Source organism: Argentina silus (assembly GCF_951799395.1).
Source record: "Argentina silus genome assembly, chromosome: Y".
Taxonomy (NCBI): Eukaryota; Metazoa; Chordata; class Actinopteri; order Argentiniformes; family Argentinidae; genus Argentina; species Argentina silus.
In genome coordinates, this window is record NC_139654.1 from 7447498 (window position 1) to 7519586 (window position 72089).

The 72089-nt window shown below is 46.5% G+C and overlaps 2 protein-coding genes across 2 annotated transcripts; both read left to right on the plus strand.

Annotated features, from left to right (window-relative positions):
* Positions 1-28969: 28969 nt before the first annotated feature.
* On the plus strand, positions 28970-50522 carry LOC310823757 (ubiquitin carboxyl-terminal hydrolase 2-like; the record flags this gene model as incomplete). The annotated part of the gene is made up of 8 exons (XM_083696602.1): positions 28970-29647; positions 48515-48565; positions 48867-48990; positions 49464-49575; positions 49617-49639; positions 49815-49918; positions 50003-50083; positions 50511-50522. 8 exons carry the CDS (start codon positions 28970-28972, stop codon positions 50520-50522), a joined length of 1185 nt encoding a protein of 394 aa, XP_083552728.1.
* A 15394-nt stretch (positions 50523-65916) lies between these two features.
* LOC310823813 (adapter molecule crk-like) lies at positions 65917-70037 on the plus strand. The gene is made up of 3 exons (XM_083696682.1): positions 65917-66245; positions 68130-68707; positions 69203-70037. Exons 1-3 carry the CDS (start codon positions 66026-66028, stop codon positions 69338-69340), a joined length of 936 nt encoding a protein of 311 aa, XP_083552808.1. The 5' UTR covers positions 65917-66025; the 3' UTR covers positions 69341-70037.
* The last annotated feature ends 2052 nt before the right edge of the window (positions 70038-72089 follow it).

The window sequence follows — 72089 nt, forward strand, 5'->3', positions numbered from 1 at the left end:
CATGAAAAAACTAAAGGAAAAACAAAAGAGATACTTTGATCGCACAGCAAAAGCGATGCAACCTCTGCAGGCGGGCGACAGAGTCAGAGTTTTCAACACAGAAAGACAGGACTGGCAGCGCGCTGGAACAGTACTGGATGAAGTGGCTCCGAGGTCCTACGCAGTCCAGACGGACACCGGGGCTGTGGTCAGGCGAAACAGGTTGCAGCTACTTAAAACACAGGTCGGCAATGCAGTTCCTTCAATAGAGGAACACAGGGACAAATGTGCACAGCATGGGACAGAAACAGACGATCAGCCAGGGGTTTTAGAGGAGAATGCATCTGTCATGACGGAGCCGGAGGCAGCTCCAGAGAGACGGTCAGAACGCATTAGAAAAGCCCCTGACAGACTTGATTTATAGCAGACGCTCATTTTTACACAGTTGAACTATAATAAGTTTATTTGAAAAAGAAAAAGGAAATGATCAGTTAAAAGTGATAACATCAGGTAATGTGTAGCCTCATTGTTGAGTTAAAAGTGTTAACATCAGGTAATGTGTTGAGCCTTAGTATCTGGTCATGAGTTCTGTTTAATACCAGGTAATGTGTTTCTTTATTGTTGAGTCATATTCTAATGCTCAGGTTAGGCTAAAGTAATCGTGACACAGTCTGTCTTTTATGAGGCGGTGGTAAAGACCGTCCTCCTACGGTGTGCTAAGTGCTGGAAACCTCTGGCACCAAATTATCATTTATTTATTTTTATGTTAAAGAGTGCACAGTGAATCTGTTTTTGTTTACTGAAGAAGGGAGATGTAAGGATATCCTGTGAGACACTATTATGGTCCTAAGAGGCCACCGTAGCTAGGTACTGTAAAGTCACGAAATGTTTAATAAAGTTAGTTGAATACTTACCAGCTAATGTGTCAGTCGCATAACATAACAGGGGGGGTGGCCCAACTGCAATGAACCAGCTTTAGGGGGGCCCAGCTTGCAAAAGGTTGAGAACCCCTACGTTAGAGAACAGGAATAAACCAATCCGCGACAGCTATTTGCTGGACTGACGTCACATTTAAAGAGAAAGGTCCATTACTTGGTGGTTCGCTAAATGCTCTTGACGGGCGGTGATTGCAAAAAAAAAAAAAAAAAGGAGCTAGCTGTTTCTATAACATTGTTTTTTCTATCAAATGTTTTAAACTCACAATACCGATATTCGAAACAGTGGTCTAACGAGGCGGATAGATCAGTCACTTTGAGAGAGACACTTTGGTACGCTTTGCTGCAGACTGAGTATCCTGGATGAGCTCGGACTGTTCGGGTGAGTGAATGCAGTGGCTACCAGGGAATCTTGTTCTCTCTCTCACTCAACGACAGTTATTTCCCCAGACCCTTCGCTACTTTATCTAGTTTAACTTGTATGATTGAACCTCCTACTAGTTAGCTAGCGTTACATTGATATTATATTGATTATCTTTGGGGTAGCTATTTATATTATGGTCACCGTTCAGTCCCTCTCGGTCCGTGGAATTATGACGCACACAAGTCAGTCAGTGACATGACAAGTTCGCACGTAGTACGGTAGAAGTATCAGATATTTTCTATATTGAAAGGGGATTTGGTAGTACCCTGTCAGCGCTAACCAACCCTATTTGGCTTGCCTGGGACGTTATGTAATCACAAGTCGAGTACGCTACGTGTATTCATCTGTTCTCTTAGCTCGAATAAGCTCCATCTAGCTCCATTAAGACTTCCGGTTTTGCTTATCGTCGTTTTCGCGACTTCAAAATAAAAGCGCGAGTTAAAACATGAATGGAAAATATAGTGTAACGACCCGGTGTAAGGCCCGTTAGCAGCTCCGCCAAGGGAGTTAACTCTCTTGGTATTGTGGCTAGCGCGGCCGGTTTGTAAGCGAGAGGTTGCGAGTTCGATACCCGCTTAAGGCAAGCTACTCTACCCCGCCGTTCGCTACAATAGTATTTTCTATGATATTTGCTGAAATAAACACAAATTACGCAACAAGAAGTATATACAATTTTGAAAAAGTCATTTTGAGTTTTAAATGTTATATGTTGGTGGAATTACATGTAATTTTACACATGCCTATTCTATTTGTAGAGCTATTTTTCAAAGATTTCAATACATCTCTGGTACCACTCTACTCTGGAACACTTCTAGAATGCATATCAGTTGAGTTTGAATCTAGAGGAGCGATGTCATTGCAAATGTTGCTGGCTATTTACCTCAGCCATACAGCTCAAATTACCCAATCTGAACTGTGTAGGACACATAATGGACTGTACAAAATTATTTTTCTAAGATTTCAATGCATCTCTGGTACTACTCTACTCCTCAACATCTCCTGTCAGAAGGAAACATATTTAATTAATATAATTTAAAGTCAAAGCCATCATGAATTTAAGGCTTATGGTTTCAAATGAAATGAAGCACAGATTCCTTTTGTATAGTGTACTGTAAGGCCTGTGATACCCTAAACTTCGTTCAATGAATGTCATAAACACATGTATGCAGTGGATCTCAGATTATTTTGTCTTTCCAGGGGCTGTGGTGGTTGATGATCCTCACCAATGGACTGCTGGAAATGAGTGAACCAAGTTGTTGCTGGAGGAGACCCTACAATTCTATGTGAATTTCTATTCTCAGCAAAACCTTATGAGCTATAGAGTGATTTTGAGCTTGCATTTTTTAAAATACTTTTAAGTTTCAAATGGATGAGCATGTTATGCTCACCGGACTCTGCTGTACATGTGCCTGGCTTTCAGCTGTTACGGCAGATCGCGACCCGATTTCTACTCGCAAGGCGAAAGGAGGTGGGATCTGTTTCTATATAAATCAACGCTGGTGCAACGACATGAAAGTGATTTTGCAAACTTGTTCTCCTGACCTGGAATCATTTTTCATCACCTGCAGACCGTTTTACTCTCCACGTGAATTCATTTCTTTTAAATTAGCTGGACTTTACATCCCCCCGCAAGCTGACATGAAAGTGGCTCAACGTCAACTCGCCGACCAAATATTAGGAGTGGAGAGAAGGAGAGTGAACATGTATTCCCCAGTTATTGTCCTTGGGGACTTTAACAAGGGCAACTTAACTCACGAACTCCCTAAATATAAACAATTAATCAAATGCCCGACCAGGGAGGAGAAGATTTTGGATCACTGTTACAGCACCATCAGCAGAGCTTATGACGCAGTTCCCCGCGCAGCTCTGGGACTATCTGACCACGCTCTTATTCATCTGATCCCGGCATACAGGCAGAAACTAAAACTTTCTATACCTGCTGTGCGGACATCAAAGAATTGGAGCAGCAGAGAAGCAGTGGAGCAGCTGCGTGACTGCCTTGACACCACAGACTGGGACATTTTTAGGACTGCTTCTAACAGCCTGGACAAATACACAGAGTCGTCATACATCAGCTTCTGTGAGGACAGATGTATTCCAACACGCACCAGGGTGAGTTACAACAATGACAAGCCCTGGTTCACAGCAAGACTCAAACAGCTTCGTTTGGAGAAGGAGAGGGCTTTCAGGAGTGGAGACAAGGAAAGGTTTAGACTGGCTAAGTACACGTTTGGCAAGGAGATTAAGGAGGCCAGACGACAGTACTCAAAGAAGCTAGAACAACAGTTTGCAGCCAACGACTCCTCGTCAGTCTGGAAAGGCCTTCGAGTGATCACAGACTGCAAAACCAAATCCCCCCACTCTATGGAAGACCTTAGACTTGACTTGCAAATGACCTGAACGACTTCTACTGCAGATTCGACAGACAATGGAGCAGCCCTGACTCTGACCCACAAAACCAACCCTCCCCCACAGCTATCACACCTCTCCTTCCCAGCCTGGACAGAGACACTAACCTCTACAGCCCCCCCCCCCCCGCGCCCCCCGTCGCACCTGTCTCCATCCAGGAGAGAGACGTCAACAAACTGCTAAAGAAACAGAACCCCCGCAAGGCAGCTGGACCAGACGCTGTCTTCCCCCTCCACACTGAAGCACTGTGCAGACCAGCTGTCTCCAGTGTTTACGGACATCTTTAACACCTCACTGGCTGAATGCATGGTACCTGCCTGCTTCAAAACATCCACCATGATCCCAGTTCCCAAAAAGCAGAGGATCACTTTAATGACAACAGACCAGTCGCTCTGACCTCTGTGGTAATGAAGACCTTTGAGCGCCTTGTGCTCACCCACCTCAAGGCCATCACCAACCCCTCCTTGACCCACTGCAGTTTGCCTATAGAGCCAACAGGTCTGTAGACGACACAGTCAACATGGGACTTCACTTCATCCTACAGCACCTAGACTCCCCTGGCACCTACGCCAGGATCCTGTTTGTGGACTTCAGCTCTGCATTTAACACTATCGCCCCAGCTCTCCTCCAGGACAAGCTATCCCAGCTGAGCGTGCCTAAGCCCACCTGCAGGTGGATCACTGACTTTCTGACAGACAGGAAGCAGCAGGTACGGCTGGGCAAGCTTGTCTCGGAGCCCCGGACCATCAGCACCGGAGCCCCACAAGGCTGTGTGCTCTCTCCTCTACTCTTCTCCCTCAACACCAACAGCTGCACCTCTAGCCACCCTTCTGTCAAACTCGCGGAAGTTCGCGGATGACACAACCCTCATTGGATTAATCTCCAATGGTCACGAGGCCGCCTACAGAGAGGAAGTTGACAGCCTGGCTTCCTGGTGCAGCCAGAACTACTTGGAGCTGGACGCCCTAAAAACTGTAGAGATGGTAGTAGACTTCAGGAGAAGCCCAGCCCCAACCGCCCCCCTCATCATGTGTGACTCCCCAGTTAACATTGAGGAGTCATTCAGATTCCTGGGGACAATAATTTCAAAGGACCTCAGATGGGTGGAGAACATCACCTCCACCATCAAGAAGGCCCAGCAGAGGATGTTCTTCCTGCGGCAGCTGAAGAAATTCAACATGCCGCAGAAAGTGATGGTCGAGTTCTACACGGCCATCATTGAGTCCATCCTCAGCTCATCAATCACCGTCTGGTTCGCTGCCTCTACTGACAAGGACAAGGGCAGATTGCAGCGGATCATTCGGACAGCCATGAAGGTCATCGGCTGCAACCTGCCATCTCTCCTGGACCTGTTCCACTCCAGGACCAGTAAGAGAGCAGGAAAGATCATCGCTGATCCTTCCCATCCTGGTCACAACCTCTTCCAGAGACTTCCATCCGGCAAAAGGTTCCAGTCAATCAAAACTAAAACCTTGCGCCACCTGAACAGTTTCTTCCCCACAGCAGTGGGGCTCACAATCAAGCCCCCTGCCTCTCTCTGACCCCCCCACCCCCACCCTGTCACACAAACAATGCACTGACAGTGTAATTTATAATTATTTAACATTATTCTAATTTATAATGTACATGCCCCACAACCATTTCACAGCCTCTAGCCGCATTGCCATTTAGTCTCACACAGCCTACAAGATGTATTGTTCTGCTGCTCTTTTTTGTAAATTTGTTATTGTTATTTTGTTAATACTTTCCTATTTTGTAAATTACTTGTCAATATTTGCTATTTGTTTTTTATGTCCATGCACCAACCTCACCAAGTCAATTTCCTGTATGTGCAAATATACTTGGCCAAATAAAAGAATTCAGATTCTGATTTGATCTGCATGTTTGCTTTTGTTTTGGAATATTTTTTTGATATAGAATGTTTTTAACATTATTTTTTTGATTTCTATTAGGATGTATAATATGTTTTTTATTCTAAATAAAATCAATTCCCTATAAGTCATTTGTTTTGTCATCTCTTATCTGGACTAGCTAGAACAGTACCTATTGATTATATAAGGGAAATTATTCAGGACATTGGATAGCACTTCACAAAGAAATAGATGCTGTATGGCTGGAGTAAATAGCCAGCAACATTTGCAATGACATCGCTCTAGATTCAAACTCACCTGATATTCATTCTAGAAGTGTTCCAGAGTAGAGTGGTACCAGAGATGTATTTAAATCTTTGAGGTGTGGTAGTTAGTTGGACCCAAAATGCAGAACACGGACAAGGATCGGCAATGTTAAAGGATGATTTATTGTGGGTAACCAGGGGGAGCGGGGCTTGGTGAATGGAGCCGTCGGCGGGGAGGCAGACGGGCGAGGAGTCGGGCGAGGCAGACCAGGATTCCCGGGAGGTGTTGTTCCTGAGGCACAGGGAACATATAGTTAGCAATGAGCATAAACACTTGGATATCATAGGTATCGTACTACGTTGCAAGGCGATAGTATTAGTACCACATAGGTGACTGAATAATCCGGCGAAGACTGGAATGAAGAGCCGGGGTATAAAAGCTGTTGGAGCTTGATGAGTGGATGGAACACAGCTGTGCAGGTGGATATGCAGCAGGTGTGCCCGGAGGTGCCACGCCCAGACCCACGTCCTCACAGCCAGGAAAACAAACAAGGGACAAACGAGAGACACAGGGAAGGGATAACAGAGGAAACACTGGGAATGGGGGAGGTACAACCAAGTTACAGTTATATAATGAATATGGGCTTGAAGGGCAAACTCTCAGCTTTAATTTGAGGGTATTCACATCCAAATAAAGGGTTTAGGAATTACAGCTCTTTAATATGTAGCCCCCTCTTTTTCAAGGGACCAAAAGTAATTGGACAATTGACTCAAAAGCAGTTTCGTGGACAGGTGTGGGCTATTCCTTTGTTATTTCTTTATCAATTAAGCAGGTAAAAGGTCTGAGTTGATTCCAAGTGTGGCATTTGCATTTGGAAGCTGTTGCTGTGAACGCACAACGTGGTCAAAGGAGCTCTCAATGCAAGTGAAACAGGCCATCCTTAGGCTGCAAAAACAAAAAAATCCATCGGAGAGATAGCAGCAACATTAGGAGTGGCCAAATCAATAGTTTGATACATTCTGAGAGAAAAAGAACGCACTGGTGAGCTTGGCAACACAAAAAGGCCTGAATGTCCACGGAAGACAACAGTGGTGGATGATCGCAGGATCCTTCACATAGTAAAGAAAAACCCCTTCACAACATCTAGCCAAGTGACACTCTCCAGGAGGTAGGCATATCATTATCCAAATCTACCATAAAGAGAAGACTTCACAAGAGCAAATACAGAGGGTTCACCACAAGGTGCAAACCATTCATAAGCTTCAAGAATAGAAAGGCCAGAGTAGACTTTGCCAAAAAACATCTAAAAAAGCCAGCCCAGTTCTGGAACAGCATTCTTTGGACAGATGAAACTAAGATCAACATCAGCATGATGGGAAGAAACAAGTATGGAGAAGGCTTGGAACTGCTCATACCACATCATCTATAAAACATGGTGGAGGCAGTGTGATGGCACTGGGTCACTAGTGTTTATTGATGATGTGACAGAAGATAGAAGCAGCCGGATTGGTTGATTGGACGGTGCTTCACAGTACAGATGACCCAAAACATACTGCGAAAGCAACCCAGGAGTTTTTTAAGGCAAAGAAGTGGAATATTCTGCAATGGCTGAGTCAATCACTTGATCTCAACCTGATTGAGCATGCATTTCACTTGCTGAAGACAAAACTAAAGGCAGAAAGACCCACGAACAAACAACAACTGAAGACAGCTGCAGTAAAGGCCTGGCAAAGCATCACAAAGGAGGAAACCCAGCATTTGGTGATGTCCATGGGTTCCAGACTTCAGGCAGTCATTGCCTGCAAAGTATTAAAAATGAACATTTTATTTATTATGTTAATTTGTCCAATTACATTTGAGCCCCTGAAAATGGAGGACTGTGTATAAATGGTTGCAATTCCTAAACGTTTCATACAATATTTGTGTTCAACCCCTTGAATTAAAGCTGAAAGTCTGCACTTCAATTGCATCTCAATTGTTTAATTTCAAATCCATTGTGGTGGCGTACAGAGCCAAAATTATGAAAATTGTGTCACTGTCCAAATATTTCCGGACCTAACTGTATGTGTCCTACACAGTGCAGATTGGGTAATTTGAGGTTTATCGCTGCAGTAAATAGCCAGCCATCGCTTTAGATTCAAACTCACCTGATATGCATTCTAGAAGTGTTCCAGAGTAGAGTGGCAAAAGATGAATTGAAATCTTTGAAAAATAGTTCTGTACAGCCCATTATTATGGGCTAATACCGTTTCATAATAATAATCAGGATATAAGAACAATTACAAACCCTTCTGGGGCAATACTATATCAAATATTATATGGTTATGATTGATATATATTTGTTAAGATGATTAGCATATTTTTTTGTGGTTCCTTGACCCCTATTTACCATGTTTAAATGCAAAATAAAGTTTTACTTGGGTGCTCTTATTTTGAAGAAATCATAATTTATATAAATTTACATTGACCGGAAGTAGATTTTTTTTTTTTTAGATTACATTCAAGTTTATTGTCATTGTGCAGAGTACAAGTACAGAGACAACGAAATGCAGTTAGCGTCTAACCAGAAGTGCAAAAAAGCAGAAAAGTGCAGTGTGAACAGTATATACAGGTAGTGCAGTATATGAGCAGTATAGTAGTGCAGTATAGTATAAGTAGTGCAGGGTAAGCAGTATATGAATTAGCAGTAGCATTATAAGCAGAATAAATAGGATGCAGTATGAACAGTGTAAGCAGCATATGAGCTGTATAGGCAATGCAGTCTAGCAGTATATATGTATTAACAGTAACATTAGAGTAAATAGCAGAATAAATATGGTATGCCGTATGAACAGTATAAACAGGTATGTACAGTATGTACAGATATGTGCAGTGTATTAACGAAAAATATAAGGATATGTGCATTATGAACAGTATAGACAGATTATGAACAGTATAGACAGATATGTACAGAAGAGCAGTGGTATGGAGTAAGAGCAGTTTGTACAAGTGTGGATACAGTATGTACAGTTTATAGGAATACTGTAAGAGTAGTGCAATTGTCCGGGGGGGTGCAGGGGTTGGTAGGTTGTCACCTAGGTGCAGAGTTCGAGTTCAGTAGGGTGACAGCCACAGGGAAGAAGCTACCTCTGAACCTGCTGGTTCGGGTGCGGAGAGACCTGTAGCGCCTCCCGGAGGGGAGTGGGGTGAACAGTCTATGATTGGGGTGAGAAATGTCCTTGACGATGCTGCGTGCCTTACGCAAGCATCGTTTGCCCTGGACAGCCTCAATGGAGGGGAGTGAGGAACCGGTGATGCGTTGGGCAGTTTTCACCACCCTCTGCAGTGCTTGCAGAGCAGTTGCCATACCATACTGTGACACAGTTGGTGAGGATGCTCTCGATGGTGCAGCGGTAGAAGTTCACCAGGATCTGAGGCGACAGATGGACCTTCTTTAGTCTCCTCAGGAAGAAGAGACGCTGGTGAGCCTTCTTGATCAGGGTAGAGGTGTTGAGGGTCCAGGAGAGATCCTCAGAGATGTGGACACCCAGAAACTTGAAGCTGGTGACTCACTCCACCTCAGTCCCGTTGATGAGGATGGGGGTGTGTGTGCCAGCTTTTGACTTCCTGAAGCTCTTTGGTCTTCCTGGTGTTGAGAGCCAGGTTGTTGTCGTTGCACCACACTGTTAGGTGCTGGACCTCCTCCCTGTAGGCCGACTCATCGTTGTTACTGATGAGACCAATCACCGTTGTGTCGTCTGCAAACTTAACAATGGTGTTTGAGCCATGTACAGGTGTGCAGTCGTAGGTGAAGAAGGAGTAAAGGAGGGGGCTCAGCACACAGCCTTGTGGAACGCCGGTGTTCAGGGTGAGGGTTGAGGAGGTGTGGTTGTGTAGCCTAACAGACTGCGGCCTGTTGGTTAGGAAGTCCAGAATCCAGTTGCAGAGGGAGGAGTTGATGCCCAGTTGACTGAGTTTGGAGATCAGTTTGGAGGGGATGATGGTGTTGAATGCTGAACTGAAGTCAATGAACAGCATTCTCACATAAGTGTTGCTATTGTCGAGGTGGGACAGGGCGGAGTGAAGTGCCGTTGAGATGGCATCCTCTGTACTCCTGTTCTGCCGGTAGGCGAATTGGAAGGGGTCCAGTGTGGGTGGTAGACAGGTCTTGAGTTGAGCTAAGACCAGCCTCTCGAAGCACTTCATGATGATGGGCGTGAGTGCAACTGGGCGGAAGTCATTTAAGCTCGTTGCAGTGGAGTGTTTTGGCACCGGCACGATGGAGGTGGTTTTGAAGCATGCAGGGACAGCTGCTTGGGCTAGGGACAGGTTGAATATGTCAGTCCAAACCTCAGTCAACTGCACAGCACAGACCCTGAGGACGCGTCCGGGGATGCCATCAGGACCAGCAGCCTTGCGTGCATTAGTCCTGCTCAGTGCCGCACACACGTCGGTGGGAGAGAGTGTGAGGGGCTGGTGATCTGCAGGGAGCACAGCCTTGATGGCCACCTCCTTGTTGTCCCTGTCAAAGCGGCCATAGAAGTGGTTCAGCTCATCAGGCAGGGAGGCGTCGATGGAGAGGGGTGAGGTGTTAGTGGGTTTGTAGTCAGTGATGGCCTGGATGCCTTGCCACATGCGTTGGGGGTCAGAGTTGTTCTTGAAGTGATCCTCGATCCTCAGCTTGTGGTTGTGCTTGACCTTTTTGATGCCCCTCTGCAGGTTAGCCCTGGATGAGCTATAGGCCCGAGCATCCCCTGATCTGAAGGCATGTCGCGTGCCTTCCACTATTGGAGCTCAGAGAGCACAGATCCGTTAATTCCCCATTGAAAGTGCAGCAGTTCATGGACAGAATCAATTTGAATCTGATAAACTGTGCTTCTGCCTTTTTGGTGAATTACAAGATGGCCAGTGTTGTCGAGGATCATCCAAAATTTAAAGCCGTTATCAAAACATGAAGCTAACATAGTCTATAGATGAATGTGTGAATGACTGTAATAATAAACCAGACACAGTATTACTCAATGTTATTATGGGGGTATGCATTTAAATTAATTAACTGTAGCTGCATTTAGCCTACATTTACACCCACACTAAAGCTATTGCATTTGCTTGCTTAGGTTTACATTTCTTAACCACATGTTATAGCTTGAAGCATTTGCTCAAAATTGGAATACACCACAGCAGTACTCAGTCATTCACACAATTCCTTAATGTTTTGAATATGTCCTTTCCTTTTTTGGATGATCCTTAGGCCTACATAACTGGTCATCCATTATCCATTCCTCCTTGTAGCTTTTCAATGAAAACATCTTTATAAGTGAACTCAACCTGAACCTAGTGGTTGCTGCTTACACAGTGTGGCCTATAAAAAGCCTTAATGCTAGTCCTTTAAGAGCAAATTGGAATGCCACTGAGTGTTATGTGACCTGTGGAGGTCATAGGCAACTGCTATATTTACCGGCTCTGTAACTTGATCTCTGGCATTCTGGACCGCTGTGCTCACACAAACCCTCTCTGGCTCCTCTCTCATTCTGGGGCCACAGCTTCCCAAGCAAGAACCCTTTCCATTAAAGAATACACCACCGGTGAGACTCCATACCTTTTATAGCCTACACTTTGTTTCACTTTTCCTAAGGGTGCCTCTCTTTTACGTTCTTGTCAATCGCTGTGTATTGTCTGTTAAGCACTGTGTAATGTTGTCTGTTGTTTGCTCATCCCTCATAGGCTAGGTCTAACTCTTTTTGTTGGAGGGATGAGAGATGGATGACGTTTCCTGTCATTTCTAGAAATCATTCTGAAATCTGTTATCCACTGGACTGTCTGTCTGTTGGTGGTCTTATCAGTTGAGGCTGATGGGATTTGGAATGTGCGTTTGGGTTTTGGAGGTATATGCCGGTCTTCTGGTACTGTATGTCATATTTAGGCACAAGTGCTGGTCTGGACTATCGTCTAGCCTTGGATTTGAAACTAAACATTTTTGTATGAATCAGAGGTTGTTGTTGTTGTTGTTGTCTTTTTTAGATAACTTAACTTATTCTGAGATTTCAAGATCATGTTGTTAGTTTTTTCGGATTTCATAATACAGGCTGAGAGAGTGTCATTAACGTTGCATAACTGGATACAGAATACAGGGAACTTGTTGACCAGAGGCCTGTTGAGGTCGCCCTTGTTTGCTTGTTGTGAAGTGATGGATTGTGTTGGTCTGCCTCAAGGATTTATAGTCCATCGTCATTCAGAAAAACACATAGCCTGGTGTGATTCTGTGATGCATTTTCACACAGTTAACTTACTTCATGTAAATGTAGAATGATTAGGCTACTGGACTTCAGATCAGATTGAGAACCATGCAGGCTAGGCTACATGTATGACCCTCAGTGGATCTGCATCATTGCAGCATTCTCAAACAAACTTCACACATGCTATGCTAAGCCATTAGCTTTGTGATATGGGATGGTTCTGTCCTGTTCTAGCCTCTCTCTATGGTTGTGTAATGTTATGTGTCTCTGTTTCCTCAGGTGTGATCAGTGAGTTTCAGTGACTGGGGGGTACAGTAAGATGGCCCCACTGTCTTGCTGTCTGCAGGGACTGAGAGACACAGCTCCATAAACAGCAGGTAATCAGAACTGAACACACACACATACACACACACACACACACACACACACACACACACACTTTGTCACCATGCAACTCAACAACTTAGATCCAATACTTTTCTAAAGAGCTGATGATGGTACTAAACACATGCTCAAAGAATGTAGCAGCTCTGACACTCACACAGGCATAACGCTTAAAGGAGACATAATAATACTTTTCAGTTACCCCCTTCTCGAACTAGCCTATCCTGCAATGGCCACAACACAGCTTGATGAGTGTCTGTCTAATTGAGGAAATGATTGGGCCAAAAAGGGAATAAGGGATTAGGGTCACTTACAACCAGGGTCAAAGCATCAATCAATGCAACATACCCCCCTTTTGGAGGTCAATTTACCCTGTGGTGTTTCTGATTTGAATCACTAGGCTACAGTAAGTCATTATTAATTACGCTCTACTACTGTACTGTTGGTCTATCAACGGATGTCAGATGAGAATCTTTGCAAGCATTGTGGTAACATTGTGATGTTAAAGGGAGGGATGGACAGTGCCAACGTTGAGCAGAGGTTCAGCCAAAGATCACATGGAACACAGGAAAAGGGAGGGGTGATGAATCTAAACCCCCTTGCGAGAGTCATGCCTCATGCTGCAACCTCCAGTGTTGTGTGTGTTGTCGGCCTGGCCAGCTAGGAGGACAGTTAGGGTCCTAGCGAGGATAGTTTGATGTGGTTGCCATTGGATGGCAAGGCACAGGCGTCAGTGAGGCCCTCACAGACACGAGTCTGGTTATCTGCTGCTCACATTTCAGCGTAAATATAGCTGCTCCTAAGACCCAGCCAAACAAGCTCACTGCAGGGCAGGCTGATTTTTAACATTATACCTATGGGCGGTAGCCCACAGGCTTGTCGTTTTGTTATTAGTGACAGAAGGAGGTTCTCTGTAGTGTGTGGGCTTGCTAGATATTGTACAGCAGTGGAGGTTGGTGGAGGCGTTGTGTTTGATACTCATTCCGTTCCATGCATTGGAATGAGCCCGTCCTCCGATTTCAACCTCCACCAGCCTCCCCTGGTGTACAGTAAGATTGTATCTCAGGTCTGTCAGAAAGAATATGTAACGTCTCGTCCGGTTTCTTAGTTTATGTTTGTCTTTGTTTCATGTGATTCATTTTTTGTTTCCTGTTTGTTTTGTGTTCCTCACCTTGTCTCTCGTTTCAGACACTTCACCACCTGCCCTTGTGTGTTTCCCGCCTGTGTGATTGTCGACCTCGCCCTGATTGGCTTCACCTGTTCCTCATCATCCTTCCCTGTGTATTTAGTCTGTGTGTTCCCCTGTCTCTGTGCCAGTTCGTCTTTGTACCTTGTGTCAAGCGTTCCAGTGATTTTTCCTAGTGATAAGTAGTGATGGGCAAATGAAGCTTTTGTGAAGCACTGAACCACTTGTGCCAATTGTTTCGAAAATGGGTTCATTACTCGAAGCTTCAGTTACAGTGACCTCTCCTGGCGAAGTGCAAGGCTGCAGTCAAATTAGGCAGGCTAGTTGGTGGACAGGAGGCTTTTAATTACACGCACGCACGCACGCACGAACACACACACCTCAATGAGCAGTGTTGGAGAAACTACTTTACTTTTGTAGAAAAGATCTTTTGTTCTGAAGCATCTTTGCTTTGATCAACCTTGGATTTAAAGTATTGTAACGACCCTGTGAAAGGCCCGTTAGCAATTCCGCCAAGGGAGTTACCGCTCTTGGTGTTGTGGCTAGCGCGGCCGGTTTGTAAGCGAAAGATTGCGAGTTCGATACCCGCTTAAGGCAACCACGCCGTTCGCTACAGCATCTTTGCTTTGATGAAATTCTTTGATGCACACACACACTAAGACTGAATATCATGTTCTATTTACAAATAAAGATTGATGAATGTGTGTATTGTGTTATTGAGGAGAGAGTGCTGGGGAAAATATGGCATAGGTTGGGTGTGTTTGTGTAACTATGGCAGGGGGTGATTATGTGGGATGGGGAACACTCAAAGATTACAAGAAGAACACTCAGAGAATACAAACGCAATACCAACAACTCAACAGCAACAACGCACCTACTACGACAATCCACAAATTGTGCATTGTTTAGAGCGGTTATAAAGTGTTGAGGCACTCAAATTCAAAACTGTCGCAACCTGTCACCTGTCAGAATCGAGACGAGGCAGTGCCAGTGAATCACCTGATTGGACCGCGAACCAGTCAGGTGATTCATTCAGGCAACGAAGCAGTTGCTGCTTCGGACGTCATATGTCACGTGATTTTTTTCGCACCAAAGCAAGCTTCGAAGCAGTGCTTCGATAAAATTGTTGGTCAGTGTTTGAAGCACGTATCGAAGCTTCAGTGTCAAACTGCCATCACTAGTGATAAGCATTCCTGTTTTTTTTGTTTTTTTTGTTTTTTTCCTCTCTCTCTCCCTCTTTCATCTCTGAGTGTGTTTTTGACTTTGCCTTTTTGCCTACACCTTTTCAGATTATCTGCCTGCCTTTCTGAACTGCCTGCCTGTGTACCAAACCCTGCTTTGCCTACCCCCTTCCTGGATTATTTTGCCTACCCATGGACTGCCTACCTGTGTACCGAACCTTTCTGAAAGTAAAGACTTTTCTATTGGATTTAAGTTTGTCTCTGAGTCGTGCATTTGAGTCCTTTGCCTGAATACTTCAGTCAATACAGAATAGCTACATCGCAGCTTTATCCCCTCAATGTGCCTCGCTATACACAGTATTACAAGTGATATTACAACAACACCATATTTATTGGGTGTCCAAGGTAGTTGTCCTGTTTATCTGTTCACTTACTGTGCCACACACTTTCTTCTTATGGTGGCCACAACCATAGAAGTAGAACGCAAGTACTAGCCAAATTTCCATGGTCAGAGGTACCGTGTCCGTTCCAGTCATTCTATTTCTATGGCACCAATCAGCTACACTATCAGACTGGATACATTTGGGGTTGGGTTTCAGTTGAGATTCAGCCGTGTCTGTGTTTGTTAAATGTGAGACATCTACTTAGCCATAAGAGTGTGACCATTTAGAAAGCCACTGCTCAGAACCAGGCGGCCTAGACACACACCACCCTGACTCAGCCACAGTGCCCATTGCACAGTTTAATGTTAGCGCACACACACACAGCACTTTTCACCTCCCCACTCCCCATATAGATTGTCGCTGAGCCAAGGAAGACTTCTACAGTGGATGACGAAGAATGCTCACCAAAATTAAGAAAACCCCCAAAACAACTGTCCCACAGATCAGGAATACTCTCCAGGAGGTAGGTGTGAATGTGTCAGAGACTACCATCCACAGAAGACTTCACCAGCAGAACTACAGAGGCTACACTGCAAGGTGCAAACCACTAGTTATCCTCCAAAAGGATGGTCAGGTTACAGTTTGTTAAAAAGTACCTAGAAGAGCCTGCAGAGTTCTGGAAAAAGGTCTTGTGGACAGATGAGCCAAATATTAACATGTACCAGAGTGATGGCAAGAGTAAAGTGTGGAGAAAAAAAGGAACCGCCCAATATCAACAGCATACCACCTCATCAGTGAAATATGGAGGAGGAGGTGGCTCAGTTAGTGGTCCTCTGTGGCTCAGTTGGTAGAGCATGGCGCTAACAACACTTAGGTTGTGGGTTTGATTCCTGCTGGGACCATATATACTGAAATGTATGTACTCACTGCAATGTAAGTCGCTTTGAATAAAAGCGTCAGCTAAATGGCAAATGTTATGATTTGGGCATGTATGGCTTCCACTGGAACTGCAAAAATGTCTTCAACAAGTTGAATTGAGTCCATCTGAGTGCAAGGATTATAGTTCATGTGATTTCGTAATGAATAGCATTTGTTTTTATAGTCTCTGGTTTGCATAGGTTACTTGTGGGAAACATGCAATAAGAGGTCTGAACTCACTTTTTGGGATAGACCAACACAGGCAGAGACACAAAGTCAGGTGGATAGATTATATGTTGATACAGTAAGGTTCCCTGTAGCCCCAGTGTATCAAACAACTACCATTACACCTGCGCAGGGTGACACACCACGGCACTCAGTCGTCACCACAACAGTGAAACCAATGTCTCCCGGAGACATAGATTCACTAGTTAGGAATATTGGGAAGTTTGAAGCTGCTCAGCGGGACCCTGTGGAATTTTTAGCTACTCTAGAACGCCATGCTGATTTACATAACTTAACTGATTGTGACACGTGTGTTGTGTTTGTCTGCCTCATTCTTTGGCCAGCACTCTTCCTCAGAATATACAAACTAAGAATGCAGATGCGGAAGCTAGGAAAAAGGCTGTGCTTGCTGTATTGGGCACTTGAGAGAAAGATAAAGGAGGTAGAAATGGCATCAAAGGAACATCCAGCAGGATATGCATCCAGGTTATAGGAAGCTTTAAATACAGTGGCATTGCTGGGCTAACTCAGCAGGACCCCCTTTTCAAGTCAGCACTGATTGCACAGAGTGAAGCTAAATCCAAAGCCAAATTTGTCAGGATCAAGAGAAAGTTATGACATTTGCTGAGTTGGTAGTGACATCCTAATCTACACAGTGTGTAATTGATTCCATAAGCTGTTTGCACTTTCGCAAAAGCTGCAGATGTGTCCTCTAAGGCTGTTTGTGTGGCAGAAACTTCCTTCATTAGCTGTAACTGAACTTCTGCACTAAGGTTAGTCTGAGATCTAATGTTTTGATTGCAGAAGCTTGCTGTTCATCCCGATCCTGTAGTACAATATTATCCTTTTCTAGTGTCGATATTCTTGTCTCAACTTTTTGTGAGAAACAAGGAGTGCTTATATTGCTGTGGCCAGCGGGTTACTGTTGAGCTCAGACATAGGCCATTCATAGGGCTCACCATGGCTGTCTAACCGCTGTAGTTAATTGAGGACCTCCTTGGTGAAAGATGTGATTGTTTCTTCTAATATTGTGGTTTTATACGTATGATGTATTAATTTCTGTATTGAACTGTGTTGTATTTTCTATGTGTTGTTTTGTTATTGTGAAAATATTGAGGACAGGGTGCACCTGCCTTGGTCTCAGTGTGTTTCCCCTGTATAAATAAAGGTCAAATAAAATAAAATAGTATATCATTGTGGGGGGACATGCAGCGTTCGGCCTGTAGAGGGAGCTACAGGACCGTGGCCGGGGTTGTGTCGGCGAGACTTTTGTTGCACACCTGCTGCGAATTAAGTCTCGCCGGCGAATGTTTAAGATGTGTGTGCTTCTGCCATTTCAGAAGGCGAGGTGGGCTGGGAACGACAGGAGTGGCTTCCGAGACAGACGACTGAAAAGTCGCAGGAACTTTGAGACGGGCTGAAAAGCCGCTAGAACTTTGAGACGGGCTGGAAAGCCGATAAAGTGAATGTTTGTGATAATAAACGGGACAAAATCCCTCACTACGATACTGCGTCTGCCTCTGTGTACAACGGACTTCGTTACATTGGCGCCCAACCTGGGACACAGAGGGAAGGCAGAATGGAGGCGTTAGCAGCGGCAATGTCGAGGATAGCGCTTGTCCTCGAGCAGCAGACGGCCCTGCAGCAGACCCAGCAGACGACGCTGGAGGAACTAACGGCGGCGAGGATCACCGACAGTGCCCTCCTTCAGGACTTCACCAGGGTCGGCGGGCCGGCGCCGGGGACCGGAGCGGCACCAGGTCCCCCCAAGGTCCAGTACCACCGCCCCCAGGACCTCCAGACCGCCGTCGGACAGGCCGAGGACCATCTCTCCCTCCCACCGCGGGGGCCACAACGACCAACCCCGGCCCCGCGGCAAGGGGGGGGGGGGCAACGCCCAGGAGGAGCCGGGGGAGCAGAAGGAGAGAGGCCGGCGCCCGCCCCGAGGACGAGATGGCAGGGGCGCACCCATCCGGAACCGACCCCGGCCCCACAGGGAGCACCTCGAGCGACAGGGGGGGTGTGTTGGCGGTGCGGACGGCCGGGCCACGTGCAGGCCGAGTGTCGGGCGATGGACGTGGGACGGGTCGTCCGCATCGGCGACATACCGGGCCCTCCCCCCGGACCAGGAGCGGCGTATCGTATTCCGGTAAGGATACAACATGATACGCACCAGGCATTCCTGGATTCGGGCTGCATGCAGTCCATGATCCAGGAGCGCCTGGTTCGGCCGGGGGCATTGTTGAAGGCATCGAGGGTGCGGGTGAGGTGTGTGCATGGGGACATTCACGAATATCCGGTGGTCGCTATCGAAATTCATTTTGAGGGGAAAAACCATAGAGTACAGGCGGCGGTTAGCCCACGCCTCACGCATCCCCTGATTCTAGGTGTGGATTGGGAGGGGTTTCCTCAAGCGGTAAAGAGGGCTACCGGGATGCGTGCACGACAGCTAGGGAGGTGTGTGGCGTGTAATGTGCTCTGTGCCGAGGCGGCGCCTCGCGACACTGCCGGGGAGCCGGAGCCGGCGGGGGCGCCTCACCCCGAGACTTCCTCGCCGAACTATCCGCTGCTAGGCGACTTCCCCCTCGAGCAGTCTCGTGACGAGACCCTCAGATCAGCCTTTGACCAAGTGATAGCAATTGATGGTACTTTGATACGGCCAGACACAGTGCGCGCCCACCCCTATTTTGCGATTATCAGCGACAGGTTATATCGAGTAAGTCGTGACTCACATAGTCAGGAGGAAGTAACCCAGTTGCTGGTTCCCCGCAGCCGCCGCGAAATGGTCTTCCAGGCGGCTCATTTCAACCCCATGGCGGGCCATCTAGAGTATGACAAAACACTGCACCGTATAATGGCTCGATTTTATTGGCCGGGGATTCGGGCAGAGGTGCGTAGGTGGTGCGCTTCCTGTCGGGAATGTCAGTTAGTAAATCCCCCGGCCATTCCCCGGGCCCCCTTGCGGCCCTTACCATTGGTCGAGAACCCGTTCGACCGCATTGCGATGGATATTATCGGGCCATTTGAACGGAGCACACAGGGTTATCGATTTGTGTTGGTCTTGATAGATTACGCCACCCGATACCCCGAGGCAATACCTCTGCGCAATATCTCTGCCAAGAGTGTAGCGCAAGCATTGTTTCAAGTCATCTCCCGCGTGGGAATCCCGAAAGAGATTCTCACCGATCAGGGCACTAATTTTATGTCACGCACCCTCAAGGAACTGTATGGCTTGTTGAACATCAAGGCGATTCGAACCAGTGTTTACCACCCGGCCACTGACGGCCTTTGTGAGCGGTTCAATCGGACCTTGAAGTCAATGATCCGGAAGTTTGTCCACGAGGATAGTCGGAATTGGCATAAATGGCTAGATCCCCTGTTGTTTGCGGTGCGGGAAGTTCCCCAAGCTTCCACCGGGTTTTCCCCGTTTGAATTACTCTACGGGCGTAAGCCCCGGGGTGTCCTAGACCTGTTTAAAGAAAATTGGGAGGAAGGGTCTAGCGACAGTAAAAGTGAGATCCAGTACGTCCTCGACTTGCGCACAAAGCTCCACGCCCTAGGGGCTATCTCACGTGAGCATTTGCTGCAAGCCCAGGAGCGTCAGAAACGCCTGTATGACAGGGGGTCTACCCTACGAGAGTTTACACCAGGAGACAAGGTGCTCGTACTGTTACCCACCTCCAGCACGAAATTACTCGCGAAGTGGCAAGGACCGTTTGTGGTCACACGTCGCATGGGGGACGTGGATTATGAGGTTGGACGCTCGGACCGGGGGGATAGCTTGCAGGTGTATCACGTCAATCTCCTAAAAAAATGGAACGACGTGGTCACGGTTGCTCTGGCTACGGTAATTCCGGAGAGAGAGGAGTTCGGTCCGGAAGTCCCAAAATCGAAAGTTAGCACTCCGGTCGATATTGATAACCATCTCTCTGCTAGCCAGGCCGCGGACGTTGCAGATTTGCAGCTTAAGTTCGCTGACGTGTTCTCTCCCCTGCCCGGTCGGACTACGCTCATCGACCACCATATAGAAACGCAGCCGGGTTTAACGGTGCGCACGCGTCCCTATAGGTTGCCGGTGCACAAACGAAACGTTGTGTGCACGGAGTTGGAAGCCATGCTGGAGCTGGGTGTGGTCGAGGAGTCCCGCAGTGATTGGTGTAGCCCCATCGTGCTTGTCAACAAGCCAGATGGGACTATACGGTTCTGTGTGGATTATAGACGGGTTAATGCGGTCTCCAAGTTCGATGCCTATCCGACGCCCCGGGTCGACGAGCTCTTGGACCGGCTTGGTACGGCCAGGTACTTCACGACATTGGATTGCACGAAGGGATACTGGCAGATTCCACTCTCGCCGGTGTCCCGGGAGAAAACGGCATTCTCCACTCCGCTCGGGTTATTCCAGTTCACCGTGCTCCCTTTCGGGTTGTTCGGAGCCCCAGCCACTTTTCAGCGCCTCATGGACCGTATTCTGCGGCCGCACGCCGCCTATGCTGCGGCCTACCTAGATGACATTGTCATTCACAGTGACACCTGGCCGCAGCATGTGCGGAGTGTGGCTGCTGTTCTGCGGTCCCTGAGGCAGGCGGGGCTGACGGCCAACCCGAAAAAGTGCGTGATCGGGCGGAGGGAGATCCGGTATCTGGGGTACCACTTGGGACGGGGGGAGGTGCGGCCGCAGATTGAAAAGACTGCGGCCATCGCCGCCTCTCCCCGGCCCAAGACAAAGAAGGAGGTGAGGGCCTTCCTGGGGCTGGCGGGATATTACCGCCAGTTCGTACCAGGGTTTTCGGAGCTGGCCAGTCCCTTGACGGACCTCACCCGGAAGGGTGCCCCGGATCCGGTCCAATGGTCGGGCCAGTGCCAGGGGTCGTTCGAGGCCCTTAAGGGGGCTCTTTGTGGAGAAACGGTCCTGTATGCGCCTGATTTTAACCTCCCTTTCTCCCTACAGACGGACGCGTCGGATAGAGGGCTGGGAGCAGTACTGACCCAGCGCGTGGAGGGGGCCGACCGGCCGGTGCTGTACCTGAGCCGCAAGCTGTCGGAGAGGGAGGGCCGGTACAGCACCGTGGAGAAGGAGTGCCTGGCCATCAAGTGGGCGGTCGGCACCCTCCGCTACTACCTGCTGGGTCGCGCCTTCACCCTCTACTCCGACCATGTCCCCCTCCAGTGGCTCCACCGCATGAAGGATGTGAACGCGAGGATCACCCGGTGGTACCTCGCGTTGCAGCCCTTCAACTTTTCCGTCGTGCACAGACCGGGTGCACAGATGGTCGTGGCAGACTTCCTCTCCCGGGCAGGGGGGGGGGAGTAGGTCGTCGGCCGTCGGTTCCCCGGCCTGTGTCGGGCGGTGGGGGTATGTGGGGGGACATGCAGCGTTCGGCCTGTAGAGGGAGCTACAGGACCGTGGCCGGGGTTGTGTCGGCGAGACTTTTGTTGCACACCTGCTGCGAATTAAGTCTCGCCGGCGAATGTTTAAGATGTGTGTGCTTCTGCCATTTCAGAAGGCGAGGTGGGCTGGGAACGACAGGAGTGGCTTCCGAGACAGACGACTGAAAAGTCGCAGGAACTTTGAGACGGGCTGAAATGCCGCTAGAACTTTGAGACGGGCTGAAAAGCCGCTAGAACTTTGAGACGGGCTGGAAAGCCGATAAAGTGAATGTTTGTGATAATAAACGGGACAAAATCCCTCACTACGATACTGCGTCTGCCTCTGTGTACAACGGACTTCGTTACAATCATGTACCCCATGCTTATCAATATACTGCCCCAATAACATTGTGAAACCAATGGCACACTCAAATCTAATGAAAACCAATATGAAATACTAAAACTGTCTCCCTTTTTCAAAAACAAAACAGTGTTCCCAAAGTGAACCAAACCAGCAACGTTAGCAACCCCTTGTAACCATATTCCAATTATTTTAGAAACAATACACACATCTACTGCCCCTAACCTTGGGCTCAAAAGTCATGAACCAAATACTTTAGGTCTGTTGCCTTCCATTTACTTTAGGATTGGAAACTAGTTGACATAAGAGCCAAAATATCAAAATATCATGTACTATTAAGGCTGCTGCTTTAAACCTCCTTGTGTTCCTGTTGCTTTAGAAATAGACAACAACCAAATGTGTCTACTATTGTGGGCCTAGCTGGTCAGTTACTTTAGGCTGCTATGACACTGCCTTTGCAGAACAAGAAACCTCCTCCTCAGTTTGTTAGGCACAGTAGACCAATACCTTGTTGCTTTTGAATCTTCTCTTCCGATTCCAGTACTTTAGAATCCCAATTCCATCTGCCAGTTAGTCCTTTAATTCCTAGGTTGTTTGGGAATATCCATATGACTTATGTGTTCGATAACAATGTCCAGAATCCAGTTGATTCAGTTACTCTTCTTCTTCAATTCCAGTGCTTCGGAATCAAATCCTCTGTCTTCCGGCAATTCCTTCACTGGGTGGCTCGCCAAATGGTTTTCCAACCGTCTAAATTTTACATGCTGTCCCATCGACTGTGCTTTTTCCTCTCTGCCATTCAACTTCGTAGATTTTTTTAGCAGTTTTGTTCCTCTCCATTTGCTCAGTTTGTAATGACAATCTGAGCCACACAGTGTTTAATTGATTCCTGTGCAAATCAGATACACTATAAAAACAAATATATGAATTCCAAAATCACATAAACTATTATCCTTGCATTAAGATGGACTCAATTCAAATTATTGAGTGATTTGTTGATGACATTTTTGCATTTGAGCAAATTAAGACACTAATTAAGAGTGTCAGAGCAAAGGGTCTTATGTACATGAGGTATTTCTGTATTTCAATTTTAATAAATTTGCAGACTAAAACGTGTTTTCGCTTTGTCATAATGGGGTATTGTGTGTGGATTGATGGCAAAAAAATCAATTTTAAATTGAGTCTATAACACAACAAAATGTGGAAAAAGTGAAGCTGTTACGGTTACCCCTCTTAACCAACCCTCTGGCACCACCTTGAGGCCCCGGCGATCATCGCTGGAGCGTCCAGCTCCCAGTCGGCAATGCACCTGCACCCTATCGCCAATCAGCACACCTGCGACCCATCCCCAATCAGCACCCGAAAAGAACCCTGCCCGGTCATCACTCCAGTGCCAGAACGTACTGTGACTAATGGTAACTTTACTCGTGACCTGCAGACGCTTCAGCCCTCCAGAGAACTCTTGTGAATTCCTTGTGTCTTGTTTTCCTGTTTGTGACCTACCCTGTTCTCCTGTGCCCCTCCAGAACCCTCGTCTTCCTCAGACCCTCTGATCAACCCATTCCAGGGACCCAGCCCCTACCTGAACTTTGACCCCCTACCCCTCTCAGCTACTGGACCTCCCGCTAACGACCCCTGGACCGAACCCCGACTACCCCTTCGGATTATCCCACGGCTCTTTCCCCCTCCCCCGAACACTGGACCTCCTGCTATCGACCCCAGACCGGACCCCGATTACCCTACTCTTCCCCTTCCCTTATCCCTATAATTATTATTATTATTATTAAATACGCCTTCGGGCTAAATACTACTACCCTCTCAGTGTGCCGTCATTTGGTTCCTCAGACGTTCCTGTGTAACAGAAGTGGTCTGAATATTTTCCGAAGACATTGTATATTGGAACATCTCTACAACTCTTATTTTTCTGTGATGGATTGATTGGAGCACATACTTCTTTGTCACAAAAAAAAATTCATGTGAAGTTTGGTTCTTTTATGAATTTATTATGGGTCTTCTGAAAATGTGACAAAATCTGCTGGGTCAAAAATATACATACAGCAATGCTAATATTTGGTTAAATGTCCCTTGGCCATTTTCACCTCAATTAGACGCTTTTGGTAGCCATCCACAAGCTTCTGGCAAGCTTCTGGTTGAATCTTTGACCACATTCCTCTTGACAGAATCGGTGCAGTTCAACTAAATTCGTTGGCTTTCTGACATGGACTTGTTTTTTCAGCACACTCCACATGTTCTTGATGGGGTTTAAGTCAGACTTTGTGAAGGCCATTCTAAGACCTTAATTCTAGCCTGATTTAGCCATTCCTTTACCACGTTTGATGTGTGTTTGGGGTCATTGTCCTGTTGGAACACCCAACTACGTCCAAGACCCAACCTTCTGGCTGATAATTTTCGGTTTTCCTGAAGAATTTGGAGGTAATCCTCCTTCTTCATTATTCCATTTACTTTCTGTAAAGCACCAGTTCCACTGGCAGCAAAACATCCTGAATGTCTCCAAGGCAAAAGAGCTGATTGTGGACTTCGGGAGAGCACAAAAACTAAGGGCCTACACACCGCTGGACATCGGAGGGACTGCTGTGGACAGGGTGAGCAGTTTTAAATACCTGGGAGTCCACATCTCAGAAGACCTGACCTGGATTACCCACATCAGCACACTGGTGGGAAAGGCAAGGCAGCGCCTGTTCCATCTCAGGCAACTGAGGAATCAGAGTCTCCCGGAGGATCCTTCAGTCCTTCTACTCTGGAGCTGTGGAGAGCATCCTGGCTGGCAACATCACCGTCTGGTACGGTAACAGCACGGCCCAGGACAGGCGAGCTCTGCAAAGGGTGGTTCGCCTGGCAGAAAAAACCATGGGAGCTCCAACCCCCCCTCTCCATGTCCTGTACACCAGGAGGTGTAGGACCAGAGCCTACAGGATTATGAAGGACCCTCACCACCCGAAACATGGACTGTTCCAGCCGCTGCGGTCAGGAAAACGCCTCCGCTGTCATGCAGCAAGAACAGAGAGGCTAAGGCTGAGTTTCTTCCCCCACGCCATCAGAATCGTCAACGATGACCCCACCAGTGCCCCCCTCAAGTCACTCACACATGCACTGTCATCTTAACACATATGCACACACATAATCATCCATCTGCTATTTATATTGCTTACTTATATGCTTACTGGTTATACTGTTCATATTGTTTATACTGTCCATACTGTATTTTTTAGTACTTCTATTTTTATTTTATTGTATTTTAAAACTTATTGTATTGTGCACTACTCTGTGGCACTGTCACTTTTGCATTTGACTGTATACTTGTATGCACGTGACAAATAAAGAATCTTGAATCTTGAACAGGCCCAGAGCATAATACTACCACCACCATGCTTGACGGTAGGTATGGTGTTCTTGGGGTGAAAGGCCTCACCTTCTCTCCTCCAAACATATTTCTGGTCATTGTGGCCAAATAGCTAAATTTCTGTTTCATCTGACCACAGAACTTCCCTCCAGAAGGCCTTTTCTTTGTCCTGTGTGATCAGCAGCAAACTTCAGTCGAGCCTTAAGGTGCCGCTTCTGGAGCAACGGCTTCCTTCTTGCACGGCAGCCTCTCAGCCCATGGCAATGTAAAACACGCTTGACTGTGGACACTGACACCTGTGTTCCAGCAGCTTCTAATTCATGGCAGACCTGCTTTTTGGTGGTTCTTGGTTGACTCTTGACCATCCTGACCAATTTTCTCTCAGCAGCAGGTGATAGCTTGCGTTTTCTTCCTGATCGTGGCAGTGACACAACTGTTCCATGCATTTTATACTTACAAACAATTGTTTGCACAGTTGATCTTGGGACCTGTAGCTGCTTTGAAATGGCTCCAAGTGACTTTCCTGACTTGTTCAAGTCAATGATGCGCTTTTTCAGATCCGTGCTGAGCTCCTTAGACTTCCCCATTGTAGCGTTTTTGGCTGAGTGTAATGAGTGTATCAAACAAGCCTTATTTAAATGGGCTGAAATAAGTCACCAGCTGTAGTCAATCATAATCACTCATAAGAAGTTAAGAGGCCATGCCACAAAGCAAATTTGATTGACACAACTTTCTACATCACCAAAATTGATAATTTAAGGTGCTGTATGTATATTTTTGACCCAGCAGATTTTGTCACATTTTCAGAAGACCCATAATAAATTCATAAAAGAACCAAACTTCACATGAATTTTTTTTTGTGACAAAGAAGTATGTGCTCCAATCAATCCATCACAGAAAAATAAGAGTTGTAGAAATGATTGGAAACTCAAGACTGCCATGACATACATGTTCTTTACAAGTGTATGTAAACTTCTGTATATATCTTCAATATGCAGGTTTAGATGATAGTAGTCTTGTCTCTTCCTCCCAATTATGGTTTTCTGTAGGGGATAAGGCAATTAGCAAGTCCATGGACCCAGTGCTACTCCTCTTCTAAATGTGAATTTTGAATATGTGTCTAAACCCTTTATGTGTTCGTAGCAAGCAAACAAATGCTGCTTGTCATGGAAACCACCAGTTAGTGGAACCTTAGGGGAGGCTAAAATGCAGAGTAGCCAGAAGGTGCTCTGTGCATGTTGACAGACAGATTGTGTGTGTGTGTGTAAAAAACATTTAATTCAATGTTTCCTTTTTCAGATTGGTTTCGCCATTTAGAAATTACAACCATTTATACATAGTCCCCCTATTTCAGGGCACCAAAAGTATTGGAAAATTGGCTTGACAGGTGTTCCTGGTTCATCAGGTGTGTTCTGTCACATTATTTGTGCAGGCATAAGAGAGCTGTCAATGTCTAGTATTGATTCTGCATTTGCCTTTGGAGTCTGCTATTGGTGTCTGTGAACATGAGGACCAAAGAGACATCAGTGAAAGTCAAGGAAGCCATTATGATGCAGAAATATCAGAAAAATCTATCAGAGACATAGCCAGAACACCAGGAGGTAGGCATGAATCCTGTTTAGTTATCCTCAAAAAGGATGGTCAGGTTATAGTTGCTAAAAAGTACCTAAAAAGCCTGCAGAGGTCTGGAAAACGGTCTTGTGGAGAGATAAGATGAATATTATCATGTACCTGGTCTGTGAATATAGCTTTTTAAGCCTAGTGGCAGGGCCTGGGTGTATGGGCAGTAGTAGTACAGTCGCTAGTCTCATTGCTGTCACGCCCTCCACTTCCATCTAGCCTGTATCAGTCCCTCTCCCTCTCCCCAGTCTGTGTGTTCCATATGTGGGCGTGGCTCCAGGCTCGGCCCATTCACGTCATCATCTCCACCTGCCGATCTACACACCTGTGGCTCGTCTACTCATCACCCATCTGTGTTTTATATCCTGGTTTTCTGTCCACTCTTTGCCAATTCGTCATAGTTTTACTTCCTACCTATACGTCCCAGCATTTCTAGTCTGTTGATTCCAGTTTTCGGATCTACAAGTGTTTTCTGGACTGTGCTTCTGCCTAACCCCTGTCGGTTATCTGCCTTCCCGAGCTGCCTGCCCTTGACTCGACCCCTGCCTGGAATTCCCTGTTGGATTATCTGCCTTTCTTAGAACTGCCTACCCGTGTATCGACCCCTGCCTGGACTACCCACTATCTTGCCCTGCCTGCCTGCCCTGCCTACCTGTGTGCCCAGTCTACCCTGCCTTCCCGTTTTCCCCAATTCCTTCATTAAATACTCTATTATTTTATACCTGTGTCCAGACTCTGTGTTCTGCAGTTGGGTTCACTAGCTCTGATTCGTAACAGTTGCAGAGTCAGGTGTATGGATGTAGCCTAGCTAGTGGCCCAGTGCCTCAGCAGTCTGGCTCGACACAGAGCTGTGTGCCTTGGCCTGTCTCCAGCGCGCTGCCTACTCCAGATCCATATGTTGAATTATTGATACCCCTGTGGCCTGTAATGAGTAACAAAGTAAGAGAGAGAGATAGGGGGAAGATCCTCTGGTCCTCTGTGGCTCAGTTGGTAGAGCATGGCGCTAACAACGCTTAGGTTGTGGGTTTGATTCCTGCTGGGACCATATATACTGAAAAATGTATGTACTCACTGCAATGTAAGTCGCTTTGGATAAAAGCGTCAACTAAATGGCATCTATAAGATGGAGAGAGACACACACACACACACAGAGAGAGAGAGATTAAAGAAATAGGAGCCTCCTCCACTGAACTCAACAACACCAGATCCTTTTATTTATTCAGACGCGGCACTGCCTTGTGAAAAAGAGCCTGTCTCTCTGCAGCCTGACAGACTGTGCTACCTAAACATCCAGCTACTCTGGGAGAGGTCTCTCCTGTTACAGCCCTGGGACAGGGCACGTGTGTTTGATACCATTCCTAATTCCGTTCCATCAATGAGCCCATCCTCCGATTTCTACCTCCACCAGCCTTCCTCCACTGATTTATACAATTGTATTCTAAACGAGATGGGAGAGGGATGCTGTGCATGCAATACATCTCTGACTGATCTAGGCTACATCATCAGGCACGCTGTTCCAGTCGGTTGCATCGTGCGTGAGCAGCGCTCCAGTGTTGCTTCTTGTTACTTCAGGTTGAATCGTGTTGACACAGCCGATATTGTGTAATCTACTCCTCAGAGAGTCACATGAATTCGCTGGTTCGGGTAGGCTTGCTGTAGGCCTATCATCTGGAAAGCAGAATACAAGTGAGTTTATGTGGTCTGTCAATGTTTTCAAAATAAGCAAGGGTGACTATTTTATTTATTTTTTAACCCTGTTGGCCCCAATCACTGTCCAGTCTTCTAATGGTCAACTAACTATAATACGAACGGACTGCTCTGATACACACTAAGTTCTCTCTCTCTCTCTCTCTCTCTCTCTTGCAGTCGATGCGGTCACTGGCGGTGGCTGAGACCCCAGCAGCATGTCTCGTGTGTCCTCCACGGGCAAACGCTACACGGATGGCTCCTCATACACCAGCCACTACAGCTCCTATGGCACGTCCATGAGCCCGGCCCTCAGCTCGTACCACGACAGGGACAAGCTGCCCTATAAGTCCTCAGGCTACACCTCCTCCTCCTCCTACCTGAGCAGCGCCACCTACGGCACCTCCTACGACCCAGACTGTGATCGCGACCTGAGACTGCCCATCCCCCGCACTAACATCCTGGGGAGCAGCCGACGCAGCGAGAGCCTCAGCTGCACCCCGGTGAAGGGCTATGGGTCTGGGCTGAGTGGGGGCACTTGTGCCACTTCCGGCTACTCCAGCTACAGCTACTCGTCCTCATCCTCCTCAGGCCAGCCCACCTACCTCTCCTCCTCCTCCATCTCCCTCAGCCGGAGGAGGTCTGCCAGCCAGAGCAACTTGACCCGAGACCTCTCATCCCTGGGCCTGACCGACGTCTCGTCCCCCTCCTCCTCCTCCTACAGCACCTTGAAGCAGAGCAGCTATCGGAGCAGGGCCAGTGAGTTGGCCGACTCCTACACTTGTAGCAGCTCCAGATCCAGCTACACAGGCCTCTTGCACAGCTCCACGCAGGAGGCCCTCTCACGCAGTTCCGCCCAGGAGGTCCTCTCACGCAGCTCCGCCCAGGAGGCCCTCTGCAAAGTAGCAGCAGTGGTTGCTTCACTTTTGCATTTAGGAGAGTGCAACATGACAGAACATTCAGATAGGAATGTATTCTGCAGAATAGGTGTGAGTTCTTGAGAAGTGCTGTAGAATAGGGAATCATGTCAGTTTTTACACATTGCATTTATGTCTGCAGCGATGTGATTGTGAATGTCTCTCACCTCACGGAATACAGCTCAGATTTATATCTGGCAACTGACAATGCAGCGTATGGCCATGTAGGGGCACTCTTGTTCAGCATAGTTGGTGGTCACTGCACTGTTATTAGCACACTCACACGCTCACTCGCTTGCCCGCCCGCCCTCAGGTCAGATGTCCCAGAAGTGAAGTGACTGGACTGCTAGCCTAGTATTGTGGTGCCATGATTGGTAAGATTTAAAACAATGCTTACTGGTCCAAGAAGATTGTGGACTCGTCCAGGTTGTTGGCCTAGCAGCACACGAACCAACACAGTACATACCTTCCCTTTTTCCAAACGAATGTTTTGCGTTGAAGTACACGTTATGTGTTGTTTAGTTACATAAACATATACATTTGCTAAATTGATTTGCCATTTTCACTGCAGATAGGGGGAGGTTAACTACAAATGGTGTTGCAGAAATGTTGTCCTGGCTTCACTCCAGACAGGCCATGCAAATGCTATGTGAAGTTTAACATGACAACCCATGCTGACAAGTCGTGCATATCAACTTTAAACATATAACCCTCTCACATACCATATTTAAGAGTCTCATCGACTTATAACACAGCTCTTTCCTTGAGCTAGTCTCAAAGGTAGGCTATTTATAGATACGGAACCACTGGAACATAGATGTAACAAATAAAACTGAAAATCAGTCCAAAATAGGCTATTAAGCATGTATCACTTAGAGAAACTCAACTATAAAATCAATTGCTGTATTAACACATCACTGGCACAGTGACTCGCTACCATGAGAGGCATGAATGGAGTGTGAGAGTCATGACACGTTTTCTCGCTATCCTCGTGGCGCACACACAGGATAGTGTGAAACCTGCGCAAGAAGCCCACTACTTAAGTTCATCTCCCATAATCGACTACCTGTTGAATGGCCGATAGAAGACTCTGTTCTCTTATCTGTGCAATTTGCCAATGTCAAGACAGCAGAGACATGCGCAATCGTATTTTGACAAACAGTGTCATGCGCAGTATTGTTTGAGGTTTCAGAATCGCTTTGGGAAACAGAACTAATTCCATTGTCATTATCGAATGCATCACTCTTCAGTGACTTAATGCACTGTTGTAAACGCTTAACATCACTGTTTAATGAAGCAATCATCTCTGCATCTTTCTCCTGCTGTTTTGTCGTGGCCAAAGTTATCGAGTTTCAATTCCTGAATAGTCTCCTTATAGGATTTTTGGCTTAGCAGTAATGCATTTAGCGCATCAAGAGTATTATTTTCGAGGCCTTCTCAGTGATCAATACCCTTATTGTTTTAAGATCCTCTCAATTAATTCATGCACGTCTCTTTATCTCTAGCCATTGTATTTGTTACATGTGGTCAGTGATTACTTTAAACTATCAAAGCACGGTTTATATCGGTCCTGAAAATAGGTCTAGTTTATAACGCTATTCAAATGCAGAGTTTTCCTTACAAACAATGCGTTTATAAAACCTTTGCCAAGAACCAATACCACAAAATGAATGAATCGATTCAAAGTCATTTTCAACCAGTGTCAGGTCGCGGGTCACCACAAACTGTAGATAGATTTATAATAAGGTCAGTTTCCACACAAAGGTTTGGCTGAGACTTTTGGCTATATTTTATTAGCAAAACATAGTCAAATAGAATGAATCAAATTAGGCTTGGGGTGGTGGTGGGCGATCGTTCACAACCCACATGTACAGCAATTCTCCCAAAACAGATCCCTCAGATCCCTCCCTTGCTTCGGGATGAAAAAAATAAAAATAAAAAATTGCTTTGGGCTTGTGAAGTGCTTGTCAAGTAATTAGCCAGTTGTGTTATTGCACCGAATCCATCATGCTCTGGTTCCGTGTTAACTCGCTGTTGTTGTGGTAAATAGAACAAGCCAGAGGCTTCTCTGTTTTCTTCCTCGCTGGCGCAGTTCTCAACAACACATACACACACACACAATACTGAGAACAGCAGCTGCAGCCAGTCACTCACTCACTCACACCACCTCCCAAAGGTTTTGGATGAAGTAGCCACAGTTATTCCAGGCTATTCTAGCAAAATAAAGTGCTTAGTTTTATAACTCAAAGTCTCATAAAGTCTCAGTGTAGGCTAATCCGAACAAAAACCATGCCTCGTTGTTAATTTTACCTCAGAGGGTGAGAGTCTCTGGTGGCTAAGTTTAGAGCCAGGTCTTCCTCGTAACCACAGCATTAACATACTTTCAGAGTCCATTGTTAAACCTCTGTCTGACGGATGCCTGATGCCCATTGTGCCCACACAGCCACACTAGTTCTTTACATGTGGTTGAAGTGTGTCTCGTTGTTGCTGTACTGTATGTCTAGACTTGTTGTTGAACCCACAATATTTTTTACCAAGTCTAGTCTGACTTCTCCCATGTTCGGTCAACGAATGTTTTTTTGTTTTTTTTTGTGAAAACTTATAAGCGTCATCATCAGACCTGTGGAATGACCAATAGCTCAGCATTGTGTTGTGCGCGATGTTCAGGCCCATCTGGGTCATGTAAAATAGGTCTGCCTTTGTGCAGGTTTTTATGTTAGTTGTTTTATGTAATTTTTCCGCTTACTTGGAGTGTTGTAGACACATCCAGACACTTTTGTGGGTCATGTTTCCATTTTTTAGCTTTCTTTGGCTGGCTCCTGTTACGGTTCCCCCTCCTAACCAACCCTCTGGCACCACCTCGAGGCCGCGGCGGTCATCACTGGAGCGTCTTCCTCCCAGTCGACAGCACACCTGGACCCGATCCCCAATCAGCACACCTGCGACCCATCCCCAATCAGCACCCTACATAGACCCAGCCTGAACTCCACTCCAGTGCCAGAACGTACTGTGACCATACGGTAACCCTAGAGTATTCTCATCGCTACGCTTCAGCGTTTTTGTCTCCTCGTCGTTGCCTTACCCTGTGTCTCCTCCTGCAGTCCCGACCCCCTTGGATTCCGCCTCGACCCTTCCACGGACCTAGCCCTTTCCTGTTACTGGACCTCCCCGCCTGCCCGACCCCTGCCTGTCTGACTACCTGTCTGCCTGCTCGACCCCTGCCTGTCTGACTACCCGTCTGCCTGCCCGACCCCTGCCTGTCTGACTACTCGCCCGCCTGCCGAACCCTGGACAGACCCTTAGCTATTCTCTCTGGATTATCCACTTTTCCCCCTTCCCTTTTCCCTATTATTATTATTAAAGACGCCTTAACCGGCATAACCGTATGTGCCGTCATTGGTTCCACCCGAACGTCTCTGCGTAATAGCTCCGGGGCTAACATTTAGCCATACCAGTGTACCTCGATAACTAAATCATGTTTTACATTTAAATGGAGACATTTTGAAAGCCGTTTTCTTTTGTGTACAGGTGACCCCATGAATGTACACTGGTATGGCTAAATGTGTTACGGTCCCTCCCCCTAACCAACCCTCTGGCAACACCTCGAGGCCACGGCGATCATCGCTGGAGCGCCCAGCCCCCAGTCGACAGCGCACCTGTTCCCTATCTCCTATCACCACACCTGCGACCCATTCCCAATCACCCACCTATAAGAACCCTGCCCGGTCATCACTCCAGTGCCAGAACGTACTGTAACCTCACGGTAATCTTTATGTATCTCCGCTACGACATTTCTAGCCCTCCCGAGTTCCTAGCTGTCCCTTGTGTTTTGTCTTTTCCCTTGTGACTCATCTCGTTCTCCTGTGCGCCTCCAGAACCCTTGTCTTCCTCGGATTCCCCTCCTCTACCGATCCACAGACCTAGCCCCTACCCCCTCTTCGCTACTGGAACTCCCTGCTACCGACCCCTGGACCGAACCCCGACTACTCCCCACGGATTACCCCACGGCGCCTTTCCCCTCTCCCGAACACTGGACCTCCCGCTATCGACCCCGGACCGGACCCTGACAACCCCCTTGGATTATCCTCTCCACCACCCCTCTCCCTATATTATTATTATTATTATTATTAATAATAAATACGCCTTCGGGCTAAACCCTATCCTCTCTGTGTGCCGTCATTTGGTTTCGCAGACGTTCCTGTGTAACAAAATGCTAGCCAAAGAAAGCTCAAGAATGGAAATATGACCGAAAACAATTGTCTGGATAAGACTACAACACTCCAAGTAAGTGGAAAATGAGGTCTAACATTAATTGAAAAACATGTCCCTTTAAACACTAGACATTCACACAGACCAAAGCCAGTGTTGCAATTGGGTAATTCAAACTAGCACTGAGAACTACAGGCCTACTGATGTTGGTATTGAACAGGGGAGGCTGGTGGAGGTAGAAATTGGAGGACGGGTTCATTGTAATGCATGGAATGGTATAAGGAATGGTGTCAAACGTACAGTTTTTTTGTTAATTTCATTTTCATTACACACTCTCGTCTACATAATGTTGTCCTGTTCAACAATCCCCTATCTTGGGCAGATAGCTGCTATGTTAGTGCCTTGGTCACTTGAGTGTGGAAAATGTAATCCTCAGATCCTCAAATTAAACAGGCAACATGATTGCAAGTACTTGCCGTGTGAGAGATTGTCATACTGGGTACTTTAAAATAATGTAGCTCAGTAGGAGGACGACCGGTGATTTGCTTGCAATACCAGGGTACCGGCATATCTGAGCATTGGAATACACATGCGACAGTCCTACACGGTGACCGTACCAGAGGATCCCTTCTTGAAGCAATACTGTAGATGCGGCGCAAAAGCTCCGGAATGTCGGGGTCGGTCCTGGTGTCAACCTTTGTCGGGCTTCTCATCAATCAGGCCAAGGTAAGAGAGAGAAGAGAACAACCATGCGTGCCGTAGTGTTCTTTGGAACGCGTATCTGTATCAGTGATTTTACAGGTAGGACGTGTGTTGCTATCTGATCATGGTGCAGTCGAGGTTGATGTTGCGTTTCCTTGGTGAATCTTGATGGTGATGTAACATAGCAAGTCACTCCAGCGGTAAGTCTCAGCTAAGCCGCTGGGAGGGATCAGGTCTCTGGCAGATGAACCATGTGAACCCCTTGTGCAATTATAGATTTTTTTAGTTTTTACCATGAAATCTGTAGTTAATCAGAACCAGTCTTTTTTATCTGACATAACAGGTTTATATTTACCAATTCCATATGTTGGTTTACAGGAAATCATGCGTGTAGTAGAAAAATGAAATTATAAAGAAATTAATGCAGGTGCAAAAATAACTGAACCCCAAGTTGCATTGGTGAAATCAAGTAGGTAAGTAAAATCAGGTGGGTAAATAATTGGGTACCAAATGAACCAGCCAAAGGAGAGATCTTTAGGAAAGAGTTTGGGCGGGACTCTGATAAATAGAGATAAGAAACCTGGTCAGTTTTGTGTTACCCATACAAGTGAATGCAAAATGCAGGAGGAACACCATGCAGGAGGAAAGGAGATCTCAGAGGACATCAGGAAAAGGGTAGTGAGAGCACATCTGGGGAAGGCTATAAAATCATCTCAACAAGATTTGAGCTCCATCAGTCCACTGTGAGGCAAATAATTTACAAATGGAGAGCATTTAACATGACAGCAACTCGGCCTAGAAGTGGAAAACCACTATGTTTGGCGAAAACCCAACACTGCCGACCACCAAAAGAACCTTATCCCAACAGTCAACCATGGTGGTGGGAAGGTCAAGATCTGGGGCTGCTTTTCCTCCTCTGGACCTGGACGAATCCACATCATTAAGGGAACCATGAATTCTGAGGTATACCAGGAGATTCTTGAACAGAACGTCAAGTCATCAGTCAAGGAGCTAAAGCAGGGCTGAAAATGGGTCTTCCAACAAGACAACGACTCAAAGCATTCAAGCAAATATACCAAAGAATGGCTCAGGAGAAAGAAGATTTGTGTTTTGGATTGACCGAGTCAAACTTCTGACCTAAATCCAATCGAGATGCTGTGGCAGGACCTGAAGTGGGTAGTTCATGCCAGACACCCCTCAAACCTCACTCAATTGGCTGAGTTCTGTAAGGAGGAGTGGGCAAAAATCCCTCAAAATAGATGTCAGACTGATTAGTGGCTATACGAGATGTTTACTCCAAGTTATCGCTGCTAATGGAGGTGCCACAAGATATTGACCGAAGAGGTTCACATATTTTTGCACACATGAAATCTGAGTTTTTGTTAAATAAACCACTTTCGTTAAATAAACAATAACAATATATCATATTTTTTTGTTTCTGTCCTTTATTTGGAATGTCTTTACTATGAATTGGGGTTTAGATAAAGATTTTATAAGTTAATTTTAATATTTTATACAAAAATAATGACCATCCCTGTAGGGTTCACAAACTTTCAAGCAGCACTGTATAGCCTTAAATTAATCTCTCAGCAGTTACTCTTATATTTCTGATACATATAGCCCAACTACATGAGTACATGTATGAGTATATATTCAGAGTATTACTATCATTTGTTTATTTGCACTGTTTGTAATAGTATGCCTATCCAAGCTCCAGGGCTATCATTTAAGCCAATAAAATGTAAAATGGTTGGTCAAGAGCTCTGTTTTCAGACTATTTCTGTTGCTGTGACAGAGGCTTGTTGCTTTGGCCACCGAAATGATTGAATACTCATGATTGATGATCTTATTAGAACCTTGAACATTCATGCTGTCATCTTGGAGTGTCTCTTTTGTTTGTTTGTTTGTTTGTTTGTACGGTACATGAGTCCAGTCAAATACAAAAGGCTGATTGGCATAACTCGTAACCAGTGTGTGCGCTGTGCATCTTGCTGAGCAGCTGTTTGAGTTATATAATGAGGAAATGCATGAGAACACAATACACCTTATTGCCTGCTGGCTGGCTGGGCTTGTTGTTGGTGCACACCTGCTCTGTACCTCCCACTGCCTCCTTTGGCTCGGTTCGGTTCTGAGTGTGCTGGGAAACATGCTCTGAGCAGGAGTGACAACACCAGGCCCCAGTTTACCTTTTGATCTTCACAGCTGTGAGGTGAAAGCTGTTGTCAGGGTTTCATCCCCCAAGGTTGTGTAGTCATCCTAACACGTAATAGCTATGTAATAACATGTTGGAAGCTGGAAAGTGTAGGTTTACTACTCAGACACATAAGCCTAATCTTGCTATTGAGCTGCATTTGAAGACTGGGTGTTTTTGTCCCCCACCAATGAAATTGGAGAGGGGACTATGATTCGGTCTCTGCCCGTTCGTATGTCACAAGCTTTTCTCTGACACCACTTGGACAGTTTTGATGAAACTTGGGTGAATGATGGGTTTTGCCATACAGATGGGACATTTATGAAATTACACTGATTGGCCCAATCAGTACGAAACTACAGTGAAAGATGACGTCTTGACGTAGAGATTGTTTAGGAGTTTTTAGGTGACATCATTAAACACGTCATAATAGGGTGCAAAGTGGAGAGCTAGGAGTGTAGCCTAATGCAGTAGGCATATAGCCTCACATTCGGGAATACTATTTTGAGAAATCAATGCAAAACTGAAAGAAGCAAGACTGATAATTAATCAAATAAGCACTACAGGTTCCAGTAACGTTTCAGTCTGGCGACAAATTTGGGAATAATATTTTATGAGTGAAGTCTGTTATGTAGCATAATTAGGCCTATATCAATACGGAAACCAGAGTTGTGTAACCTAGGTTTATAGCCAGTCGCATTTGTAACCAAATAATTTGCCTGTACAAATATTTTGTTTTAGTTAACGAATTAGGGAATAAGATTTTGAGAAATCAACGCAACGCAGTAAGAAGCAAGACTGATGGAAATATTGGCTGTGAAAATATTTGGTCTTAACCTATTGGTGAAATTTGTGTTTGAAGTAAAGGTGTCTGATATCAATACAGAGTTAGTACGATAGTAGCCTAATGGCACCCAGATTATTTTTCTCTTTGGTCACAGAAGGTGGTCACACCATGAGAAAACCCCACGCAACGGGGACACAGCACTGTAAAACTATCTATCGTCCACCAGGTCAGCTAGGCCACTTCTTAGATGAGACGGATGTCCTTCTCAGCTTCTTCCCTGAGGACAGCACACCGCTCACACTACTAGGTGACTTCAACATCCAGTCAGAGATGCTTCACTCGTCTGGAGCACTTGACCTTCTCTCCTCCTTCGGCCTTACCCTGTCCCACTCTCCTCCCATTCATAAGGCGGGCAATCAGCTCGACATTGTCTTCACCAGATCCTCCCATACCTCCAACCTTACTGTTACCCCTCTTCCGGTTTCTGATCATCATTTTGTATCCTTCCCTCTCCCTCTCAAATCCTCCCCCTCCCAGTCAGTCTATACCCACACTGTATGCTCTCGTCACAACCTGCGTACCCTCTCACTCACCGCTCTCACTTCCTCTGTCTTATCTGCCCTACCCTCTGTTGAATCCTTCTCCCTTCTATCCACTGATGCAGCCTCCTCCACCCTCCTGTCTGTCACGCCTGAGGTTGCCTTCTGGTGACTCTGGCGCCCCCCTCTGGCTATACGGGTCAGTGCCTCCCAATCTACCTTTAATCATACCACCTGTGTGTTCTGTCCCCTGTTTGTATAAATAGCCTGTGTGTTCCCCATGTCTTTGTCCGAGATTCTCCCTGGCGTTTGTGAGTACCCTGTCTGTCTGCCTGTATCGCCAGTCCCTGTGATTCCCGTTCGTTTTACTATTCCACTTGTTAGTGAGTACCTTATTTCCGGAGCTTGTTTTCTCCACCTTTGTTTTACCGTTTGGTCCCCGTGTTTGTTTGTTCCCGACTCCCTACCTTTGATATTAAAACCCCTGCCTTAAGAACTTTACACTGTTGTCTGAGTATCTCTCCGCACTTGGGTCCACCACACTACCACCCACCCTAACAGAATCTCGGACGCCATCATGGACCCAGCGGAGATACTCAGGCTGCGGGAGGATTCCGCAGCACAGCGGGAAGTGTTAGCCAACTTACCCTCATGGTTTGCTCCATGTCGGAGGCTCAGGAGGCCGCCGCTGCACCCGCACCGACACCGCCTGCGCTGGTCGTCCTTTTCGCCCTGGTCGACTCTGGAGCAGCGGGGAACCTGATGGACACGAGCCTGGCGGCTGGATGGGGAGTCCCGCTCATCCAGCTAGCGGAGCCCATCCCGGTCCGGGCTCTGGACGGTCGACCCCTGGGAGCTGGCCTCATCACCCAGCGCACTATTCCCATGCGCCTCCAGGTCGAGGGGGCCCCTTGGGAGGAGGCCCATTTTTTCATCATTGAGACTACTGACTGCCCCCTCGTCCTGGGTCACCCCTGGCTGGCTTCCAGCAATCCCCGGATTAACTGGGCCACCGGGCAGGTTGTTCTGGGGGTAAGATCGACCATCCACCCTTGTCCATCCAGTTCCTTTACCCCCATTCCCCACCCGATTACCCCCATTCCCCACCCACTGCCACCCACCTCCCCTGTTCCCGAGGGAAGCGGGAAGTGTTAGCCAACTTACCCTCATGGTTTGCTCCATGTCGGAGGCTCAGGAGGCCGCCGCTGCACCCGCACCGACACCGCCTACTCCAGCTCCCCAGACCCCAGCACGGGAGCCGCGCCTACCCCCGCCTGAGCGCTACGGCGGACGTCCGGAGGGCTGCAGAGAGTTTCTCACCCAATGTTCCCTGGTGTTCAGTCTGCAGCCCTCATCCTTCTCCACGGAGCGCTCCAAGGTGGCGTACATTATCACCCTGTTGACAAGCCGGGCTCTCTCTTGGGCTATGGCCGAGTGGGAGCGTCAGACGCCGGCATGCTCCGACGTCGCTCTCTTCACCCGGGAGATACGGAAGGTTTTCGACACCTCCCGGGCGGACTACGCCGTGGAGTTCAGGACCCTGGCGAGGGAGGCAGGATGGGAGGAGAGCGCGCTGGTCGTCCTTTTCGCCGAGGGGCTCGCGGAGGTGATGATGGATGATCTCACCTTCAGAGAGCTCCCGGAGCAATTGGACGACCTCATCGACCTCTCCATACGCGTGGACAACCGTCGCCGGGAGAGATTAAGGGAGCGACGGCTGACACGCGGCGCGCCTCCCCCTGAGCCTCCCTACCCAGAACCCTTTCCCCATCTCCCGGGGGAGGACCCTCAGGAGGAGCCCATGCAGTTGGGGGCAGCGCACCTCCCGAAGGCGGAGAGACAGCGCCGCCTGAGCGAGGGGCGCTGCCTGTACTGCGGCCGGTCGGGTCACCGCTGCACTGCCTGCCCGGAGAAGTCGGGAAACGCAGTCCCGCTAGTATCTGGGGGGGTGCTAGCGGGACGGGATCCACCCTCCATGCCTGGAGATTCCCGGACCTTTCTCCAGATCGCAGTGCAGTGGGGCTCCGGCCCACAGAGGGTCCTCGCCCTGGTCGACTCTGGAGCAGCGGGGAACCTGATGGACACGAGCCTGGCGGCTGGATGGGAGTGGATAGGGAGGAGGCCCATTTTTTCATCATTGAGACTACTGACTGCCCCCTCGTCCTGGGTCACCCCTGGCTGGCTTCCAGCAACCCCCGGATTAACTGGGCTACCGGGCAGGTTGTTCTGGGGGTAAGATCGACCATCCACCCTTGTCCATCCAGTTCCTTTACCCCCATTCCCCACCCACTGCCACCCACCTCCCCTGTTCCCGATCTAACCGGTGTTCCCCCGGAGTATTGGGACCTGGCGGAGGTCTTTAGCAAGTCACGAGCCTGCCACCCCACAGGTCCTACGACTGCGCTATCGACCTCCTGCCGGGTTCCACGCCTCCTAGGGGCCGCTTGTTCTCCCTGTCCCGACCTGAGACATTGGCCATGAGGGAGTACATCGAGGAGGCGCTCGCCGTGGGACACATCCGACCTTCCACGTCCCCGGCGGGTGCAGGGTTCTTCTGTTGTCTGAGTATCTCTCCACACTTGGGTCCACCACACTACCACCCACCCTAACACCTGTCCACTCTTTCCTCATCCTTCGACTCTCTCTGTCCACAGACCTCAAGGCCGGCACGATCCTCTCCACGCGCTCCCTGGCTGTCTGAAACCCTGCAAGCTTGTAGAATAGGGCTCCGGGCAGCTGAGAGGAAATGGAGAAAAACTGGCCTCCCTGATGACCTAGACCCTTATCTCTCTCTCCTCCTCAACTACACCTCATCTGCATCAGCTGCTAAAGCTTTTTACTAACATTCTAAAATTCAATCATCTGCCTCTGACCCAAGGAAACTGTTCTCCACATTCTCCTCACTCCTCAACCCACCTCCTCCCCCTCCTCCCTACTTTGAAAAAAAGGTTGATGACATTAGCAGCTCGTTCCCTCTACCTCTCGCCAACACTGCTACCTCTCCTCCCAAACCCACTGCGCTACACCCGGTCTCTGGTTCATCAGATTTTTCCCCCCTCTCCCCTGATGATGTTCTAAAACTGGTCACATCCAAGCGGGCAACCACCTGCCCCCTCGATCCTATCCCCTTCCCCCTTTCTCCAATCCATCTCCAAAGACTTCCTTCCGTTCCTTACCACCTTAATCAATTCCTCTCTGTCCACAGGATCTGTCCCAGCTGCCTTCAAGACAGCCAGAGTCAAGCCTCTTCTCAAGAAACCAACTCTTGACCCGTCTGCTGTTCATAACTACAGACCGGTATCCCTTCTCTCCTTCTTATCTAAAACCCTTGGACGTGCTATCTCTAACCAACTGTCTCACTACCTCCTTCAGAACAACCTCCTTGACCCTCACCAATTAAGGCTGGGCACTCTACTGAGACTGCTCTCCTTGCTGTCACGGAGGCCCTCCACTCCGCTCGAGCTTCCTCCCTCTCCTCTGTTCTCATTCTTCTGGACCTGTCTGCTGCATTCGACACAGTAAACCACACAATCCTTCTCTCCACCCTCTCAGAATTGGGCATCTCTGGCTCTGCACTCTCCTGGTTTGCATCCTACCTGGCCGATCGCTCTTACCAGGTGACCACTGGGGTCCCCCAGGGCTCTGTCCTAGGGCCCTTACTGTTCTCCCTCTATACCAAATCTCATGGCTCGGTAATTTCCTCACATGGTTTCTCCTACCACAGCTACGCAGATGACAGTCAACTCTTTCTCTCTTTCCCCCCTTCTGACTCACAGGTGGCAACACGTGTCTCTGTGTGTCTTGCAGACATTTCTGCTTGGATGTCAGCCCACCACCTCAAGCTCAACCTCCTCCCATACAGCCAAGAACCTTGGGGTGATCCTTGACAACCACTTATCCTGTGTGGCGAACATCACAGCGACAGCACGCTCCTGTAGATTCTTCCTCTACAACATCAGAAGGATACGTCCATTCCTCACCAGAGAAGCAGCACAACTTTTGGTCCAAACACTCTCTCGCCTTGACTACTGCAATGCACTTTTTGCCGGTCTCCCCGCCTCCACCATCAGGCCTCCGCAGCTCATCCAGAACGCTGCCGCCCGTCTGGTGTTCAATCTCCCCAAATTCTCCCATGTTACTCCCCTCCGCACCCTTCACTGGCTCCCGGTAGCAACTCGCATCAGATTCAAGACCCTGGTGCTCGCCTACCGGGTGACAAAGGGAACAGCCCCTCCCTACTTGCAAGCAATGGTCAGCCCCCAAACCCCTGCCCGATCACTCTGCTCTTCCACCTCGGATGGCTGCCTGGCACCGCCACCTCTATGTGGATGCAGCAGCCGCACTACTCGGTCACGGCTTTTCACTGTCCTCGCGCCCCGCTGGTGGAATGAGCTTCCCACTGCTGTCATGACTACCAATCGTCCACCGTAGATTGAAGACCCATCTCTTCAGGCTACATCTTAACGGTCCCTCCTAATGACCTCTTCACCCCCCTGTACAAATTTCTCTCTAAAAAATTCCTTCTTCTAGCATTGTGACTGCCTATGGCTCCTGGTCTGAGCATTGATGACTGATGGATAGATGATTCACTTACTTAAACAAATGTATTTGTTGTAAGTCGCTTTGGATAAAGGCGTCTGCTGAATGCCATAAATGTAAATGTCAATGTAAATTGTATGCACTGCCAGGGATCCTCTAAAACACATGACTCACTCACTCACTCACTCTCTCTCTCTCTCTGCATTCCATAGAGCCAGGTGGATCCACGTGTGTCACGCCTGAGGGTTCTGTCTGGTGACTCTGGCGCCCCCCTCCGGCCACACGGGTCAGTGCCTCCCAATCTGCCGGGATTCACCCTCATCCGCTGCACCTGTGTATTCTGTCCCCGGTTTGCTATTTAGCCTGTGTGTTCCCTCATGTCCCGGTCCGAGATTCTCTCCGTGTCCTCCCCGTTTGTTGAAAGTACCAGTCTGTCTGTTCGTGAGCCTTGCAATTGTCGCCAGTCCCTGTGTTCCCTGTGATTATTATATTCCGCTTATTAAGTGAGTACTTTTGTTACGGAGCTGGTTTCTCCGCCTTTGTTTTATCGTTTTGACCCCAGTGTTTGTTTGTTCCTGTGTCCCTACCCGTTATTATTAAAGATTCCTGTTCTCCTACACTTCGCGCTGTGGTCTGAGTATCTCTCCGCTTTTGGGTCCACCACATTACCTCTCAGCCCTAACACACGTGTAGTAGGCCACTCCTCTCTCTGCTCAGGGTTAGCTCCTGTAACTCTCTCCTTCATGAGACAGTTCACCTCAGTTTACCTCTGATGTTAAAGTCTGTCCTAAAGGGCCACAGAGACCTCAAAACAAACAGGTCTGGGATCAGGCTGCCAAAACACCCTACCTACCCACCACAAACGCCATTGTCCTTCTATCCATGTGGGCTATTGTCCCCAACAAAAGATAACACTTGGACGTCATTATTATGTGTTGGTGTAACCAGCAGAACCGCTGCCATATGAGGTTTGTCCTCTTGTGAGTACCGTAGCCCAAGTTCCCTCTGACACGCCCCTCAGCTAGCCAGTCAGCGGCTAATCATCTATTAGCGGCAAAGCCACTCTATAAAACAAGCTCACAAGTAGGCTATTGGACATTCCTGGGTTCTGTATACGTTGCAGCTCTTATCTGTTTTCACAGCGCTCGTCAGTAAAAAGGTATGTGCCACTGCCTCCTCTGTTACGCTGTACCACTGCATATGTTTAACGTTCTGTCTAAATGCTAAATTGTGGGCTACAGGCGTTCTACTGTCACCAGACGCTTCCGAGTAGTCGGCTACGTTAGCACTACTGAAGGTATTTACATTTACATTTGTATTACTGGTTGGTTAACATCAGGCTGCCTTGTTCAGAGGTTTCTGCGTACATTTAATAGCATGTCTTAACATAGGTCTCGGGTGAAAAGACGCTCAGCGACCGTACTGTAGTGTTGCCTTGGAGACAGTCAACAAAGGTAACATTATCCATACAAATGTTGTCTGTTAACTATGGAATTGGTATTCTGTCTTAAGCTGAAGCACGGCCTTTTGGTTATTGAACAGCTCTTGTGAGCTTACCATGTCATTAGCCTGTTATTTAAGTGTATAGTAGGATAATGCCTAGTGCACCTTGTAATTAATATTGTTAATTATGTTCATGCTGTGTATTCATGTATGGCTTACTCTGTCTGTTTGTGTCCTCAGGTAGCAGTTGCCACTGCTGTTTTGCCTACCATAAGTTTACGATGTAATAGTAGCTTTTGCCCCTTTTGGTTTTGTTTCTTTCTCTGGTTGTTTAGTTTTGTATTATCTGAATCGGCCGTCTACTTAGTTGCCTCTTTTTGGCTCCCTCCCCCACGGCATTGAGATACATGGGGTATTGGCTGTCCCGGTAGTCTGCTGCATTTAAGACAACATCTAATGTCCAGCTTTCCTTGTCCCTTCTCCCTTCCAGAGCTAGTGAAGCTGTTCATGGGACAGGTCGCCGGAGTCAAGTCTTCCCCCTGCACTGCGCACCGTGTTTTTGTAGTGGTAATCTGCACTTATTCACCATATCTGTGATCACCTACATTTTGCAGTGTCTTGTGCCTGTGTGTGTGTGTTTGTGTGGATAGGCACTGGAAACGAGAGCACGAGTGGTGTGTCGCCCACTTCTCATGGACAGGTAACCACCCCTTCCCCAACAGCTCTACTATATCTTTGCTGTGTTATAACAGTTACCTACCTGGTGGCAGCCATTACCCCCCTCTCTTTGCTAAGGCATAACTAAACGAATGACAGAGTGGCCTTTTACTGTTATTTATAAATAAATCTTGTTTATTTTTATAATTGAGATCACGTCTCTGTCCTTACTTTGTTTCGTATCTGTGTGGGAACCCGCTTGTCTCAAGCAAGGTGTGTAACAGCTTACCTCTGTAATATCCTGGTGGGAAAGGCCCCAGGTGGCGTTGTCGTGCACTCTAGAGCCAAGACCTTATAAACTACCAGTTGGTCACATTGGCATAGCCAGCAATCAAGTTGTTGGGGTCACAGGAAATGATTGATATCAATCAAGTTTATTTGTTTCGTGCTTTTTACATAGACAAATGTCACAAAGTGCTTCACAACAAAATAATACGAAACAATATAAACAATAAATACAATACAAACAATATGATCTAACACCAAAACATAGACTCCCAGGAGCAAGCCAAGGAAAAAACTCCCCAGAGGCGAGAAAAATATAGGGCACAGTGGCAAGGAAAAACTCCCTCAGAGAAAGAAACCTTGAGAGAAACCAGACCCCAGGGGGAACCATCTTCCTCTGGCTGATCAGATGCTGAAGAGTAAACTAATGTGGAATGCGGTGTGGTGCAAGAGTTCAGGGGTCCATAGTGAAGGGCAGCTTTCTGATGGGACCCGGGTGTGGCGGCAAGGAGCAGGATATAGGGTGGAGTAGACTCATCCTGGACAAATTCAGGAACTGGAGTCTTGTTTTGAGGAGCCCTCAGACAGATAAGCACAATGAGGAAAACACAAGATTAGAGGCTATTACAAACTGAAAAATTGATACATTAAACAGTAGGAGAGAATCAGCATAAAACATGTCAATTTGGGGTCGCATTTGGGCACCCCTGGTTTAGCCTAAGTACTCTTATATCAGACAGATCTGTGATCAGACTATGGGTCCAGACCAGGGTACGATCCGTAGAGATCAGTAGCCGGGTCGGAGGTCTGAAGGCCTATCGTTGTCATCATCATGCTATATGATCAAAGGAGTTGGCTCAGTGGAGGCTGGTGGAGGTAGAAATCAGAGGACGGGCTCATTGTAATGCATGGAATGGAATGAGGAATGGTATCAAACACATGTGAGTTGGCTATATCTGGAAGCAGGCTCTCCAATGCCCCTCCATGGCTTTCCACTGACTATTTCTGTACCCACAGCTGTCAGCTGGATGTACAGTATTACGGGTATTTAGAACACATCATCATCCTAATTTGGGTCAACATCATATGGATAATAATAATTGAGGCCTGAGTTTGTTAGACACAGACCTTTAATCTGAGGACTGTGAGTGCCAGTCAGGACAAGTAGTGCCATGCTGCTCAACATCTTTGCAACAGGCAGGCAGGCATGCACGAAGAGAACTGCATGGTTATAAAAGCCAGAAAAAAAAAGCCTGAAAGATTAGAGTAGCATGAGTACAGTTGCGTTCAGATGTAGTTTTAGAGGGCATACACAGTTCATTCACCCATTATGTAAACTCCCCTGCCCTGAAACAATGTATCAAGCTAGGCTATGTCTGTATTTCTATTTGCTTATATGAACAGGACCGGTGTACAATATTATCAAATCTAGATGAATGAATACTATTAAATAAAATATAACCAGTAGGCAAGGGGAGGCTAGTGGAGGTAGAAATCGGAGGACGGGCTCATTGGAATGCATGGAATGAATCACTCACTCGCCCACTCATTTCATTAAACTGAAGTTCACATGCCCACAGCAATAACATACATGAGCACAACAGTAACATTTTCAGCTAAACACTTAGTCATTTCTCATTGCTTTCACGCAAAATGCACCTTTTTGCAAAACAGTTAACACAACTCTCTACATAAGACACACAAATCAATTGAGTAAGTGTTGACCAACAAAACTGAATTATTTCCTTACACCATATAGCTATTTCTTCCATTATTGTGAATCTCTACTCCATACATTGTACACAGTCTGTAATCACAACTGAAATAGGTCATCAGTAACGTAACATGTGGCCTGGCAGACAGGAGAGAGTAGATTAGTGTAAATGTTTTTGTTGACACTTTTTGTGTTCTACAGAAATGCCATTTTTTGTTGTAACTACCTGCTTGATTTTTTATATTTGTAAGATATTATATTTTCTGTAACAGTTGCAGTACTACCATAAACTATATAGTAAAACGTTTTCTTGAAATGTGAAATTCTTTCTGTTTTTCTAATGAAAGTTGTCCAACCTGGGGGTTAGGGGGGATGATGCAAAAAAAATACCACACAATTGATTGATGATTGATTGCATGGCAATTAAAGTATTGTTTGTTTATTGTTTGTTTGTTACCGTTCCACTTCAGGAAGTGGATTCATGTGGATGTGGCGGGCCGGGGCTAATAAATGGCTTTATTGTGCATGGAATGTAGAGAACTGAGGACTTAGATAATCCTTAGTTAATTAAACAGTTGGATGTTTTTTTTTTTCTGTTGGGAAAGCGGGGCAGGTGGCTGAGGTTATTTATATAGTCGTTAAAATGCCAGAGCTCTTCCACTAGAAGAAGCTGGAACTACACACTACTGTACACGCTGTCCTGTTTCAACTGTCAGGCACTACTACAGGGACAGAGCTCCCAGCAATGTCCTGCCCACATGTCCTGCTGTGGTCCCTCTGTGGTCACACTGTGGTCCCTCTCTGGTCACTCATTGGAGGGATATGAAACAATCCCAGGACACAGGTATCATGGGACCAGTCAGTGGTTGTGGTCATAGAGATAGCCTATAGTAGAACCTGATCTCAGGTCAGGTGAGGGTTGGTGTCTTGGTGGTCACAGCTGTGGTCAGTCGTACACCAGCCACGCACAGCAGAATTAAATTACTGGAGGCTTCAAAGAGTTGTAAAAATTCCTTCCTGATTTACCAAAAATTGATTTTTTATTGGACTAAGATGTGTAAGTGGGCGGGGCTAACAAGACTTCAGACTGGGGAAAATGTGGACGAAAATAGGCTGTTTCAGCCCTAAAACATCATGGCTACTCTCAAGTAAAACAATAAAACTACCACACATTTGGAAAACTAATCACATTCCCCTATTTATAGTGGCAGCATTTTAATTCTGCCCCTATCTTCTTCAGTTTACCATCCCCCAGAAGAAAAATGGCTGTGAGCTCTGTGGAATGTCTTCAGGTGTCAAAGTTATGATGTCATCAGTTTGGATGTAATAAGATCAATTGTGGTTGGGTCTCCTTATCAACAGCTCCTAATTTAAGGTTATCATCATGTTGTGAGTAGCATTGTTTTGAATGACCTATGGTCATCTCTCTCTCTCTCTCTCTCTCTCTCTCTCTACTCTCTCTGTATTAGGATGTAACATTTCTCTATGAAGTATTCGCCTTGTAATAGTCATATAAGTATACAGTATTATTAAAGCCTCACTTGATTCATTCTATTTAACCTTTCTTGCACTAATTCAGCACAAACTCAATAATTCTTTGCACATAGTGATAATTACATTGGAGTCAGATTATCAATATTGTATATGCTTTGCTATTAACAAAATATAACCTAAAGTCTCTGCCAAACCTTTGTGTGGAAACTGATATTATTATAAATGCTCAGAATGCTACACATTCTGTGGTAAATAATGTCTTTTTTGTCTTGTTTTTGTTCCCCAGAATTCAAAGAGTGCCCAAGGACTGGTAGGAATACGGAACCTGGGCAATACAGTAAATGCCATTATACAGTGCACACAGTGTTGGGGAATCTACTCTGAAAATGTACTGTATTTAAACTAAATTACTTAACAAGGGTTAGGGTTAGGGTTAGTTGAACTACACTAATGCTACTCTTGAGAGAAATATAGCTTGTCAAACTAAAGCCACTGAAAAACATCTAAACTATTTTGTCCAACACACAAGTCCTGTATGACAGAAACTGAAACAACTGACACACTGTGGGTGTCTGTGCGTGTCTATGTGTGTGTGTGTGGTATGTGTGTGTGTGTGTGTTTTTTTTTCCCCTCTCCAGTGCTTCATGAACTCCATCCTCCAGTGTCTCAGTAACACAAACAGCCTACGAGACTACTGTCTGCACAACTCTCACCGCCGAGACCTTAACAACAACAGCCGCACCAACACAGCTCTTATGGAGGGTGAGATGTTGCGTTATTATTATGTGCATCGGGTGATTGTTTAATATTGTCATCAATATGTTCCATTGCAATGCATACACAATGTGTTTGATACCATTCCTCATTCTGTTCCATGCGTTACAATGAGCCCGTTCTCCGATTTCTACCTCCACCAGCCTCACTTGATGCATAAATAGATTCTCCTTAAAGACAACAACAAATTATGATTAATCTGCTCTCTTCTGTTCTACAATAGCTGGCTGTGGCATTCACTGCTTCTTATAGATTTAAAAACATTTTATTAGTGTAAGAAACAGGGTTGAAACGCATGCCAATGCAATCCAATGCTTTGAAATCTGGGAGGGGGGAGATGAAGGAAGGAAGTACAGTACACTCACGGAAGGCAGCAGGGTAGAGGATGGTGCCAAAGCCAATCAGATTCCAGTGGTAGCCTAGCTGATCTGATCTGATCTGTCTTGTGATCCTGGTTCAAGAATTTGCCAAGCTGCTCCAGACTATGTGGACGTCATCGAGCATCGAGGCCGTCAGCCCCTCTGAGTTCAAAACTCAGATCCAGAGATACGCCCCCAGATTCGTGGGATACAAGTAAGCTGAGTTCACCAACTGAATTGAATTGAATTGAACAGAATTGAGGTTTACATCATAGCGAGTCACAGACCACAAAGGTAAAATAATCAAATCACTTTCTATCAATTATGATATTGACAATGATTTGACATGATGTTAAATGAGTGTGTGTGTATGTGTGTGTGTGTGCGTGTGTTTCGTTCAACCAACAGGATCCTAGGAGATCCTAACGCTCTTTTTCTCCCATTCCTTTCCAGACGGGTTTGTGGGTCAGTTGAAGAGCTCTCTGATATGCAGTGATTGTGGCTACTGCTCCACTGTCTTTGACCCCTTCTGGGATCTCTCTCTACCTATCGCCAAGGTCAGTAACAGTGTGTGTGTGTGTGTGTGTGTGTGTCGGTGTCGGTGTGAATGTCAGTTTTTGATATATTCCATGTGTGTTCAGAACGGCTACGGGGAGGTGAGTCTGATGGACTGTATGAGGCTGTTCACCAAAGAGGACGTGCTCGACGGTGATGAGAAACCAGTAAGTGTTCTACTAACAGACCACTCCTGAAATGGTCCTCCTGATGATACCACAGCCAATCAGATGGCAGACAATGTTTCTGTCACGCCTGAGGTTGCTGTCTGGTGACTCTGGTGCCCTCCTCTGGCGGTACGGGGCCAGTGGCCTCCCAATCTACCAGCATTCGTTTCACCTGTGTATTTTGTCTCCTGTTTGTTATATATAGCCTGTGTGTTCCCCATGTCTTTGTCGGAGATTCTCCCTGTTTGTCTGTGAGTACCCTGTCTGCTCCACAATCCTAGTCATTTACCCCATTGTCCAGTTTCGTATTTCTTTAGTTCTAGTTATTCCGCTTGTTAAGCGCGTACCTTAGTTAACAGAGCTTGGTTTTCTCCACCTTTATTTTACCCTTTTTCCCCCCAGTGTTTGTTTATGTGCCGTGCCCCAGTTCTCTCATTAAAAACTCTCCTTGATTTACTTTACACTGTCGTCTGAGTATCTCTCATTAACCTTTAAGAACGTAGGTTTTTTTTTACCATTGTATTCAACTGGGTGGGTTTTTTTAGGCCGTTTCACGAGTGTTCTATAGTAGAATTCTATAGTCATTGTTAGAGCAGCCGACTGGGGATATGCAGAGCTAGCATTTCAAACTGTGGATGCGCTGATATTGCGCAAATAAAGTTGCAATTATAATGGGACAAGTTGGAGGTGTCTGCGCAGTTATTGTGCATGAATGATACAGAGGATGTAGCGAGTGATTATTGACGGAAGGAGAACAATGTTAGCTTGTCTTAGCAATCGAGCCATAGTGCTAGCCCACACAGGGTCATTGTTGCGCTGCGATTGGAATATTCAGGTAGCTACATTTTAAACACACCCGTGTGACGGTACGCTTTTATGGAAAACGTTCTTAAAGGTTAAAAACTCTCCTTGATTTACTTTACGCTGTCGTCTGAGTATCTCTCCACACTTGGGTCCACTGCATGATCATTGCTAACAGAATCTCCGACCAACATGGACCCAGCGGAGATACTCGGCTGCGGGAGGAGTTCGCGGCCCAGCGTAAAGTATTGGCCCAACACGTGCAGGGAATGCAGCAGGTGGCCGAGAGCCTCCAACGACTAACAATCATGGTTTGCTCCATGTCGGAGGCTCGGGAGACCGTCGCGGTACCTGCACCGACACCACCTGCTCTAGCTCCCCAGACCCCAGCACGGGAGCCGTGCCTACCACCGCCTGAACGCTACGGCGGACGGCTGCAGAGAATTCCTCACCCAATGTTCCCTGGTGTTCAGTCTGCAGCCCTCATCCTTTCCCACGGAGCACTCCAGGGTGGCGTACATCATCACCCTGTTGACCGGCCGGGCTCTGTCTTGGGCTACGGCCGAGTGGGAGCGTCAGATGCCGGCATGCTCTGACGTCGCTCTGTTCACCCGGGAGATACGCAAGATATTCGACACCTCCCGGGTGGCGTCGGAGCATGAGGCCGGTCGTTGTCGGCAGGGCGAGCGCTCCGTGGCGGACTACGCCGTAGAGTTCAGGACCCTGGCAAGGGAGGCAGGTTGGGAGGAGAGCGTGCTGGTCGTCCTCTACGCCCAGGGTCTCTCGGAGGTGACGAAGGACGATCTCGCCTTCCGAGAGCTCCCTGAGCAATTAGACGACCTCGTCGACCTCTCTATATGCGTGGACAACCTTTGCCGGGAGAGGTCAAGGGAGCGATGGTTGACACGCGGCGCGCCTCCCCATGTGCCTCCCTATCCAGAACCCTTTCCCCGTCCCCCTATGGAGGTCCCTCAGGAGGAGCCCATGCATTTGGGGGCAGCACACCTTTCGATGGCGGAGAGACAGCGCCGCCTGAGCAAGGGGCGCTGCCTGTACTGCGGCCGGTCGGGTCACCGCTGTGCTGCATGCCCGGAGAAATCGGGAAACGGAGGGTCCCGCTCGTATCTGGGGGGGTGCTGGCGGGGCGGGATCCACCCTCCATTCCTGGAGATTCCCGGACCTTTCTCCGGGTCGCAGTGCAGTGGGGCTCCGACCCGCAGAGGGTCCTCGCCCTGGTCGACTCCGGAGCAGCGGGGAACCTGATGGACACGAGCCTGGCAGCTGGATGGGGAGTCCTGCTCATCCAGCTAGCGGAGCCCATTCCGGTCCGGGCTCTGGACGGTCGGCCCCTGGGAGCTGGCCTGATAATACAGCGCACTATCCCCGTGCGCCTCCAGGTCGAGGGGGCTCCTTGGGAGGAGACTAATTTTTTCATCATTGAGGCTCCTGACTGCCCCCTTGTCCTGGGTCACCCCTGGCTAGCTTCCAGCAACCCCCAGATTAACTGGGCCACTGGGCAGGTTTTTCTGGGGGTAGGGTCGACCGTCCACGCACGTCCATCCAGTCCCCTTACTCCCATTTCCCGCCCACTGCCACCTACCTCCCCAGCTCCCAACCTGACCGGTGTTCCCCCGGAGTATTGGGACCTGGCGGAGGTCTTTAGTAAGTTACGGGCCAAGAGCCTGCCGCCCCACAGGTCCTACGACTGCGCTATCGACCTCCTGCCATGTTTCATGCCTCCTAGAGGTTGCTTGTTCTCCCTGTCTCGACCAGAGACCTTGGCCATGAACGAGTACATCGATGAAGCGCTCGCCGCGGGACATATCCGACCTTCCACGTCCGTGCAGGGTTCTTCTTCTGGCCAAGAAGGACAGGGGACAGCGGCCCTGCATCAACTACCGGGGACTGAACAACGTTACGGTGAAGAATCGCTATCCACTCCCCCTGATGACATCGGCCTTTGAATCCCTGCAGCAGGCCCGGGTCTTCACCAAGCTGGATCTACGCAACGCCTACAACCTGGTGAGGATCCGGGAGGGGGATGAGTGGAAAACGGCATTCAACACGCCGAGGGGCCACTACGAGTATCGGGTCGGCCAACGCCCCGGCAGTCTTCCAAGCGCTGGTCAACAACGTCCTTCGTGACCTTCTGGATCTATCTGTGTTCGTCTACCTGGATGACATTCTGATTTTTTCTAAGGACTTGGTCCAACATAGGCAGCATGTTCGGCAGGTTCTTCAACGCCTTCTCCGTCATCAGCTTTATGTAAAGGCGGAGAAGTGCGTTTTTCATCAGGAGACCGTCTCCTTCCTGGGAATCATCGTTTTCAGGGGGGAGCTGCGTATGGACCCTGCCAAGGTCAAGGCAGTGTTGGACTGGCCCCAGCCCTCCTCCCTGAAACAACTGCAGAGATTCCTGGGTTTCGCCAATTTTTTTAGGCGGTTCATCCGCGGGTTTAGTGCCCTGGCCGCTCCCTTGACCACCCTCACCCAGTCCAGCCGCCCTCAATTCGCTTGGCCCCCCGAGGAGGAGAACGCCTTTGCCACACTCAAGCGGCGCTGCACCTCCGCCCCAGTCCTTGGGCATCCAGATCCTGCTCGGCCCTTTGTGGTGGAGGTGGATGCCTCTGACATGGCAGTGGGGGGCGGTGCTCTCCCAGTGGTGCCTTAAGGATGGGAAGATCCATCCCTGTGCCTTCTTCTCCCGTCGGCTGTCCCCAGGAGAGAGGAACTACGACGTGGGCAACCGTGAGCTGCTGGCAGTTAAGCTGGCGTTGGAGGAGTGGAGGCACTGGCTGGAGGGCGCCGTCCAGCCGTTTGAAGTGTGGACAGATCACAAGAATCTGGAGTACATCCGGGGGGCCAAGCGGTTGAACTCCCGTCAGGCGAGGTGGCCGCTGTTCTTCACCAGGTTCACCTTCACCATTTCCTATCGTCCAGGGTCAAAGAACACCAAGCCTGACGCTCTCTCCCGTCAATTCGACCTGGTGGAGACCCCCGACCCCATCATTCCGGAGGCTCTCATCCTCGCCCCTGTGTCCTGGGGCATAGAGCAGGTGGTCAGGATGGCCAGAGGCGGGAGCCCGACCCCAGGGGGGTGTCCGCCGGGGAGACTCTACGTTCCCAAGGCTGCGCGCGCATGGCAACTCCTGTGGGCGCACGCATCCTCCCTCACGGGTCACCCAGGGGCCGCCAGGACCTTGGAATTCATCCGGAGGAGGTTCTGGTGGCCCACGGCAGAGGGGGATATGCGTGCCTTCGTGGCGGCGTGTGCGGTGTGCGAGCGCAGCAAGAGCCCCCGTCTGGCCCCGGCGGGTCTCCTCCGGCCCCTTCCCATTCCCAAGCGCCCCTGGTCCCACATGTCATTGGATTTTATATCGGGCCTTCCCCCCTCCGACGGGTTCACCACTATCCTGGTGGTGGTGGACCGGTTTTCCAAGGCGGCCCACTTCATCCCCCTGTCGGATCGGGGTCCCCAGTTTGCCTCCAGGTTCTGGAAGGCGTTCGCCACCAACCTGGACCTGGAGGGCGTGCTGAGGTGCTACATATCCGAGAATCCTGCGACCTGGAGCCCGCGACTGGCCTGGGCTGAGTACGCCCACAACACCCTCCTCTGCTCCTCCACTGGTCTGTCCCCCTTCCAGTGCCAGTATGGTTACCAACCCCCCCTGTTCCCTGAGCAAGAGGAGGAAGCAGAGGTGCCTTCGGTCCAGGCCCAAGTCAGTCGGTGTCGCAGGACCTGGAGACGGGGGCGGGCGGCGCTCAAGAGGGCTTCGGCCAAGTCCCAGCTTCTGGCCAATCGCAAGCCGTCGCCCAGCCCCGGTCTTCCACCCGGGCCAGAAGGTGTGGCTCTCGACCCGGGACCTTCCCCTCCGGGTCGAGTCCCGGAAGCTGTCCCCCCGCTTCGTGGGTCCCTTTCGGGTGATTAGGCAGGTGAACCCGGTCTCCTACAAGCTGCAACTTCCCCCCTCCATGCGGGTTCACCCGACCTTTCATGTCTCCCTCCTCAAGCCCGTTATCTCTTGCCCCCTGGCCCCACCTCGTCTCGTCGGAGGACAGCCGGCATACACCGTGGACCGGATTTTGGGTTGTAGAAGGGTGGGGAGGGGTCTGCAGTACCTGGTAGATTGGGAGGGGTATGTTCCGGAGGAACGGACTTGGGTGCCCCGGAGTATACTGGACTCCACCTTGATTACTGACTTCCGCCGCCTCCATTCCAACCTCTCCACCACCATGGGCAAGACCAAAGAACATTCAAAGGACATCAGGGTAAGAGTTGTAGACCTGCACAAGGCTGGAATGGGCTACAAGACCATCAGCAAGAAGCTTGATGAGAAGGAGACAACTGTTGGTGCAATTATTAGAAAATGGAAGAAATACAAAATAACCATCAATCGCCCTCGGCCTGGAGCTCCATGCAAGATCTTGCCTCGTGGGGTAAGGATGATCATGAGAAGGGTGAGGGATCAGCCCAGAACTACACGGGAGGAGCTTGGTAATGATCTCAAGGCAGCTGGGACCACAGTCACCAAGAAAACCATTGGTAACACAATACACCGTAACGGATTGAAATCCTGCAGTGCAAAATTGAACTCTTTGGCATAAATTCGACTCTTCGTGTTTGGAGGGAGAGAAATGCTGAATGCTACAATCCCAAGAACACCATCCCCACCGTCAAACACGGAGATGGAAACATTATGCTTTGGGGTTGTTTCTCTGCTAAGGGTACAGGACGACTTCACTGCATTGAGGGGCCAATGGACAGGGCCATGTACCATAAGATCTTCAACAAGAACCTCCTTCCCTCAGCCAGAGCACTGAGGATGGGTCGTGGATGGGTCTTCCAGCATGACAATGACCCAAAACATACGGCCAAGGCAACAAAGGAGTGGCTCAAGAAGAAGCACACTAAGGTCATGGAGTGGCCTAGCTAGTCTCCAGACCTTAATCCTATAGAAAATTTGTGGAGGGAGCTGAAGCTTTGAGTTGCCAAGCAAAAGCCTTGAAACCTTCAGGATTTGGAGAGGATCTGTAAAGAGGAGTGGACCAAAATCCCTCCTGAGATGTGTGCAAACCTGGTGACCAACTATAAGAAACGTCTGACTTCTGTGCTTGCCAGCAAGGGTTTCTCCACCAAGTACTAAGTCATGTTTTGCTTGGGGATCAAATACTTATTTCCTTCGATCAAATGCAAATGAATTTATAACTTTCTATAATGTGTTTTTTCTGGACTTCTTTGTTGATATTCTGTCTCTATTTGTTGAAATAAAAGTACCATAAAAATTATAGACTGCTCATTTCTTTGTAATCTGGCAAACTAACAAAATCAGCAGGGGATCAAATAATTATTTCCCCCACTGTAGGTAGACTCAGTACACTCAGGGTAATGAAAGAGTTATCAAAATAGAATAAAAATACTTAGTAGTATGGCCTTCCTCTCAGGCCTTCCTCGATGGAGTCCACAGATAGACTCCTTCGTCTTTGTGTCTGGAGTCTTCGTGTCAGGAGGCTGTCGCTCTGCGATCGTCACAATATAAATGTAGTTTCTGATGACTAGCAGGGTAGCAGCCCCTCCCACTTGACGATCAGTTAACGACCAGACAGGTTTCACCACTCACTCAATGCCAAATGTATTAGTCCTGGCTCAAGGTGAGCAGGAGTTAAATACCTGGCAGGATAGTGTTTAGGCCCTCCCACTGGAGATTGACAGCACTTCACAGCAATTGACTTCAAACAGATGGCTTCCAATAGAAACTACTATCACAGCTTCAGGCAGGATAGCCACAGCAAAACAAACAACTCTTAATGGCACTCTGACTACAAACAAGATTAACCCTCGTATTGTCTTCACTTTTTGGACCCTTTGGAAGTCTTCGGGTCAAATTGACCCGGGACATTATTGGGGCTTTAAAAGCAATACAAAAATACAAATTTCCATTCAAAACTCTTTAACATATATTGTCTTTATCTCAATTCCAAACAATATAGATAACATGTATGATTAATATTTGCAATTAATCTCTGCTAGATCATATTTAACAGTGGAAGTGTAATTCGTTTTTTGTGATAAAGTTATAATTTATGTAAAAAATCTGCTATAATAAGGACTTGGGTGGAATGCTTATCTCTGAAAAGTTGAAATGAAACAATGTTTTCATTGATGTTTATTATTTTTGAGGAGATATTCTCATTTGATTTTCATCTTTATCTTATTATAATCAAAGCTGTGAAAAGCAAATACAGGTGATGAACGACAATAGAAACACAAGAACCAAACTTAGATCGATTTAGTCACTGGATATGAAATACATCTCTCAAATGTCTCAAAAATAATTTGAGATGATTTACAATAAATAGAAACACAAAACATGAACGAAATGTACACTGCTTTATTCACTGTCAATGAAATACAGTACACTGAAAAATACATCTTTCAAACAATTCTGAAATAATATTGGATACATACAATTTGAGAGTATGTGTCCTACAGATGTACTTTTAGCAGTTTCTGCATGTGGTTTGTGTCTTTGAGTCCTTTGAGGGTTCACACACCTCGCTGTGCTTCCTCTTGTTGCCACCAGCTGCAATCTAGAATAATGAAAATACTTTATTAGTTCAGGATTTTTTTCCCACCACATCTTCTAATAGTCAATTTCAATTTGACCCACAGACATACAGAGATACTCAGAAACATACACACACACACACACACACACACACACAGATACATGCACACATAAACAACAACAACAACAGGACACTTACTTCAGGTAAGGTGTGGTTGTGTGGGTCGTGCAGGTGGGACAGCAGGAGCCTCCTCCACCCTCCTCACTATGGCTAGAGAAGCTGGGTTCCTGGGCACATGTTGTCTCCTCTGTATGTGCGGTGTCACCAGTGCTCATAAGCATCACATTTTTGCCCTTTTTGGGTATGTAGGATACCAGGGCCATGTTGGCCGTAAACACAAAGTGGGAGGAATGGACTGGCCTGTTCGTTACAGTTAGAAGCTGAGGTGGGAGCTCTGTTTTATTTTTTCTGACTGTTCCACCCATTGTCAGCTTTCTTTTGAGAAGTTCCTGTCCCGGGCTGTACGATGTGAAAAAATTATCCCAAGTGATGTTGTGGCCACTGAGGCCCTGTGACATATCCAGTACCACCCGTGTCCCCTGGTGTCTCTCAGGGTCTCCTCCCTCTGGCTTCCCAGAATGTTTTGTAACAACATTGTGCAGATTCTGTGTGTGTGTGTGTGTGTGTTTGTATGTGTGTGAGTGAGTGTGTGTGTGCATGTTTCTGTGAGTCTGTGTGTCTCTGTGTATATGCCGGTCAAATTGACCCGAAGACCTTGTGAAGGACATAAATGTGTAGGGGGTGTATAGCATGTGCACTCAATGATTTTTTTTTCTTTGACATGTTCTTCACAGTAAATAAGCCAAGGCCATGGAGTTTCAGGTTGAAAAAATGTTTCCTTGTATATTGTTTCTTCAAGTAAAAATTTAAAAAGGGTCAATTTGACCCGAAGACCACACAAGGGTTAAACTAACTTACTCAGACTCTAGAACAGGCTTAAGGCAGGATAGGATTCCTTCCACTCCTCTCTCCTCTCCTCCCCTCTTCCCTCTCCCCTCCTCTTTCCTCTACCCTGCTTCCAGCCTCATCCAACATTCCTCTCAGCTGACCTCACATACAGTTTAGAACCCCACTGCTGCAGGACAGCCTTGAACAGTCCTCACAGATACAAAAACGTAGGTCAGCATCAGTGGAGACTGGTGGAGGTTGAAATCGGAGGACAGGCTCATTGTAATGCATGGAATGGAATCAAAACACACATTTGATACCATTCCTCATTCCGTTCCATCCATTACAATGAGCCCGTCCTCCGATTTCTACCTCCACCAGCCTCCCTTGACTAATCGGTCACAAAGCAATGATATGCACTCCTGCTGACTTCTTCTCTCCCTCTGCTCCAGGGAGAAGGCTGGCTGCAACCCGCTCATTGAGGTGGAAGACACGATGGTGATGGGCCACAAGCTTGACCCCATGTACGTGTTCACATGCGTCCAATCCATGTACAACCACCTGAGGAAGTTTGAGTGAGGAGGACTGGGGGAACTACCCCTCTACATGACCCCCTGAGGTGAAGCTGCCCCAGGGGAGGCTGGTGGAGGTAGAAATTGGAGGATGGGCTCATTGTAATGCAATGAGGCTGAGGAATGGTATCAAACACAACCTTTCCATGCATTACAATGAGCCCGTCCTACCTCCACCAGCCTCTCCTGAGCTGCCCGTAGGCACTGGATATAGGATCAGCGTAGCCTCCCCCAGATCATTATCTTTACCATCAGGGAGACTCACCCAAAACTGCACCACCTCCACCACCACCTGTCCTTTTTTCAGGGAAAGCCATACACACTGAAATACAACACTGCCCCCTGCTGGGATGGATAGAACATTGCTAAGTGGAGTGATCACAGCTACTCTCACAGATGCAATACAGACGTGTGTGTGTGTGTGTAACTTTCCCTGACTGAGAGAAGGACACTTTTACTGTTTATTATTCTTATTGTGCTTTTTATGATGTATTGGCACCATTGCTGTTTGAGGAAAATTCAGTCGGTTCCATAAAAAACACTTTGTAGAATCAAAAATGTCCATTTTTAGTTGCGACAAGAAGACCTCACCTTATAACACTGCACTGCTGGAGAGAGGAAGACGTCTTTGTTTTCTGAGGAGTGACACTGTGGAATCACTTTAAAAATAATTGTATGATGAAACATGATGATTATAATTGATTTTATCAGTACTCTGACTGCTTGTACTCAACTGTAATACTGTTTTTTTTCCTGAAAAATATGTGTGTTTGTAGCACAGTATAGCACAGCTTTTTAAGCAAACTTCCAACCCACACCAGTGATACCGGCTGTAAGGAATCCTCTCATCCTGCTACTTCCCCTTGTGGCCACCATGGGCTGCCAGAGACTCTCTATTTTTGTTTCTTACATTATCCCTTTTAGTTAATTGGCACCACCTGTGCCTTGTTTATTGACCAGCATATAAACCTGGCCCTAAGTTATTTAGTAAAGTACCTACCTTTTGGATTATTGCAAACCTTGACTCCTGCTTTCTTCCTGCACTTGGGTCCACACCACTCCACCATGTTACACCGGCCTAGGCAGAGCCCACAACGGAGTTGAATGGGTTTGCTATGAAATAGTTTGAATGGCAAATATTTGTGTTTGGGGTTCCAAATAATCCATGTACAGTACAAAGCCTGTAAAAGGTCCAGTTCTTGAGATTATAGTGATGTTGTTATGCTTGTGATTTCATTTACTTTTTAAAAAGGCTTGAGGCAACAAAGTGCAAAATTTTAATAATAAATCGTCACTTGTTTCACATCCTGTAGCAGTTTTCAATTATTTTATGCTGACATATTCATATCGGATCATTTATTTGTGTAACTTATTTACTGACTGTATAAAGGTTATTTTCCAATGTGTATTCCAGCCCCAGCAGCTTCATTCAGAAATGCAAACTTGGAGAAGTGTGCACCTTGGTGTATTTACCCTCTATCCGAAGCTGAACGGGTGTTCAAGGGAAATTGATAACTGATTGACCTCAATACGCAGGAAAACTGTTCAGCTTTTTCCTGAACATTTTATATTAAAGTGTACTGTATAATTCGTTAATCCTAACAACGTATTGTTTATCGTTAGATGTTTTAGGACGGAGAGAGTGTGTGGGTTTTTACTCGAGGCCTATTTGACATTTCTTTCAAATCTATTTCGGTGATGTGTCATTTAAGTAGGCCTATGTGTATGCCTACACTTCTACGTGATACGTTTCTTTCAGGGTAGTTCATTAAAACAGAATATCGAGGGTTGGGGGGACAAGGGGCCAGAATGAGTAATATATCAATATCGATCTCCTGATGTCTATCTAATGGCAAAATGACCTGACTGAAATACTTAAATGCATTGAAATAGAGGGGAAAAACAAAGACACCATTACAATACAAGTTCAGCTTGATGGCAAAATGTGTAAAGTGTAGAGACCCGCCATTCAATTAAGTCAATTTTGTATGTTTTTCAATATATATTTTTATTTTACATAGCCTACTTATTATCTTATTGATCTATATTTGATTTCTTTTTGAAAACATTATTGACTTCAGGTTGTTGTTTTAAATGTAATCAACACTAGACCTGGCAGTCTGTTTGATTTTGGCTCTCCAGTAAAATTGTGAAAATGTCACTTAGGCCTATGCGCGCCAAACCCTCATTTAATGAATTCGATGCAAATTGACAAATGTGAATGATCGTATATACAGGACACCAAGGGCAAACAAAGCTTTTGGAAATAGGGCTCTTTGTGCTGCTCTGCTCTGCTTTGACTGTGCGTTCAAGATTTGCATAGGAATCAATTACACACTGTGTGGATTAGGATGTCACGACCAACTCAGCAAATTTCATAATTTGCTCTTGATCCTGACAAACTCCCCAGTCCCTACTGGTGACAAACATACCCATAACTTGATGCAGCTACCACTATTCTTCACACAAGAGATGGTGCGGAAACTGCATTCCATGTGCTGGATTTGCACCAAACTTAATGCTTTGTAGTAAAACCAAATAAACACATTTCCAGTCACTTTCTTTGCTGTATCACTTGAATTCATTGTTGCAATTATGGATATGAGAGATTATTTCCCATTAAGGGATTCTTTTTGGCCACTTGGTTATAGACCAATTTTGTAGAGTGACTGAGATTATGCTTTTTCCTCTCCACCATACAACTTTGTTGATCGTAAGTCTCCCCAGGCCTCAGGGTCGCATTCCTGAGCAGTTTTGTTCCTCTCCATTTTCTCAGTTTGTAATGACAACCTGATCCACACAGTGTGTAATTGATTCCTATGCAAATCAGAGACCCTATAAAAACAAAGATATTAATTCCAAAATTACATGAACGATTATCCTTGCATTAAGATGGACTCAATTCAACTTATTGAGTGATTTGTTAATGACATTTTTGCATTTTAGCTAATTTTAAGAATGTCATAGCAAAAGGTCTGAATACTTATGTACATGAGGTATTTCTGTATTTCAATTTTAATAACTTTACTGACATTTCTAAAAACCTTTTCGCTTTGTCACTCTGGGGTATTGTGTGTGAATTGATGGCAAATTCTTTCAATTTAATCCATTTTAAATTGAGTCTATAATACAACAAAATGTGGAAAAAGTGAAGGGGTACTTTCCAAAGGCACTGATACACCTGATAATCATCAGTCTAAACACACACTGAGTCTAATCAAAGTGCATAGAATAATCTATTCACACTGTTTGCAGAGGAAACAGGAAAAGAAAATACGAGTCCAGCTGCAAATACTTTTTCAATAACGATCTGGGTACACTGTGTGTGTTCTACTGTGAAAAAAAAGAAAGAATTTTAATTGGAGCTTCAAAACACTTCCTAAATTGATGAAATTGAAAGGAAACCACCCCAACCCTGTACCTGACACAAAATAAAAACAAACAAAAGAGCAGGAAGAGAGACAAATTATGAATATTTCATACAGTGGGAGAAAATAATTATTTGATCCCCTGCTGATTTTGTTAGTTTGCCCGATTACAAAGAAATTAGCGGTCTATAATTTTTATGGTACTTTTATTTTAACAAATAGAGACAGAATATCAACAAAGAAGTCCAGAAAAAACACATTATATAAAGTTATAAATTCATTTGCATTTGATCGAAGGAAATAAGTATTTGATCCCCAAGCAAAACATGACTTAGTACTTGGTGGAGAAACCCTTGCTGGCAAGCACAGAAGTCAGACGTTTCTTGTAGTTGGTCACCAGGTTTGCACACATCTCAGGAGGGATTTTGGTTCACTCCTCTTTACAGATCCTCTCCAAATCCTGAAGGTTTCAAGGCTTTTGCTTGGCAACTCGAAGCTTCAGCTCCCTCCACAAATTTTCTATAGGATTAAGGTCTGGAGACTAGCTAGGCCACTCCATGACCTTAGTGTGCTTCTTCTTGAGCCACTCCTTTGTTGCCTTGGCTGGGGAAGACCCATCCACGACCCATCCTCAGTGCTCTGGCTGAGGGAAGGAGGTTCTCGTCCAAGATCTTATGGTACATGGCCCCGTCCATTGGCCCCTCAATGCAATGAAGTCGTCCTGTACCCTTAGCAGAGAAACAACCCCAAAGCATAATGTTTTCACCTCCGTGTTTGACAGTGGGGATGGTGTTCTTGGGATTGTAGCATTCAGCATTTCTCTCCCTCCAAACACGAAGAGTCGAATTTATGCCAAAGAGTTCAATTTTGGTCTCATCTGACCACATCACCTTCTCCCAAGCCTTCTCAGAATCATTTAGGTGTTCATTGGCAAACTTCAGATGGGCCTGTACATGTGCCTTCTTGAGCAGGGGGACCTTGCGGGCACTGCAGGATTTCAATCCGTTACGGTGTAGTGTGTTACCAATGGTTTTCTTGGTGACTGTGGTCCCAGCTGCCTTGAGATCATTACCAAGCTCCTCCCGTGTAGTTCTGGGCTGATCCCTCACCCTTCTCATGATCATCCTTACCCCATGAGGCAAGATCTTGCATGGAGCTCCAGGCCGAGGGCGATTGATGGTTATTTTGTATTTCTTCCATTTTCTAATAATTGCACCAACAGTTGTCTCCTTCTCACCAAGCTTCTTGCTGATGGTCTTGTAGCCCATTCCAGCCTTGTGCAGGTCTACAACTCTTACCCTGATGTCCTTTGAATGTTCTTTGGTCTTGCCCATGGTGGTGGAGAGGTTGGAATGGAAGAGATTGATTCTATTGACAGGTGTCTTTTATACCCATAACAAGCAGAGATTAGGAGTACTTTTCCTAAAGTGACAGGACTAATCTGTGTGCCTCATGGGCATATAACCGGTCTGTATGAGCCAGAATTCTTGCTGGTTTGTAGGGGATCAAATACTTATTTCCTTCGATCAAATGCAAATGAATTTATAACTTTATATAATGTGTTTTTTCTGGACTTCTTTGTTGATATTCTGTCTCTATTTGTTAAAATAAAAGTACCATAACAATTATAAATCGCTCATTTCTTTGTAATCGGGCAAACTAACAAAATCAGCAGGGGATCAAATAATTATTTCCCCCACTGTATATGGACATGCGGTGTTGTGTCTTGTCTTGCAGTGTTGTGTCTTGGATCATAATATAATATATGCCATTTAGCTGACACTTTTTATCCAAAGCGACTTACATTGCAGTGAGTGCATACATTTTTCAGTACATATGGTTCCAGTGGGAATCTAACCCACAATCTAAACCTTGTTCGCGCCATGCTCTACCAACTGAGCCACAGAGGATGAATAACTAGAGCAGCCTACTCAAGACAATTAGCCAACAGAGAGTTAGGTATAATAGTGACCAACTGGGTTTGAACCTGGGTCATCTGCACACCATGTGACTGTACTAGCCTGCTGAGCTAAAGCCCAGGCATATGTTCTGGAAGCTAACTCAAGTCAGGAAAGCTTGCTCATTGCACAAAGGTTGATAACAGAATAAAGGTCGTCACTGGGTTTGGTGCTCTGCCTACCCCCCTAGATACTGCCCCTGATTATCAAACCCCAGTCCAGAACATCTGACAGTGCAGGTTACAGTGCCCCAAACCAGACCGCTGGTTTGATTCGAAATCACTGCCGTTGAAATGTTGTCGCATTTTGGTCAATGGTATTAGACTGACATCTGGTGGCCAATTGGTCGAACTTTACCTAGGATAAAAAACTAAAATTTCAAGAACAATAGATGTTGCTTGTTTAGAAATTACAGACCAAACAATCCTTAACACGTGTTGTTTCCATTAATCGTCAGTTGAATAGGCCAAACACAGTTCTAATAGATTCAATCCAATACAATTCAATAAACGTTAATCATCCCGAGGGGGTAATTATTACGGCAGGCATAGTTAAAACCGTATACACTTAATAATAATAATAATAATAATAATAATAATAATGATAATAATAATGTTTTTATTAACCTTTATTTATCCAGGGGAAACACACTGAAACCAAGGCCTCTTTGGGCCTCACCCTGTCCACAATATGAATACAATTTCAAAACAACACATTAAATATACAGCACAGTAAAATTCAGAAATGAATACAAAAAAATATGAAATAAAAAAGATATGGACTACAGTGTTTTTTTACCGCTGCGCCTAGAATCGTTTTTGCTCTATAAGGCAATATGTATCCCATATACAGTGTATTACAGTGTATTGCATTGGGGGCTTAGAAGGGTGTGGAAAATGTAGTGTTGCTGGATGTACGACACAGTGCTCCTCCAAAACTAATTTGATGGTTAGTAGAGATCCTAGTGAGCATTCCCTCCAATACATTTCCCGTGGTGCCTAAAATAGTTGTTGCGCTATAAGCCAATATATATTTCATATACAGTGATTTGCATTGTGGCCAATGGTATGGGTGGAGTAAAAGGCCAAGAACACTCCCAAAAATGCAGTGCCCCATGATATGACAGCATATATTGATTCTACAGAGTATTTGCTACAATGAATAGAATAGTTTTAGAATAGTTTTTGTGCTATAGGCCAATATACTGTATATTTCATATACAGTGATTTGCATTAGCTGCATTTTTGAAACATGTTTTAAAACCCACATTTTATACAAATGTCATTCATATCAACAAATATGAATATTGTTAATGTTTAGACAGTTATTTTTCATAAATCATGAATAAATACAGGTTTATCCGTTTTTTTAATGTATTACTTTGGGACCTTTATTTTGAAGAAAAAAAATCGAAATTCCGTAACTCGGAAGTACTTTGTTAATGTGGCTGAAAAGACGGGTCCGCCATTTCATTTTTTGAAGTTACTTATGACAAGTTATTATTTTGATCCAAAATTGCATTGTTATAACTGAGTAATAACCGATAAAAAAAATTTTTTATCTGGAGACCTGTCCACCAATTGTACATTTAGGGGCATAGGCGAGCTGCGAATGTCGCCTATTCTCCAAACGTGTTCTACGCGCGAAAGTTTTTGTATGAGTTGAATGCTGTCGTGGATAAGGAGAGGTGAAGCAGGGAGGGCCCAGTAAAACCTTGGCTTTGAAGTCATGGCCGAAATGTTTGACGCGGAAGACCGTGCAAGTTGGTACTGGGGAAGGCTCAGCAGACAAGAGGCTGTTTCGCTACTACAAGGACAGAGGCACGGGGTGTTTCTGGTGAGAGACTCGATAACCAGCCCCGGCGACTACGTGCTGTCCGTTTCAGAGAATTCCAAAGTCTCCCATTACATAATCAACAGCATCAGCAACAACCGCCAGTTCGACTCAGGTAAAACGGTCTTTGGGGCTGCAGATATCCAATCAAATGAAATCAAAGTTATTCATATACAAAGAATACAACCGTAGACGGTGCAATGACATGCTTAGGGCAAGCTAGCTCCTCAACAGTGCAACGAAGTAATAATTAAAGTAAAAACAATAACATACGGTGGCAATAGTATTAAGCAGCAGAAAGACTGTTGAGGAGTCTTATGGCCTGCGGGTAGAAACTGTTCCGGAGCCTGTTGGACCGGGCCTGGATGCTCTGTTACCATTTGCCAGAAGGTAACCGAGAGAACGGGGCGTGGTTGGGATGGCTGGGGTCCCTGATGATCTTCCCAGCCTTCCTCTTGCACCTCCCGGAGTAGATGTCATGTATGGCTGGGAGCTCACGGCCGTGATGAACTGGACCGTTTTCACCACCCTCTGTAGAGCTTTACGGTCGAGGTGCCGTACCAGGCAGTGATACAGCCGGTCAGGATACTCTCTATGGTGCACCTGTAGAAGTTTGTGAGGATCTGGGGGGGCCATGCCGAATTTCCTCAGCTGCCTGAGGAAAAACAGGCGCTGCCGCACCGTCTTGATCACTGTATGGGTGTGTTGTGACCATGTTAAGTCCTTAGTGATGTCGCCCCCCCTGCTTCCTCCTGAAGTCCACGATCAGCTCGAAGATCAAGGCTTGCTCTTAGGGGACCTGGTTACAGAGGAGTGTTCATGTTTTGTATGAAATTGTATCTTGTGTTTGAAAATACAAAAAACTGAAGGGATCTCACCCGATCTCTGCCGTCGTAACTTCAATATCTCCGCTCCTATATTCCTAGCCAATGTTGGTGTATACAAGAACAACGTTTCACAGCGGAGCTCTATCCACCGGTTCTCCGCAACACGTTATATTTCATTTGTCGGCTTTTAGACTAAATCGTCCTAGCAGACCCAGGTCACTCAAACTTTTGACTGCGCAGGGGCGGAAATCCTATTGTCTCCCCTCCTCTTGGCCAACCCTCTTTGTATGACTTTCCGTTTACCCGTCAGTCCGACATTTAAAGTCGCATACAATTGATCACCATATATTATATCAAATACAAAAACATAAATGAAAACATCATACATACAACAGACCAGACATACCCTTCATGTTAATTGGGAAACTTACTTAACCTGCATAGTTAGGCCTTCTCTGAAGGGGCTCCTTTTCCCCCATAATAATAATAATGTGTGACCTGTATAGGCTATATACTATGTTTGACTGATACATGTTTGTTTTGTTTGTTTTCTTGTTTGTATCCTATGTATTTATCATATGTATTGCAGGGATCCCTTGAAAAAGAGACTCTGGTCTCAATGTCACTCCCTGTTTAAAATAAAAGTTACATTTAAAAAATCCAGAAACCGGGATGCTGAATAATGTGTGTGTGCATAAACGGTTAATTTAGCCTCCCTGGGTGTATTGAGCTGCAAATGCTACTGTATCTACAGTGTACTTCACTTACACAAAAAACAGCCATAAAAGTTAACTGGCTAACCAACAGGCTATTGTTCCATATTAAAACAGCTTTTGATTGACACCACAAACGTGGTTATAGTCATTCTAGTTATGATTTATTTTGGGGTGAAATTATTTGGTCTCGACTTAGCCAACCTGATGAAGTGTTTCTAGTCTAGTCTTCTTCATTCCCTCCTTATTGTGTGATCTCAACTCTCAGCAATGTACCCAAATACTACCCTAAGAATTAGAATTGTATCTGTGATTTTTCATCAGATTGCTTACACTTTAGTCAAGTCAAAGTTGATTGATCATATGCACAGGATACAGGATGTAAATTGTACAAAACCCCCCCAAAAAAACATGACCAAATCCCACTCCTCCCCTTCTCCCACCCTTCCTCTCCCGCAGGTCTTGCCCCTCCACAGTTCCGTATCGGGGACCAGGAGTTTGAGGCTCTCCCGGCCCTGCTGGAGTTCTATAAGATCCACTACCTGGACACCACTACGCTGATAGAACCCATCAACAAGACCAAACATGCCTCCTTCGTTACTGTCACCGCAGGAGGACCGTCCCCTCAGCAACTGGAGGACGAGTTCATCCGCGCCCTTTTCGACTTCCCCGGAAACGACGACGAGGACCTGCCTTTCCGGAAGGGTGACGTCCTCCGTGTCCTGGAGAAGCCCGAGGACCAGTGGTGGAATGCCCAGAATTCTGAAGGTCGTACCGGGATGATCCCTGTACCCTACGTGGAGAAGTACCGGCCCATGTCGCCCACCTCGGGGGGTGCTGGTACAGGGGGTCCGGGTGGGGTGGGGTCTGGTGGGAATGCAGATGGATCCAGCCCCCTGCCCCCTCCTCTGTTGGGAGACCCTAGCCAGTATGCCCAGCCCACCTCTTTGCCCAACCTACAGAACGGCCCAGTGTATGCCAGGGCTATCCAGAAGAGGGTACCCAATGCTTATGACAAGACCGCCCTAGCCTTGAAGGTATGCTCTCTCTCTCTTTCTGTTGTCTCCTTACTTGCTGTATGCTATCTTTCTATTCATCCTGAATCTACAGGAGCAGTCAGCTTTTTTTTTTTCATTTTTTTTTTCAGCTAGTTAAATGAAGCAGAGCAGAGATGGTGGTGGTCAGTGAACTTATGGCAGAGCTCTCAAATGAGAGAGAGAGAGAGAGGGAGAGAGAGAGACCCCGACACCACAGCGGATGTCGTTGTGGGAAGGAAATACTTTGTGTGGAGGAACATTTCCTCTAGTTTCTATGAAGACAGAACCCTGAGCCAGAGACCAGCTGTCCTGCTTAGACAGTCATCATAGGGACAATGATAGTCATGATTAAACTTTATGTCTGTCTGCAGTGCATCAGACTAGTCTATATTTTTTGAGTACTAGGAAATTACCTGTGCAGCTTCAGTTTTAGTTTCACAGTGAATTGCTGCATTATGTCTTATCCCAATTTGACCAGTGTCTCCCTCTGTGCAGGTGGGTGACATGGTGAAAGTGACAAAGATCAACGTGAACGGCCAGTGGGAAGGCGAGTGTAAAGGCAAACGAGGCCACTTCCCCTTCACACACGTTAAGCTGCTGGACCAGAACAACCCTGAGGACGAACTCAGCTGAGAATGGACCCTGGGCCCCGCCCTTAGACACACACTGCCCCGCTCCCCCTTCCACCAATCAGGATGACATGAGCTGATGGTGAACTCCAGGGGCTCCACTTCACCCTGCTCCCATCGCCTATAACCCCCCCCCCCCCCCCCCCCACACACACACACACACACACACACACACACTCCCCCCGTCCACCAATTAGCAGCCTCCTCCAGGTCACATGCTCCACCACTTCCTCTTCCTCCCTGGGACCGGCTAGATAATCGTTCTATGCTGTCATCTTCATCATCATCGCACTCACCACCAGTATTTATACCACTTGAGCACCACAGCCACTTCTATCAGAGCAACTCACACTCTCTTATTCCGCTCATAAAAGATAAACACTAGCCTGTTGTATTGCCTCTGATTGGCTGACACTTTGGCAGAGAGAGAGAGACTCTCTTGGACTGGAATCCAAGTAATCCAGAGACCTATGGCGGAACTGTCTCTTTCTCTATAGTGGAGCGAGCGATGGATACACTCCACCTGCTGCAAGTAGTGTTTTGTAAGATGTGTAATGATGTATTAATATGATTACCATTGCATGCTATAATCTCTCAGTTTTTCTTCATTCTTTTTCTGTCCATCAATATATACCGTTTTGTTTACCTGCAGACATAATCTGTGAAACACATGGACCTCTGTCTTAAAAATTGTGAAATAGTGTGACAATGTATGCCTTTAGCCAGCTCCTCACTGGTGGTCATTGTTATTGTTAGTCGTATGACAACTACTTTAGATCAGGGGAGGCTGGTGTTTGATACCGTTGCTTATTCTATTCCATGCATTACAATGAGCTCTTCCCCTGGTATAGGAGTTGGTTAAAGAATGTACACATCTGGGACTAGGCTGTAATAAATGCACTCTGACGGGGAGCTGTGTTATAACTGATCAAGTCATGTCATCCAGATTAAGCGAAACACAAGTAGGCTCCATCTACCTTGTGCCTGGCTATAAAGAGAATTGTTCAGGTTGATTGTATGTCTAATTCAATTGGTTTCAGTTTCAGTTGTACCTGACCTTCCATCAAGTCTATTGTAGGATTTACATATTGAGAATGAACATTTCCAGTCCACGACGATTGCTGAGAACCTATCATGATGCTTGTTGTCATATGTGCTTATTGTATTGTTAAGACGCTAATGTTCTGTCTTTTTGTATTGCAGTAGCTACTCGTCTGTGCTACTCTTTGTCTGCGCCACACCATTCCGAATCAAAAACCCTTTAACTGACATCAATTCATAAACAGTTGTGCTGTTTCGAAGGTTGTCTTACTTGAATAGAGAGCGTTTTTCTGTTAACAAGATCACAGTTAGCTCCATTTGTTGACATCTGTCTCACTCTTGAGAATAATCTTTCCATTACTTTCAATGTATCATCTAAAACACAGACTAATTCAGTAGGATACTCTGGCACAGTAGTCTAATCGTTGCAATTAGAAGTATACTTTCTAGTGACGTTAAGGCTCTTTATTCCCATGACATTAGACTCTATTCTTCCTTATTAATATAAGAGCTGTATTTGGAGCATTCTGGAGCTGACCTGAAGATCCTGTGAATTTGACCCCTCTATCTCTCGAGTGGCTCCCCGATATTCCTTCAACATATAGAACTGGCCATGAGGGGCGCTAGAGCATCATCTGAAGCCGGCCCTGCTGTCTTTATTTGATAGATACATTACAGACGATAACGTAGTATGATGAGGTTTCTGGTGGTGAAATGTGTTGTTTTAATCAGAATGCAGTTATGTAAATCAGTTATTTTGTACACTTTGTCGTTGAGGTAGCCTTTTGTTTTTTTACGACTTTTATTTTCTTAATTATTGACAGTTCCAACCCTTTCAGTAACCCGTTTTCTTGCTCAGTGTGCCATTTCTGATTTATATGTTTTTATGATGACTGTCTGGCAAAAGATTGTGGTGGCTGTTAATTGGCTGTAAAATGACAAATGAATTCAGTTTCTGTAATGTTATCCTTTTTAAACTTCATAAACTTTTAAGATCAAGAATGGATATTTGAAAAACAGGAAAAGTCCAGTACTTTTCCCCTCAACAGGGATTTCCTACTCCTTTGCGCATGTACTCTTACCATTTTCTTGTTTCAGACGGTGCCAATTTATGTCACAATCTACAGCTCAGTTATCAAGTTGTTGCCGATGTAATCAAGTTCTTTATTTTATTAATTATTTTATCAATCAAAAGTATTGTATTTTTGTAACTTTGTCAAAGTCATTCATTACCTTGTATGAGGAGGGGATGGCAGCCAATTGCTCATTGAAATTGTTTTGGTTATCAAAGTGTGCCATTGTATTATAACACTATACTATAAGATTACCTTTTTATTTTCTATAGCATGGAATGTGTTAAGATATAGTGAATAAAGTCAACACCTAAATTAACAGAATTCGACTGTGTTTTGGGATTGAGTATGGATAACTTTTCAGGGTCATATTGTCTACAGTATACAATATTACCAGTAAACATTGATTATACATCACAGTGGATAGGCTACATGACAGGTTCAATACACTAATCTGTCATTTGCAGATTGTTGTTGTCTTGGACCACAGAAGTGCAAAAATTGCATATTTTCTACGAATTGGTACATTTGAGGAAACCATAGATTTTATTGTCAGAATAGGTTTACTATTTGCATTACCATAGAGAGGGATGTGTGAGTGAGGTGTGATGAGAAAGGGTTCCCGGATAGAGATTTTCG

Coding starts and splice junctions, on each gene's coding strand:
- LOC310823813 (XM_083696682.1), top strand. CDS start 66,026: ATGGCCGAAATGTTTGACGCGGAAGACCGTGCAAGTTGGTACTGGGGA. Junction 66,246..68,129: donor CAACCGCCAGTTCGACTCAG/GTAAAACGGTCT, acceptor CCTCTCCCGCAG/GTCTTGCCCCTCCACAGTTC. Junction 68,708..69,202: donor AGACCGCCCTAGCCTTGAAG/GTATGCTCTCTC, acceptor CCCTCTGTGCAG/GTGGGTGACATGGTGAAAGT.